At 39.1% G+C, this 72089-nt stretch overlaps 2 protein-coding genes across 6 annotated transcripts; both read right to left on the reverse strand.

Moving 5' to 3' along the window:
• Positions 1-8044: 8044 nt before the first annotated feature.
• Positions 8045-18703, reverse strand: LOC107799360 (hyperosmolality-gated Ca2+ permeable channel 2.1). 5 transcript variants are annotated; one of them, XM_075240899.1, is made up of 12 exons: positions 18405-18703; positions 17023-17115; positions 16409-16555; positions 15965-16028; positions 15629-15838; positions 14823-15002; positions 12631-12929; positions 12077-12347; positions 10844-11122; positions 9363-9596; positions 9105-9288; positions 8045-9021 (listed from the first exon to the last, which is right to left on the reverse strand). In XM_075240899.1, the coding sequence occupies exons 2-12, from the start codon at positions 17034-17036 to the stop codon at positions 8408-8410; spliced, it is 2496 nt and encodes an 831-aa protein (XP_075097000.1). In that variant the 5' UTR covers positions 17037-17115; positions 18405-18703; the 3' UTR covers positions 8045-8407. The 5 variants fall into 5 exon arrangements, with proteins under 5 accessions (XP_075097000.1, XP_075096996.1, XP_075096998.1 ...); XM_075240895.1 differs by having other exon boundaries at positions 17023-17385; positions 18405-18688; XM_075240897.1 differs by having other exon boundaries at positions 17023-17336; positions 18405-18650.
• Positions 18704-24367: 5664 nt separating this feature from the next.
• Positions 24368-25033, reverse strand: LOC142174484 (uncharacterized). The gene has a single exon (XM_075240284.1). The coding sequence runs from the start codon at positions 25031-25033 to the stop codon at positions 24368-24370; it is 666 nt and encodes a 221-aa protein (XP_075096385.1).
• Positions 25034-72089: the final 47056 nt, after the last annotated feature.

Consider the following 72089-nt stretch of genomic DNA (forward strand, 5'->3'; position numbering starts at 1 on the left):
GTATCTATTCGAACATTCTTTCACCATTGTCTGATACCTTTCCCAGATCTCATGAAGTGGTTCAGTAAGCTCCTGTTTAAAGGCCAGGATATCATCTCTCAAGGTCTCCATATATCCCGGTGAAAAAACTTGGCTATAAACTTGTCGGCCAACTCACCCCACGTGGTTATGGAATGGTTATGGAGTCTTTCGAGCCAGTCCATATCTTTCCCTTGAAGTGAAAACGGGAAAAATCTCAATCTCAATACATCCTCCGATACATTTGTCTGTTTACTTCCCCAACAGGTATCCACAAAACCTTTTAGATGTTTATATGCATTCTGATGGAGAGCGCCTGTGAAGTACCCTCTTTTCTCTAATAAGGTCAACATAACATTTGTAATTTGGAAATTGTCCGCCCGGATCTAGGGGTGGGACAATTGCACTTGCGTAACCTTCATTTGGAAGTACTCGAGGAGCTACTCTCGGAGGGACTAGGGGAGGGTCTGGAATATTTTCATTGGCCTGGCGGCCCCTTCTTTGAGCTTGAGGTACTAGAGGCACCTCATTTTCACCATTATCATCTACCTCCTCCCCCGGGATAACATTTCTGAGAGGATCAATGTTTTCCATTTTATACCTGAATTGATTAACTTACACACATAAGTTAAATAGAAGGAAAGAAAAACAAGACATACAACTAGTCAGATAGATAGCCAAAACCGTTCAGCTCCCCGGCAACGAAGCCAAAAAGTGATCGGCTCCAACCCTACACCACTATATAATGACAAAGATTGGTCGATGCAGCTTTTACCCGAAAGGTGGGGATCGATATCCACAAGGAGCTAATATTGGTTGGGAGTTGGGTTTCTATCCAATCTAGCTATGTGTGTTTCTCTTAATTGCACTTCTAACCATGTTTTGTTTTGTTTCTATTCTACTTTTATTGCTACTGAATGATGAAAATAATCTAAGTACTATGTTTTTGTAGGGTTTTCCTCAATTAATAAAAAACACTATGGAAGTGACTTACACCCAGGTGAGTATCTAATGGGATCTAAAATTTAGGACAAGCTTGATATATTTGGGGTCATGATATAACCATTACATATAATTACTCACTTTGTACCTCTCGGTAGTTTGAGTGACTTTGTCCTAATTGGCTTTCTCAAGCCTAATTGGGTGTTCAAACAATGCAAGTAAAATTGGCTCAAGTCGGGTATTACTCTCTCTAAGTTTAACCCTTTAATTGAGGATATCAAATCTCTTGAATGCACCCCAATTCCTTGTTAGCCTGAATTTCCTAGACTTAGTCTCTCTTTCTCAAGAAGAGTCTAAGTCATAAAGGCATGAATCCATGTTTGCAACCACCAATTCTACAATTAAAGCATGAAACAAGCTAAATATCACTAACTCATCAACAATTAAGCCCTACAATAGAAGACCCATTAAATACCCACACTAGGGTTGGGTCACAACCCTAGCTAATGGGTTAATATAAGCCATAAAAGTTAATTACAAGAATAATAGCTAAAGATGTTCTAAAATTACTCTAACTAGTAAAATAAGGTTGTTCATGAGCTCCTCAAAACAAAGATAACCTAAAAATCTAAAAAAATATCTATTTATACACAGTTGAAATTACTGGACAAATATACCCCTATAGAGGTTCTGCTGTCAACGCAATGCAGAGCGCCTCAGCGTTTGGACTTCCACAGCTGCGCAAAAGCAAGCGTGGACCGCATTTCTTCTCTTCTAAGCTTGGTCTGGACTTGGTTCCGTTGGGAGCGTAAAAGCAATCGCCTCAGCATAGTGTTCAACCCCACCCGCGTAATATGTTCGCAGACAGTGCTCTCTATTTGAGCTCAAATTTCCAGTCCTTTGATTCTCAATTTCGCCCTCAGCGGACTTTGGACCGCGGTCGTGGCAAGTATTTCACTAGAGCGCTATTTCACCGCGGTCAGCTGTGTGTGTTGTGCCTAAAATTGCCTTCTCTGAACTTCAATTCTACTGAGAGCGTAATTATGGTCACCTCAGCAGTGGACCTTCCGCAACTGCACTATTTCATCGTTGTTAGCGCTTTTAGCTCAGCTTTGAACTTGTGCAAGTTTAACTCCTTTATGAGCTGGTTATGACTTTCTTGTTTGGGTCGTGATATAACCATTACACATAATTACTCACTCTATACCTCTCGGTAGTTTGAGTGTCTTTGCCCTAATTGGATTTCCCAAGACCAATTGGGTGTTCAAACAATACAAGTAAAATTGGCTCAAGTCGGGTATTACTATCTCTAGGTTTAACCCTTTAATTAGGGCTATCAAATCTCTTGAATGCATCCCAATTCCTTGTTACCCTGAATTTCCTAGGCTTAGTCCCTCTTTCTCAAGAAGAGTCTAAGTCATAAAGGCGTGAATCAGTGTTTGCAACCACCAATTCTACAATTAAAGTATGAAACAAGCTAAATATCACTAACCCATAAACAATTAAGCCCTAATTGGATTTCCCAAGACCAATTGGGTGTTCAAACAATACAAGTAAAATTGGCTCAAGTCGGGTATTACTCTCTCTAAGTTTAACCCTTTAATTGAGGATATCAAATCTCTTGAATGCACCCCAATTCCTTGTTAGCCTGAATTTCCTAGACTTAGTCTCTCTTTCTCAAAAAGAGTCTAAGTCATAAAGGCATGAATCCGTGTTTGCAACCACCAATTCTACAATTAAAGCATGAAACAAGCTAAATATCACTAACTCATCAACAATTAAGCCCTACAATAGAAGACCCATTAAATACCCACACTAGGGTTGGGTCACAACCCTAGCTAATGGGTTAATATAAGCCACAAAAGTTAATTACAAGAATAATAGTTAAAGATGTTCTAAAATTACTCTAACTAGTAAAATAAGGTTGTTCATGAGCTCCTCAAAACAAAGATAACCTAAAAATCTAAAAAAATATCTATTTATACACAGTTGAAATTACTGGACAAATATACCCCTATGGAGGTTCTGCTGTCAACGCAATGCAGAGCGCCTCAGCGTTTGGACTTCCACAGCTGCGCAAAAGCAAGCGTGGACCGCATTTCTTCTCTTCTAAGCTTGGTCTGGACTTGGTTCCGCTGGGAGCATAAAAGCAATCGCCTCAGCATAGTGTTCAACCCCACCCGCGTAATATGTTCGCAGACAGTGCTCTCTATTTGAGCTCAAATTTCCAGTCCTTTGATTCTCAATTTCGCCCTCAGCGGACTTTGGACCGCGGTCGTGGCAAGTATTTCACTAGAGCGCTATTTCACCGCGGTCAGCTGTGTGTGTTGTGCCTAAAATTGCCTTCTCTGAACTTCAATTCTACTGAGAGCGTAATTATGGTCACCTCAGCAGTGGACCTTCCGCAACTGCACTATTTCATCGTTGTTAGCGCTTTTAGCTCAGCTTTGAACTTGTGCAAGTTTAACTCCTTTATGAGCTGGTTATGACTTTCTTGTTTGGGTCGTGATATAACCATTACACATAATTACTCACTCTATACCTCTCGGTAGTTTGAGTGTCTTTGCCCTAATTGGATTTCCCAAGACCAATTGGGTGTTCAAACAATACAAGTAAAATTGGCTCAAGTCGGGTATTACTATCTCTAGGTTTAACCCTTTAATTAGGGCTATCAATATCTCTTGAATGCATCCCAATTCCTTGTTAGCCTGAATTTCCTAGGCTTAGTCCCTCTTTCTCAAGAAGAGTCTAAGTCATAAAGGCGTGAATCAGTGTTTGCAACCACCAATTCTACAATTATAGCATGAAACAAGCTAAATATCACTAACCCATAAACAATTAAGCCCTAAAATAGAAGACCCATTAAAAACCCACACTAGGGTTGGGTCACAACCCTAGCTAATGGGTTTAGCTACTCATAATCAAGGTATAAATCAATGATAGAGATGGAATATAAGCTATAAAAGTTAATTACAAGAAGAAAATCTAAGAATAATAGCTGAAGATGTTCTAAAATTACTCTAAGTAGTAAAATACGGCTGTTCACGAGCTCCATAAAACAAAGATAACCTAAAAATCTGAAAAAGATCTATTTATACACAACTAAAATTACTGGACAAAAATACCCCTACGGAGGTTCCGTTATCAGCACAATACTGAGCGCCTCAGTGTTTGGACTTTCGCAGTCGCGCAAAAGCAAGCGCGGACAGCATTTTTTCTCTTCTGAGCTTGATCTGGACTTGGTTCCGCTAGGAGTGTAAAAGCAACCACCTTAGCACCGCGGCTACGTAATATGTTCGCGGACTGCGCACTTCATTTGAGCTCAAATTTCTAGTCCTCTAATTCTCAATTTCGCCTACAACGGACTTTGGACCGCGGTCGCGGCAAGTATTTCGCTGTCGCGTTATTTCACCGCGGTCAGCGATTTCTGTTGTGCCCAAAATTGCCTTCTCTGAACCTCAATTCTGCAGAGAGAGTATTTATGGTCCCCTCAGCGGTAGACCTTCCACAGACGCTCTATTTCATCACAGTCAGCGCTTTTAGCTTAGCTTTGAACTTGTGTAGGTTTAACTCCTTTATGAGCTGGTTATGACTTTCTTGCTTCATTTTGACCAATCCCTGCAAACAAGTACAATAAGTTAGTTTTCGAGAATACTTTTACACATTTTTTATCCAAAACCTAGGCAAAAAACAGCATTAAATAGGCTAGAATCGGTAGTTATCAATGATTAATTTAGGGACATACACCAATTACCCGAATACCAGGGGTTCGATTCTAAGAAGAAGGGGGTTTATCCATGCATACCTCAATTGAGATCTTAAGACTTTAAGATGTTTTCTGGAACTAGCAACTTCAATCTATTTTTGCAATATAGCAGAATGGAACCCAAGATTAGGAGAATGATATATAATTCTAGCTCACTAAAGCATTCTATCAAACACTATGTGTGCATTATGTTTTAAGACTCTTTTTGTGTAAGATTCCATCATTCCACAACCCAACTTTTATCATTTTTAGCCCATAATCTTCCTACATTCTTTCACCACCCATGCATGCAAAACAAACAACCCTCAAGCCCATGAACCATCTTGCTAATTACCCATATTAGTAGAAATTTCGAAATTAAGAGATAGGGCATAGATTCTTACCTTTCAGGTGAGGACGTAGTGAACTTTACTTGACAATCTTCAAGGTCTTAAGCAAGAATTAAGGAGAAATTAGTTGAGGATCACTCTCTCACTCTAGGACTCCTTATCTCACTCTAAAGCATCAGAAATAGGCTCAAAATGAGCCTTAGCATATGTTTTAACGACATGGGATCGGGTTTAAAATTTAGAAATTTGGAGCCCCGACACGGATCAGCGATCGCATATGCGATCGCGTAATGGCTGTGCAGCCCGCAAAATGACCGCAAAAAGTGGCCCTCGGGGACCTAAATTTTCTGCCTCGGTCTGCAGCCAATATGCGGTCCGCATACCTGTTCTGCGATCGCATAATACGTCGCAGAACCTCCCTTCACAAAAGTTCAAGAATGGTTATGCGGCAAAAGTGCAGCCCGCTAAATGGTTATGCGATCGCATAATTGGCCGCAAAATGGACCTCAAAATTGGTCGGGTTTTAGGTAAGATTTACGGGGCCTTACAGGGAGTCTTCACTCGAACAAACCTTCCCATCCACCCTCGATCCTTGTCCTCATCTATACTTGAGAACAACACCTTGGTGGCCCGACGTTGGAGTTTTATTAACCCGTATCGAAAGAGATGGGGGATATACAACCTGATGAGGTGATCAAGGGTGAAAGGCAAGAATCGGAGCAGAATGACAATTCACCAAAAAGAAGGATGGATCTAACCGAGGGTTATTTGATATTGGCGGCAAAAATTGATAACAACGGGGTCGACAGGGCCTAGGGTAAAAGGGTAAGTGTAAATACTTAGAAACCCTTCCACATGGGTAGTGATGTCTTTTTCGGGGGCCGGAATCACCACCTCTTTATCTTTCCAATGACATTCTTTCTTTACTCGCTCAAGGTCACTCTCAGTTATCGAGCTTATATATCTCGACATAGGCTTGTACCGACCAAGGACCGACAAAGTCTTTTCAACTTTGAAGTCGAAATCAAAGACACACCCCTTCTCGGGAACGCACTCCTCAGGGAGCGACTCCACCAGTGTTTTATCGTCGGCCGGTCGCGATGAAGAATCTTTTTGCTTTTGAGGAACAGTCTTTGACGTTTTTGCCATTTTAGTATAAGTTTAATGAAAGTAGAAGAGAATAAGGTTTGATGTTTTGAGGAAAGGTTGATAACGAAACCTAGAGATTTTGAAGAAATAAAGAGCTTAAGAGGCGTAAAAAGCTTAAGGGATTAGAAGAAAGTGAAAGTAAAGATTGAATCAATGAGAGAAGGGGCCTATTAAAACGATTCACGACGACGGTTCAAAGGCACTGGTGGCCGACCACCAACTGACGCTCATTAATGAATTTAGGAACTGTACCGACAGGACGTTTCAATCACTTCTGTCGCTTACGTCACGAGGATGACGTGATGACAATTCGGAGTATAAAATCGAAGGCTCAATTCGTTTCTTCTCATTACATTCCAAGAAACAAGGGGACTATCTGTATATGGTTAAAATCAGGCCTGTCCAATTTTACTATTTGATCGAGATTAGGGAGGTGAATCGAGGATCAACCTCGTAGTGGAGAAGATCAAAGTGATGAAGACAAGGTACCGAGTTCGAGAATCGAAGTGCCTGCCGAGATCAAGGCCGGCAGCGATCGAGACCAAACGGAGCAGACTCCGAGCAAAGCACAATAACAGGAAAGCGAAATATATGTGATCGGTCGAAGATCATGGTAGGAATCTCGAAACTGATCAAATCAAAGGCAGTTGTTTAGGCTAATCATAGGATTTACTTCCGTAATTGGAATTGTACCATAAATAGGACTCCTCTACTATATAAAGAGGGTCCTAATCATTTTATAGGCACTTTTACATTCATGCATATCAAAGCAATACAATACTTTCTGACTTATATTCTTGTTCACCAGATTGTTATACTTTTAATCGTTCTTGCATTGATCAGTTCGAGGGTATTCAACTCGAGGGCTGAATTCCATTCAAATACTGGTTTGCTTAATTTTATTATTAATTTTTGCTACTAATTTTCATATTCATCAATTGATATTATGTGAAATCACGTGTCCTTAAAATCACGTTATAATTTTAATTGTTATCCAATTTTTAGGGTAAACAGTTTTAACATCAAAATTCAAACAAAGAGGGAAAATAGAATACTAATTACAACTCAACGCCGTAAAAACTAAAACTTGTGCAAATTTTTGGGAAACAAGAAGCATAAAAAAATCAAAAAGACCTAGAGGATATGATTAATTATTTGTATGTGAATTGCTTATCCAAAAAAGAAAACTATACTCCGTTACAAAGGGAGACAAAATTTCAATAATTTGATTGGAACAAAAATATGATTAAGCAATAATTTGATTGGAATAAAAATAATAAAGCAGGTCTTTTCATGTGATTTATATCTTCCAGTCACATAAATTATTTAGAGCGAAACAAATTTATAGTGGTACCACAAAAAAAACTAACTTATTGTTTATCATGAAATCTTGAAGAATTAATAAATTGAATGCAATCAAGAAGAGAAAAAAAAAAGAAGGAAAAATTTCTAAGAATAGGCAAACTAGAAAAGAAAGAACGGAAAAAAATAGAAGAAAAGCCGAGCCCAAAGCCAAATAACAAATGTGGCCATATGTTCGAACTGAGGCACACAATCCGATATTTTAATCATGGGTGCCTTCTGCCCTATATAGAAAAACATGGGAAAATTTACACAAGAATTTAACTTTTATTGGAAGAAAGACAGGTTCACGCGCCCCACAATTCACCATATATTTGAACTTACACATGTCGTGATGTCTCACAATTCGCCACTTATTTAAATTTACACTTGCCATGATTAGCGGAGGATCTACATGGAGTAAGCACCCATTGCTTTTAACCACATTTAGTAGATACACATAAGCAATTATCAAAAAAAAAAAAAAATAAGCATTCAGTGAGCCCCACAACTAAACTCATTTTTCCTAGTCCATAAAGTTAAGAAACAAAATCATGTACTTACAAAGGTCTCCATAATCATGGAACCATCTATACAAAATATCAAAAATATATAGGGAGGAATATAAAACAATCTTTAGGTAACTCTTAAGGTTTTGCAGCTTCAGAAGCCCCCGAAGAATCTATGTACACTTCCAAGTAATCCCTTCAGATGGCATATTTCAAAGAAAAATATTTTCTATACGCTTTCACGAAGTCTCTTCTCAAGGCATTTCACAAATCAACCATGTCATACAATAGACAGTCGTAAGAATGCACAATCAGCACTGATTCCGCATATAAAATGCACAGAAAATATTCATCTACTTGGCACATGATTCTTCAGCTTCCAACGACGTACATGATGAAGAAAGAACAGGACTTTTAATTTCCAAAGACGCATGTGGTGAAGGAAGACGGGGACTTTTAATTTCCAAAGACGCACATGGTGAAAGAAGACGAGGACTTCTAATTTCCAAAGAAGTACGTGGTGAAGGAAGATGAGGAGGATTTATATTTTCGAAAGACGTACGTGATGAAGGAAGATGAGGACTTCTATTTTCCAAAGACGTACGTGGTGAAGGAATATGAGGACTTTTATTTTCCAAAGACGCTTGTGGTGAAAGAAGACGAGGGCTTTTAATTTCCAAAGACGTATGTGATGAAGGAAGACGAGGGCTTTTAATTTCCAAAGATGTATGTGAGGAAGGAAGACGAGGAGGACTCTTAATTTCCAAAGACGTACGTGATGAAGGAAGATGAGGACTTCTAATTTCCAAAGACGTACGTGATGACGGAAGATGAGGACTTCTAATTTCCAAAGACGCACTTGGTGAAAGAAGATGAGGACTTCTAACATCCAAAGATGTTAAAGGAAGACGAGGAGGACTTTTACTATCAAAAGATGTACATGATGGAGGAAGATGAGGACTTCTCCCTGCAAGTAACAAAGTGTCAAGCGTGTCAAAAAACATCCAGATATGTAAGGGTGTCCTACAACAGTCATTAAGCTATTTGAACCTGGATTAATGTCTTCTACGTCTTGAACCTTATGGACACTCATGTTCTCTTCATCACTTTCAGGAACAGCTTCACCCAATGTAGGTGAAGTTGATTTGAACTGACAATAAGCTGATGTGAGTTGTTGATACATCTCTTTTATCCTCCCACATTCCTCGTCCCGCCTATCCATCTCAATGAGGATCTGTAGAAACGCACACACGAAATAAGATGCATACATGGAGGAACATATAAAATGGATTGTACAATTAGTCATACCTGAGCAGGAGTGTACTTGAATAATGGTTCAAACCTTTGCCTGCAGTACTCATTGAAGAGGAGTGTACAGATTATCAATGGAATAGTGAAGCTTGATGCTGTTGAAGATTTTTTAAATCCAAAGACTGCCAAAGCTATAATTTGCATCAGCACCATTGAGAAAATTGTGGTGTTGTGCACAATAGGCCAATAGGTTCCACCAGTTTGATATTTTGTCACATATACATTGAGGATCTGAAAGTTTCCGTAAGTTGTCAAACCACAGGCTATAAAGAGGAAAAAAGATGCAAGCGCATGGATATTCATCAGTGAAAAGGAAGGTACACAAGCTGATCAGCAAAAACATTGAAAATAAATCCCTTTACTCATCTCAACAAGTAGTGCAGTGTTTTTATAAGCAGAAAAAGAAACTTGTAGAGTTTTGATAGAGAAGCAGTGAGAAGTGAAGTGCATAAGCTTCTTCAAATAAAGCTTATAATTTAGAGGGAATACAAAAAAAACATTATATGTACATATACATGTGAGAATTTAACTATTCTAACATTAAAATTGCAAGTAACACTGTCAATGTCCTACAACAATGACATTACCAATCTCAATGGTTCAAGTAAGTATCAAAAAATTGCAATTTCAACAAGCTCACAGAAAGATAGCTTCAATCACACAAGTTGATTTTTAGTTTTGAACTAATCAACTATAGAAAAGAATTATAATTTAGCATTTATGTTCATATTTAATTGCTTTAAGGTTTGCTTTGTTTTAAAAGTCACTTTCTATCTTTCAAATAATCGTTTTAGATCAAAGTTAGAGAATAAAAAAGTGAAGGAGAGAACACAAGAAAAAGAGAAACAGAATCATCAAAGAATCATAGGCAGAAAGAAAAAGTAGAAGAGAAGCAGAAAAAGCGCAAAAGCAGAAATCGCAAGAAGAAGGGTCACTTTGAAGGCAAAAAAAGAAGCAGCAAATCAAAAGATGAGCAGAAGAAACAAATGGGTAAGTGTTTTTGAATTGCGCAGGTTGATAAGACATGTTGTTTGGTGCAAATTAACCATGTAACCTTTAAGGAGGTTGACTGTGAAATGTTCATTAACTCAACTTGTATTAACCTACCAATATTTGGCCCAACCTGCTTATTTGATACCTCTAGAATTCATAAAAGAATACACATTGAAAACCACATAAGAAGAAGACACTAAAGGAATCACGAAGAATGCGGAAAGAGGAGTCCTGGTTTTCTGAAAGCAGAAGGTCCTAGTTCATCTTGTAGCTACCGTTTACTAGTTTTTCCAAAAAAATTTATCTTGGAAAGTCAGATTCGAAAGAAATGAACATCTCTCAGAACATACATACTGATAAAGAAAAATGTTAGTGCCAACAAGAATGCCCATTCTTAAGACTCAGTAACCAAAATAACGATGAGCTAATAGAGATAAAAACAAGAGGATGTAAAAGAAGATTTAAACTAAATGGGATGTATTTACCTGATTACGGTATACAAAGTAAGCAATGGAAAAATAAACCACCAAGAATGGGAGTATTAAAGGTGCCAATATGGCATATGCAAAGCCAAAAAGCCCAAATAGGAGGATCCTCGGAACTTCTGTATGGTATGGAAAAGTCAGTGTTCCATGAGATGATTGTTCCCTGTTTCTGAGAATAAACCTGGAGAACAATCTGCAGATGATACCAAATGGTTGTATGAGTTCAACAGAGAGACTTGCCCAGCCTGATGTCAAAACATAAGTCATAAAAAAGGTGGCCTGCAAAAAGAAAAAATCATATTATGCAATCAATCAACTTTTGTGGTCACGTGATTAAATGAATTATACCGATACCAGTGTCATTGATGAAAGACTAGGGTAAACAAACTAGTCCATTCACATTGCTAAGGGAAACGTAGATACTGAGGAAATTATAAAAGCAGGGGAAAAATTAGGTGTACGAGAGGTTCTCCAATCCCCAAATAGACAGGTTAGAAGAAGATTTGGCACTAGAAGACATCATTATGCTGTTGTAGTTTTGTTTCACTTGCTCTCAAAGTCAGTCTAAAAAAAAAAGGGCAACCCGGTGCACTAAGCTCCCGCTATGCGCGGGGTCCAGGGAAAGGCCGGACCACAAGTGTGTGTCGTACGCAGCCTTACCCTGCATTTTTGCAACAGGCTGTTTCCACGGCTCGTGCTCTCAAATTCAGTCTCAGATTTTAATTATTACCTTCTCCGCCCTTTACAAATCAAACGATGTTGAATATCAAATCAAACAATGTTGAAAAGCAGCAGTTTTGTTGACTTCTCTTATTTTCAGTGTAAGAGAAAATGGAAGATATTTCCCTTTTCTGCCTTTATCAAATCAAACAATGTGGGAAAACTGACATGTACTTCCTCCAGAGGATTAGTACCTTCCCTTTCCACTCCTGAATAACCTTCAATTGAATTTTATGCAACTTGCATGTAATATTCCCATACCAAAAGTTTAATGCTAAAACCAAAATAGAAACTACACAACGAAGACCAGCTCTGGCATCATCAACCAACAGAAAAGCTAAAAGAAGCTATTATCATTAAACACATAGGAAAGCCTCAAAATAAAACAATATGAACACTTAAATTCAAGATATCGAGAGGGGTGGGGGGGGGGAGTATATTTATCAATATTTAAACAAGACAGTTATACCAAGAGGGAAAGAAGGTAAACACACGGAGAGGGGGTGCAGTTACCGTTGATGGCACAGCCGTTGAAAGTAGATTGTTTACATCCTTAAAGATTTTGTTTAATCTCTCAATAACAGAACCGGAGACGATGTTACCAAAGAAAACATTCCAGAAGAAGAAGTAAATAACTTTTATGCACGCACTCCTCTTCCTGCCACTACGAGAGATAGAACCCTCCATTTTAGAAAATAGCAACATCAATGGAGGAACAATGTAGGAAAATAAAATTAATACAACACTTGGTAGATATCCAGTGACTAGCTGAGTCACTCCTGTCCTGCAAGAAAGAGGGGGAAAAGGATTACTACATTGCTCATGTATGTTTTCCTCTTATAAATTGAAAAGCTCTAATTAAAGCAAACAGGAAATATCCTAATACAAAGGAAGAAGGTAAAGTTCCAGCATCATCCTCTCAAACAAGTTAGGTCTTGAAATCATGCAGCCAGACTTTATTGATATAATGCCCATAAGCTATCTACATGCACACGCGCGCACACACACATGGAATACCACTTGTACTCCATGTACAAGTCAAGATACTAGGTCTAACACTGCATTACCTCTTTAAAATTCCTATAGGAAATGGAAATGTTTTTTGCAGCTTGTCGAGATGAACAAGACTTTGTGTTAATGAAACCGGCACAAGGAAAAATGCCACAAAAAGTATAGAGGCCACTAGGAGAGCAACTCTACGAATCCAAAGGAGTCTGTAAGGAACACAGATGTTTGACCAGTACATATCCTCTGGTTCTGGAGCAAGATCCGTAACCCATGACATGGGATTCTGAGATTGAAGACCTTGAGAAGCAACTAAAGCAGCATACCGATTCCTGAAAAAAACTAAAGCAGCTGCAGACTCCTGCAAGAAAATTTTATATACTTCAGTTCACGTCTTGTATTGGCTAACAATAGTTTCAAAGATGCAACTACCCCAATTTCTTGGAAAAAACGGTTGAGCACAAGAAAGCAAATCACCAATAAAAGCCAGCAGGAATAGTACACACACTCTGGGACATAAACAACTAAATGTCGTTTCTGTCATTGAAGTGAAATATTAGAGTGAAATATTAGGCCCAAAAGCTAGCCCCCGAGGTGTAGATTGCCGAAAACTGTATAAGGAGACAGCCCATACCCTCAACCAATGTGGGAGTCTAACACCCCCTCGCACGCCCAAGACTTGACATCTGGAGCGAGCACAACATAACATGAGGGCCCAACATTAGGTAAACCAAGTATAGGATGACTCTAGTCTAATAGACTAATACCATGTTAAGAAAATGGACAAGGGGCCTAACTCAACCTCAAAGGTAGCTCACTAAAGGATTGCCTAAGATCATATAAGAAGACAACACCATATACCCTCAACCAATGTGGTGACTCTCACAGAGGATGGAATTTCATGAACTTTTTAAGCATTTAAACTTTGGAGCAAGTCCTGCGACAAGTTATTTCTTACTAATTAATTATTCACTAACTCATGGAGCTCATATTCATCATGCTGCATGCCATGTTTTTAAAAGTCAATTGTACACAACATAAAATTTCAGATAAAATTACTTTCACAAAGTACCAAAGAGGTACTGATGGATACACAGTATTGAAGAGAAACTTTGTCCATATGCATACAGTGCCAAAATCATAATAAAAAGTTACCATCCTTTGGCCAGGTTTCAGTACAGCCGACTGACAGGCAACATAATTCATAATGAGCATCTAGAATATGCTTATTATTTGCAAAAACAGATGACAACGAAAATCTTGACTGTTGGAATTCATGCAGTATGAACACACTTGACAAAGTTAAGCAAAAATTCTAAGAAGTTGAGTGCTTCTTTCTGAGAATGGGAAACAGAAAGGAACCTAGATGACATTTTCTCCGTCATTAGCATTAAAAACAGAATTTTCATCACATTTCTAGCGTGAATACAGCAGAATCATGCGAGATAATCTAAAGGCATTTGAGAGTTATACGACACAGAGAGAAAAAATGAGCGGGAGAAAAAGACAAAGATACAACTATGGTAATACAAGCACAACTAAAAACTTTTTTTTGTTCCTTCATTACTTTCTGTGTTGCGTAGATACATATGATCCAGCTTATTCCACGCAAGTAGCAATATTCAGTCATCCTAACATAGGAGATCCAAAGCTACAAACGAGAAAAAAAAAAAGGAGAAGAAGCAGGATCCAGAGTAGTTTTGCACTCGGCTAGAGATAGTGGTAGTTAGAAGATAGTATTTTGTTTACTCATTAAACCTCCAAGAAGGGAATACATCGAGAACTTCTACAATGAGCACTTCTAGCTAAAAGCCAAAAGACAACAATCAACACTCTCTTTGTATCAAATTAGTCCGTCATGGCCATTCCATATGTTTATTTGCAAGGTTCATTCCTAATATTATCATCCTACCATTTTCTTTACTTCCTTCTCAATTATGCTACCAAGAACCAACAGTCAGCCCCAAAATTCAAATTAAGCAAAATAAAAGATGTGGCCACAGTTTTTCTCTTTACATTTATATATATATATATGAGACACCAACCATAAATATAGTGAAAGTAAACCACAGAGTACAATATGGTAGGCAGAGAGTATAAAAGCAGTGAACTTTTGTCAACAGACTGAAGAGAAGCTGAGCAACAAAATGTGCTAAAAACTTCATGAAGACATAATCTTCTATGCAATAAAGGATATGTACATTGAAGATAGCCTAACATATGAATTATGGAATATAATGTGGACAGATGTGACCTTTTTTCTCAAATCTGAACCATCAGAATCATCTCTTCCTTTATCACTAACACGCTCAGCAGGAAGCATCTTGAAAGAGTGATTTGTTCCTCCACAAAGGCCACATCTCATAAAATTTGATCCAGGACAAAGCTCTTCTGGGGCTGTTTTAAGCATCTTGAACACCTCCTCTGCATCAGTCTGTTGTCATATAATCTATGGAACATTAACCACCAAAGAAAGAGAAAAGCAAAGGAGCAAAGAAAAAGCCCAACCAAGAAGATAAATGTCAAAACACTAGCGTAAGCAGAAGCGTAGATCAAGAAGAAACCAACTATTATCTTTAGCTCATGTAGATTTTTTTTAAACTTCTTATAGAATATATCAAAATGGTTTATAAAAACACAAAGAAGAAGAACAGAGAGGGAGGTGAGGTGGGCGTGCTGCTCGAGTAGTACTTTTCATTTAGGTCCATTGAATCCGGTTCGCTTAAATCTAGGCATTTTTTTTAAAATTCTTTAAAAACTTGGCAAAAAAATTCAGTTTCAAAGTGTTGAGAAAAATGGTACTAACTTTTTTTTTCTTTAAGCAAAAAATGCCAAACAAACACACCTTAAAAAACTTTTTAAAAAAAAAGAATTGGCCAAAAACATTCGCCTTGTTTTCAAAACAAATGGGACCAATCCGCAGTAACCTAAGAATCTTAAGATTGACCATGATGGTAGAGTAACACAAGATTCAAGAGGTAACCTTGGATATTAGGACCTGAGGTCACCATCCGAAATGCTTTCTTAGTTAGACTACAATAAAAAGTGCCTTATTCTCACCAGCAGTTTCTGAACAGGGCCAGAACGATAAACAATTTGATGAGATAAATAACTTGATGCGTAGTAATTTGTGAAGAATTTTTCCACTGTATAACTGTATGATTCTTTCTGAGACTTTGGGATAGCACGGACCAGAACTGTGAAGTAACTTGGATGGCGAACTGATGAAGTGAAGTACGCCAGCCGCTTCCTTGAGATACTTTTGTACTCCTAAAAGCAAGCAGCAAAATTTTTTTAAGAAAAAAACTGCCATAGCATGGTACGAAGTATCTCGTATAAAATAAACACAAGTTCAAAAGAAAAGCAGATAATTTGGAAATCGCAATAAATTCTTACAAAGTAAAGAAGAAGACAAGCAGAGCAGGATATAATATACAGTGCAAGGCAGTGCACCCAGAACCTGAAGAGAAAAGAAACTCAATGAATCAGGAGATAATATGTCATCGTCATGAACACATTTTCTGCTAACATCGAAATTGGTAAACGTGCAAGTCGTTCTCTTCTATAATAGTTCCTCTCTACTGGGTAATACTAATTTCAGATGCAAAATGCAAAGAAGGCTAAACTTGGCATTTGCTCTTCTTCTTTTTTTTGTAAAGCTTGGCATTGCAGAATTTTGGACACTAGACAAAGACAAAAGCTTTCTATTGTCATTTCTTCATATGAAACAAAACCACCACTTGTATTATGCATCTGTATATGTCCATTTATAAGGGAATACTGAATAGATTAATTATCCACATTAAAAAAATTAACAGCATACTTATACATGTTTCATACCATCTTGACCCTGCCTCAACATTCACAATAGTGAATACCTCCAATGACTCAGCTGGAATTTGCTGACGTCGAATATCTTGACCAAAATAATTAAGAGGCAGCACCAGGAAAAGGCCCAGAATAGCTGCCATGGAGAATATTCGGAAACTGTCCACAATAAGAGCAGGGAAAGGTAAGTACACTTATAAGACTAACGGTACATTGACCTGAAAAAGGAGGAACAAAGACAGGCATGCAGTATACTGTCAACTAACAAATTTACCATTTGACACATGCTATACATCCTTACTAGGAAATACACACCATTTGAGCATATCTATGAAAGCTAGTATAACGAAATCAAGATTGTCCATCTTTATAGTGAGAACAGTGTCTATTTCAAGATCTGGCCATGCAAACAAGCAATAATATTTTCAGAAATAAGTAAACATCTTTTCAGTGGATTCCTCAGCTTGATGAAATATTCCGCAAAAAACAATAAATTTCCGTAGGAACGTGAACGAACTTGAGGGAAAAAAATGTTGCCAACTCTGAATTTCAGGCATTAAATTGACTTTTTTCAGCAAAAACAGAAGAGGAAGTAATTAATACAATGAGGAAAGTTCAGCTTTCACCTGAAAACAATCATTCGCACCAACACTAGTGCATCCAAGCCCCCGGCAGCAACTATCTCTTCATCAGATGCTTCCCATGCCTTCAAGATCCAACTAGGAGAAGGAACAAATCGGTTAAAGCAAAAGGTACCAAGGTGTCTTGTTCGTACATGAGGAGCAAATCTCTGGCTGAAGTAGACATTTACAAAAGTTGGTTGTTTCCTCAATAAGGAATACAAAAAGAACAGCACCACACAGACTGCAATATTGATTCCAGCAGAAGTCAAAAGAGCAGATAGCTTCATCTCCGTCTTCCAAATAAGCCAGCAAAATCACTGGAAAACATCCAGTAGCCAAAGAAAAGTTGTTTTTGCAGTCCACGAACTGCAAAAGTGTTATATTCGAAGTATTTATTTTTTCACAAATATGACAGGACTAGAGATAAACACTTCCCATAAGTTTAAGCGTTAGTCATGTGACGCGAAGAAAATACATCCTCCAAAACCAGCAAAAAGATGTCCCCCTTCGATCACCAAACTGTCTGGTAATAACCAAATGAGAAATTGTACACTACACTAAAGTTTATAACTCTAATGTATCCTAAACTTGTTCAATGAAATATGCTAAAAGTTACATTAAGTCTAATCGCAACAGCTACACTAGCATAAGGTATCATTTACGAGCCACAGAACTTAAAAAGGAAGGCCTCGCATGCAAGCCCACATCAATCTTGTAGTGAATGCCCAATTGGGAAATAGTAAACATAAGGGCATGAGATTCTAACTCATGATTCCAATTGCGACGTCTTGACCGCACCCAAGGGTGCAGGGGCGGATCTAGAGGCTTGATCACGGGTTCACGTGAACCCAGTAGTTTTTGCCTAAACCCCGTATATATACTAAGAATCCACTAAATATCTATAAATATTTGACGGTGGACCCAATTATTATGTAGTATTAATTTGAAGTCTATGTGGAACCCATAAACTTCAAAATTTGAATCCGCTTACGCAAAGTGTAGCCTAGTGGTCAATTAAGTGGGAGGAGACTGGTACTGTGCTGGTGGGAGTTAGCAGGTACCCAGTGAAATAGTCCAGTGCCCGCAATCTGGCCTAGACACCCGCCATCCAACAAGAATTGTGATCTCTTAACAATTGAACTGTTCCTCGGAAACCCCCATTATATTTGTTCACAATAGTCAATTTGGGTGGAAGTCAAATTGTATAAATTAAAGAGAACTGCCAGGAATATCAATTAAGAGGTAATAAACATAAGTAACAGCAACGTACACAACCAAAATTCAGTGTACAAGCTATGCACAAAACTAACAAAAACGTTGATGGAGAAACTTTAGACAAGAAAAACGAATTGCAGAAATCATAAAACTAATGATAAGAGAATCACCTGAAAGTGAAGGAATAATCTCAGATTTCAACAAGCGAATCGCTTAAAGCAAGAAAAGAGTAATTGCTTTTCACTTGCCAGAGAGAAAGAAGTGTACACAAAGATAAATTATTGCTTTTGAAGTTTCCAATTGCTTTTACTTTGTGGAACAGAAAAATGTGAGCTGCCTAAATTTTGAGGAAGAAAGTAGTGGAGTAGAATAGGAGGCGCGTCGCTTTTGTTCTATTCTACTGTTTCGGGAGGCGCGTCGGTTGAGAGTGACTATCTTTGACTATATTGTCTTTACTTTTTTTTGGGTCGAGAATTTGTTTATATTTTTTTTTCGATTAGTAGTAGGAGTATGATTTACGTGGTGAGAATGCAAATTTGCGGGCCCGACGGAAGTGCCACGTGGAGTGAAAGAACTCAGACGGTTGAGAGTCCAGAGGGTTGGAATACCGACCTAACTGTCATTGTCCCACTTTGATTGGTGTATACAACTTTTAACCAAAGGAAATTCTATTGGAATTTTGTTCACATTAATTTTAGTTCTATTTTGATTGGTGTATACTGTATACAATACAACTTACTGTTCTAATTTTTATGGTGGTAATAGATTGAAAGTTTAAGAATCTTTTAGGATAATTTATAATTTAAAATAAATTATTAATTTATTTGTGTGATTATAAATCATCACAGTAAAGACATTAAGAGAAATTGAGTTACTTTTTAAATAAGCATGTATAATTTTTTTTAAATAGAATAAAAAGAAAAATATACACATCAATTGGGATGGAGGAAGTACAATTTATTCCACTAGGGATATCTTTTGCTTTAGGCTTATATTTTGCACAATTTTAAATGTTGCTTCCTAATGTACTCAACATTGTTTTAGTAATGTGTAATTCGCATAAGATGTAAGTTATGTATTACAATTGTTTTTTTGCGGCATCATCACCTAAGCTTACATGCAAGGAATACCAATGAAAGTCTTGGCACATAAATGACTTTGTCGAACTTTATAATCAAAGAAAAACTAATTGCTAGTTTGAATTATCTTCCTGTCCATTCATTGGTGAGGGCCCAAAGGTCGTGACTTGGTGATAAAATTTGACAAATTTAAAATATTTTTATTGTTAGATTATGCTAATATCATGTCGACGAGAAGATGGGAATAAATGCATGTAACTATCCATCCTCAAATGCGAAGGTCGTCGCAGGAATAATCCACGTTGGGAAACTAATGGTGGCCTGCCATTGATGGTTCATTTTCTTAGGTCGTAGTGTCTAGTGTGTTCCTCAATATTTCAATTTAAAAGAGGGAAAATATATAAATTGTCTTTCAAGTTATCCAGAAAAAAATTATTTACACAACTATTTTTGCTCAAACAGTATATTTGTAATAAAATTTTATTAAATATATATAAATATTAAAATTAGAACACAATTATTAGTATTTAAAATCATTGTTCTAAAATCTAAAAATCATAAATTGAAATTCTGATTTTACCTCTACGTATCATATTCATGTAGCTAGAATATCACTTAAGCATCTATGTACATATGGGAATTCCTTTACATGCAATGGGAACCCTATTTAGCAAAAAAAAAAAAAAAAAAAAAAAAAAATATGGGAACCCTATCACCGTTCCTTAGCAGATTTGTGTACTCCCTTCGTCCTATGCTTGATTGTGCACAAAATTTCAGAGTTTTTTTCTTTTTTTGAAAAAATTTGTGATTTCAAAATTGTCATGACATATAAGTGTTATAAAATCATGTCACTAATGTAAAATAAAAAAATTAAATTAAATTATTTTTAATATAAAAATATGATAATTATCTTGGGATTAGACGAAAAAGGCATATGTCGTAAATAAAAGGAATCGAACAACGTCTAAGCATTATTTTTATTCTTATTCTTCTATATCAAGGGCATGTTTTTATCCTATTGTAATAAATGAATGGTGAGAAAAAGAATTTGTTACTACTAGGGGTGGGCATCGGTCGGTTCGGTTCGGTTATGAATATTATCGGTTTAGCATATCGGTTATCGGTTTACAAATTTGGTAAACCGATAATCGAACCGATAAGTATCAGTTAATCGGTTATCGATCATTATCGGTTTACCCGATAAGATAACTCAATCTAAAGTTAAGCAAAAAAGAGAAGACAATTCATTGGAGTTAAGCAAAAAAGAGAAGAATTCACATATATTATACTACCTATTTATGCGTCCTGTCCAGTGGCCACAAATGGAATAGTACTAATTCTTCAACAGCAGTTGTCCAAATACATTAATAATAATACAAAGTAGTAGCAATTTCACCTTTGCCAAATTATTGGATTCTAGCTACAAAAATGATGAAATCGCAGAGAATTATAAAGAGAGAAAGTTAGAGAGAAGGAAGATGAAGATTGAGTTCTTCATTCATATTCATTATTATTGTTACATCAATAACCGACCTTATTTAACTAAACTAACTTTCTTTTTACTTTCTTGCCTTCTAACTTTTACAAACTACACTTTAGTCCCTAACTCTTAAGTAGACCAAATATCACAAAACTCCCCCTCAAGTTGGAGAGTGGAAAACATCCAACACTCCCAGCTTGGACATAAGAAATTGGTGTTGTGCAGTGCCTAATGCTTTAGTCATCATATCTGCAACTTGCTCCTTCGTTGATATGTGTTCTGGTGCAATCCGGCCACATTTGATCTTCTCTCTCACAAAATGGCAGTCTATCTATATGTATTTAGTCCTTTCATGATAGATAGGATTGGCAGTAATTTGTAGGGCTGCTTTGCTATCACAAAACAACCTTACATGTTTTTGAACCTCAATCCCAAGCTCTGTCATCAACCCTGTAAGCCAAACTACTTCAGATACCACAGATGTCATGCTCCTGTACTCGACTTTTGCTGAACTTCTGCTCACAGTTTGCTACTTTTTTTATTTTCATGAGATCAAGGAATCACCCATCTTCACCACATATCCTGTAACAGATCTTCTTGTGTTTGGGCAGGCTGTCCAGTCTGAGTCACAATAGGCTGTCACTTGTTCTATAGGTTCCTTTCAGCAGTATTCCTCTTCATGGACATCCCTTAATATATTTTACAACTCTCAATGCTACCTCCGGGTGTGACTGTTTTGGATGCTGCATAAACTGACTCAGCATTTGAACAGCAAAGCATATGTCTGGCCTTGTGATGGTTAGATATATTAGCTTTCCTATAAGCTTCTGATATCCTCTTATATCCTGTAATAATGCATCTCCTGTTGCCCCCACATGTTTGTCATAGTCTACTGTGGTTAGCTTTTGGTTTTGTTCAAGTGGGGAGCTTGCAGGTTTTTTCCCACTCAACCCAACTTTAGAGATTAGACTAAGGGCATACTTCTTTTGGTTGAGAAGAATTCCCTTTGGTGATCTCATAATCTCTATCCCTAGGAAGTATTTCAACTCCCCTAGATCCTTCACTTTAAAATTCAAGTGTAATGTCTCATTTGCTTCCTGTATCATAGCTTCAGAACTGCATGTGATCAATAGGTCATCAACATAGACCAGTATAATTACTACATCTGCACCACTCTTCTTGGTGAAGAGAGAATGATCATAGGCACTTTGCAGAAAACCAGCATTTGTCAAGGCATCAGTTATCTTAATATTCCATTGTCTGGATGCATGTTTAAGACCATACAGTGACTTGGTTAATTTGCAAACTTTGGACTCCCCCTGCCTATGAAAACCCTGGGGCAGATACATGTAAACCTCCTCATAAAGGTCTCCTTACAAGAAAGCATTATTGACATTCATTTGAAAGAGAGGCCAACACTTTGAGGCTACCAAGCAAATCACTGTTCTGACTGTCACCATCTTTGCAACTAGTGAGAAGGTTTCATGATAGTCTAGGCCCTCTTGCTGTGTGTAGACCTTTGCTACAAGTCTTGCTTTAAACCTTTCTATTTCTCCAGTTGCCTTGTATTTGATTTTGTATACCCATTTAGACCCAATAGCCTTTTTTCCACAGGGCAAATCTACTACTTCCCAAGTGTTGTTATCTTCTAGGGCTTTGATCTCATTTTTCATAGCTTCAATCCACCTAACATCTTGTGAAACTTCTGAGAAGGACTCTGGTTCTATTTCTATTGAGATTGCTGTTAGATATGTTTGGTAAGTAGTTGGAAGATGGTCATAGGACACATAGTGAGAGATAGGATAGGAGCTATGAGTGGCAGAGTTTCCATTGTAGTAATCCTTTAGCCAAATAGCAGGTTTGACCCCTCTAACTGATCTTCTGAGTGGAATTGATGGTGTAGGCTGAACTATAGGAGGATCTGTAGCAGGATCAGTCTGAGGTAATTGAACATTGGGATACATGAGTGAAGGATCTGTGATAGGTTCTGGTAGTGCCTGAGGCATGTGATCATGTGGCTCTTCTTGTGTCATATCTCCTTATGCAAGTATAGAAGTCTCAGATTCTGGAGTGGTTACATGTCTTGGGAGGATGTAGCTTGATCAGTTTGATTAGTTAATACACCCATGTTACTTCTCTCAGTAGTTTCAGCTATGTCTGTAGTATCAAGTAGGAATAAATCTTCATGATCCAAGTGATTATGGTCAGTCTTAAAAGGAAATACATTCTCTCTCAAGTTGACATCTCTACTAACTAGGAAGGTGTTATTGTCTAAATCAAGCAGCTTGTAACCCTTTTGAGTTTCTGAATACCCTAAGAAAACTGTTCTTTTTGCTCTTGCAGCAAACTTGTCACTTTTAGGCAATGTGCTTGCATAGCACAAACAACCAAACACCCTTAAATGATCCACCTTTGGTGGCTTCTTATACATCAGTTCAAATGGAGGTTTCCCTTTCAAGATATCTGAAGGCAGCTTGTTGATCAAGTACACAGCTGTCTTCACACAGTCTCCCCAAAACTTGACTGGTATACCACTTTGAAATCTTAGAGCCTTTGCTACCTCTAGAATATGTCTATGCTTTCTCTCAACAACTCCATTGTATTGTGGAGTATATGGACAGCTACTTTGATGCAAAATACCTACACATACATACAGATCATTGCACTGAGTATTGAAAAACTCAGTTCCATTATCTGGTCTTATAGCCTTAATCATAGTGTTAAATTGATTTCTTACCAAGGCAAAAAAATCTTTCAACACTACTATTACTTCACTTTTTGAATGCAACAAACAAATCTAAGTATATCGACTGAAATCATCAACTATTGTCACACAATAATATTTTCTGTCATAAGTTGGGATCTTATATGATCCCCATACATAGCATGGATAAGTTGAAAAATACTATCAGACTTACTACTACTATTTGGAAACTTGAGTCTGCTTTGTTTAGCTAGTGGACAGACATCACATAACTTGTGCCAGTCTGTGTCAACTTTATTCTTTAGTTCTTCTAGTTGTTGCAAAGTACTTGATGGTGCATGTCCTAATCTTTGATTCCACAACTCTGTAACTCCTGTCTTCCCTTTGGAAATCTTAGCTGCCAACACTCCTTCCCTTCTAAGTATGTAGAGTCCATTATTTTCTCTACCAATCTCCAGTACCTTGCCATTGTAGAGCCCCTGAAACACACAGAAATCAGGGTAGAAGGCAGCTAAGCAACACAATTCTTTAGTTAGCCTAGACACTGAAAGTAGTTTGAATTTAAAGTCTGGCACATGTAACACATTTGTTATCTTTTGGTTTCCCAGGATGAGAGCATCTCCTGAGTGTGTGATATTTGACTTATCTCCTGTAGGTATCTCTACTCCATAATTGTTTCCTTCTTCAATTTCTTTAAGAATTTCTAACACTTCCTTGCAGAATGCTATGTGATGTGATGCACCTGTATCTATTATCCAATCATACACTCTGTTGTTGGACACATTAGATAGCAGTGACACTATACCTGCCATGTTTGATGAACTTGTTGCAGTAATGGATTCTTCTCCAATAGAGGATTTAGTCAGTAGATTAATTGACTAAGTGTGTATGTTCCTCTGTCATGAAGCTTCCTGGGATTTGCACCTTTACATCTGTTTCTCCTTCTGCATTCACATTGTTAGCATAGGGTTTGTATCCACCTGGTTGCCCTTTCTTTTTGCTTTTAAAATCAGCTGGATACCCTATGATTTTAAAGCAATTTTCCTTTAGATGGCCTTTATACCCACAGTGTTCACAGATCATCCCAGGTTTCTTTTCTTTGAACATCTGTCCTCTACCTGCTAACATAGTCAAGGGATCCTTGTTTGTCTCAACTACTCCCAATGCTCTTCGACTTTCCTCTTGTACTGTAGCTGAATATGCTTGATTTATAGTAAAAACTGGTCTCCTCTGAAGAATGTTGCTTCTTATTTGGCTATAGCTCTCATTCAGTCCCATAAGGAACTGCAGTAACCTCTGTCTCACTAAGTGATCAACATATGGCCTTGATTCCTTACAATCACACGAAGGCAAAGGTGCCAATATGTCCAATTCATCCCACAAAGCTTTCATCTTTGAAAAATAAGAGGTAACTGAATCTGTACCTTGTCTAAGTGTCGCAATTTCTGCCCAAAACTGATAGATTCTGGTCAAATTGTCTTTGTCAAACCTCTCCTTGAACTCATCCCAAACTTTCCTTGCACTCACAGCGTACATAATACTCGGTACTAATTCTCTTGATACTGTGCTACTTAGCCATGAAAGTATCACCACATTACACATATCCTATTGTATAGCCAACTCTCCTCTGTATGAGCTCTTAAGGCAGCTTCCATCCACAAACCCTAGCTTTTTCTTCACCAGGAGCGCAACCTTTATTGCCCTACTCCACATCGCATAGTTTTCTGGACCTTTGAGTTTCAACGATATCAATGTTGTTCCAGGCATATCAAAATCACGAAGGAAAAGAGGATGATTATGAGGTAGTTGATCGACCTCGCCGTCTGCCATTGTTGAGCTTCAATTTCTGGAGCAAGCTTCAGATCTACACAATTAGAGTGATCGTTGCTCTGATACCATGTCAAATTACTAGATTCTAGCTACAAAAATGATGAAATCGCAGAGAATTATAGAGAGAGAAAGTTAGAGAGAAGGAAGATGAAGATTGAGTTCTTCATTCATATTCATTATTACTGTTACATCAATAACCGACCTTCTTTAACTAAACTAACTTTCTTTTTACTCTTTTGCCTTCTAACTTTTACAAACTACACTTTAGTCCCTAACTCTTAAGTAGACCAAATATCACAAAAACCTTAAAATTAACAAATCCAAATATATAGTACTAATAGTTCAAATTCAAGTTAACAAGACAACAACTACTCAATCCTTATAGGCTTCACCAAATAAACTGGATGTTGTTTGTCAAATGCCTAACCTGAAAAAAGAAACCATAGAGCAAAACCTTGATCTGTGCATGGGCAATACTAACACAGAAATAAAAAAACACCTAGAAGACAAGAAAATATTGTCCTGTTGTCAAAGCTCAAGATACTATACAGAAGAATAATGTTCAAAAATACACCCGAAACTGAACGAAGATTGTCGATTGAGAATTGATAAATGCAAAGAGAAACTGGTAGTAGGTATAGGTTGCACAACGTGAGCTAACAAAATTAAGAAACGAAAATAAAAAAATAAAAAATCATTAACAATCAAAAATACCAATATAAAAATGAATTTTGTTATAGAAATTAAAAGCCTAATGTATAAGACTAAAGACTTACTTTAGGAGTAACTAGTAAGGTCTATGAAGAATGAAGATGAAGCAACTAAAGAGTTCGGCTGAGAAAGAATAGGAGAAAATGAATTGAAGCCCTAGCATATGTATATGCTTAAGGGTAAAATCGTAATTTATTAATTCTTATTAGGTTATCAGTTAACCCGTTAACAAAATTGGCAAACCAAGGCCCGAACCGATAACCCAATAGTAAATTTTTTTAAACCGTTACCGAACCGTTAACCCAAACAATTAACGGTTCGGGTTATCGGTTTTACCCGATATATACCCAGCCCAAGTTACTACTCAATAATTATAGTGTCATGTTATGTTTATCGTGTCAACCACCTGTTTGCTCCAACTAACTTATGACTAAAGCATAGTCAATTGATCGATTGAATGATTGTTATTAGCTGTAAAATATATATAACTAGCATGCATTTAAGTTTCAAACAATTCTTATATCAAAAAGATCTTGATATATTATGAAAGATTTATTTACATCTATTACTATTTATTTTCTGAAATTGAAACTAATTAAACCTCTAGTGTGTAAACTTAATGGTATTGAATTTGTACGAAACAACATACATGATTTTAAACATATCGATCTTTACTTCCAATCTCTGAAGCATAATAAGATCAATTAATAATATAACTACGAGGTGTTCTAATTAATTAAAAAAAAAGCTTTTACTAAAACAGATTTACATATTCATATCTACTTCTAATCCACAAATCTTACAAAATCAGGTTGTAGTAACTCAAACCAAATATTTTCAAATTTTATTTATGTTCAATTTATTGTCGTGCATCAAATTACAACTATAGCCAATTATAGCTTTGTAATTACTTTCTTCTTCTTCTTTTGTTAGCTTAAAACAATTGAGCTTCTTTTATATGGACGGTGTGAAATGCATTTACATGTTAGTATAATTTGACAGATTTCTCAATTACATATGTTTAATCATTAGGGAAACTTACACAAATGTCCCAAATAAATCTCAACTTATCAACCTCTAACCATTAGTCATGGACTTACCAAAACTAGCCAATAAAAATTAAAAAACAAAATAATAGGGTTCTTTCTATCAAAAAATCACATGCAAAAATCACCTTCCATATTTTTAAGCGTGATTAACAACATTAGATACAAGAGAGAAAGGAAATTTCATGGACGGGGTAGCAAATAAGGTGATGAAATACAAAAATCTATACAATATTCCAAAAATATAAACAAAAAAGGAACTTTTTCAATGGGTATAGTTGAAATTCATTAAAAATATATAAATAAGTCAATATACAAAATTTGAGGAAGATTGGAGGTGATTTGGACTGGTTTTATATCAAAATTCGTAATTAAATCGAGTTCAAAAAAGTCTTCTGCGACACATGTATTACGCATGTATCTCACACACATGTATATATGGATATACATGTAATACACAATTGATACAAATATGATACATATGTGATACACAAATGATACACAGTGTGATACACCTATCATGTTTTTTCATGTTCAACTTTTACTTCAAAACTTCACCAAATCATCCCAAAACTGAGATTCTAGCTCCTTAAGTTGTGCCCAATCTATTCTAATAACACACACTCAAAATAAAGCAAAAATTTAATATTTTTTTGCTACAAATAGCTAATTGGCTAATTTGGCTAATATTAGTAATATTTTATCAATTGACCAATTTTTGTAATGAGCTACTTATAAATGGACATAGCTGGTAATTTCCCTAATCATTACCGTATAAAACTTAAAGGGTGAAATTCATAAATAGCCTATTTTATCATTGCTAATTGAAAATAAGTCCCAATCTCAACATTAATTCAAATTTAGCCACTTTTCTATGCGGAAATAATATTTGGACAAAAACGCCCAACTTAAGAATAGGCAGAGATCCGCTTCTCATCTTTCAGCTTTTCGAACTCCAGAATATTAATATGGAGATCAGTTTTTGTAACTTAAAATTTCAGTACTTTGTCCTTGAGTTCAATTTTTGTAACCTAAAATATGAGTTTTTCTGTAACTCGTTACTTGAGCTTTGTCAACGATTTTTGAAAATATGAAGTAGGTTTCTTACCTAATGAACATGAAAAAGCATGGGATCTTGACTATTGAGCAAAAAAGGAAATCATAATCATTTTGACTGATGCATATGGCCACAATGAGTGCTTTTCCTGATAGGACTTTTCGTCCTTGTTGTTTGATTTGATTTTATGTCCCTGCCTTAACAATTTGTTAACGGGTGTTTGATCAATAAATTAATGCAGTGGTAAAATTGTCACGACCCAATTTAGGATCGTGACCGGCGCTTAGAAGCAAGTGCCTCAAGTAAGCCTTATCGGTATTTTACAAAAAATTGAATAGAGCTTCTCCTATTTTTGGACTATCCAAAAATTTCTCAGTCTCAAGTCAATAACCAAACATCCTAATATCAATCCAAACAACAATAACTTTACCAATTAACCAAAACAAATATCTACCATTAATAGTTCACCCACCAACAGATAGGAATACTAATTTATCTCCAACTTTGGTAAGAAAGAGCGATACTCAACATAAGTCTATCATGACAAAAGAATACTCATGACACTAAAAGAATGACTATAGAGCAACTCTAAGAGTTCAAAGAAAAGACCATAATAATAAATAAAATCTTCGCCCACGCGAACAAGTGCGAGGCTCACCAAGAACTATCAACTTGTGCGCTTTAATTAACGAAATCCTCGACCGCATCAACTGTTATCTCTGTAAAAAAAAAATAGCGGGGAATGAATCGCTAGCTCAGTGATTAATAACACTTAACCACAATCGTTTTTATTGGGAACAAATTAGAAAACATGCTAGTATATATATTAAACAGAAAATATCATAAGAATGCTCTTTCAGAAACAATAAACAATCAGTCTCATCATGTTTTTCAAATAATATAATTCAATTGACAGTTCGGTAATAAGCTCGGTAAATACTGTGTAATATCAATATTCATGTTTGGGAGGTTTCACTGAATGGATCATGTAATCGGTATAACTGTGGACTTCTTCGCAAGAAGTCAAATATAACGGTTGTCCCTACTCAAGGGAAATCGGTAATGGTATGCTAGTTCTACCTTCCCACTAGTGAGGGCTATAACGGTAATCGGTAATTACAAGGTGCATCAGGTCTAACGAACCCACCGTTAGCTACGGGATCCTTCAAAGTCTACTCTCATTTATACTTGTCTCTGTACTTCGTATATACTCATAGGAAAATATTTTAAAACAATATAGGGCATTTCGGTTCTTATCAAATCATGTAGTTTCATTTCGATAATAGTAAATTCAAGTAACGGTAAAACATATCTAGTGACAACAAGAATATTTAAACAACGATAATCATCTCAAATAATTATTTTGGTATCATATCGAGTAAAAGACTTGTCCCACATGCAACTCAAAATAATCGGTAACATATTCATATTAAAAATCATGTGTAAATCATGCAAGTTATGAAAAACACAAATTACGATAAGATTACTACTCACTCGTGCCGAAATATCAAATGCTTCACCTCGAGCAATTCGTACAACTTACTCCAATCAATCTATAATTACATAATATCTATCTCATGTTAATTATTTTATTTAGGCTAATCATAACTAATTTAGAATAGTTAACCCTCGAGGTTCATGTTTGAGTCTAACTTCATCTAATCATATTTACCCATGCGATGGGTAATTCAACCGGTCGATAATCTGTCAATTCTACCTATTTATAAAATTTAGTCATTATATTTTATATGAAATTAAAAACATGTGCGTTTGGCCCTCTTTGTGGTATATAGATAGACTGACATGTAATTAGTAAATCGAATAAGAAAACTGAAGAATTTGTCATGGAGGCTCAAATAAGGAGTTTAAATGATACCCGAAGAAATCGAAAGTCATTCGAATTTGCTGATGTTGCCGAGTGCTGATACCGTTCCTGGCTTTATAATTCTATAGTGTCAAGTTTTTGCACGTTTTTCTCCTTTGTGAAATGGGGATAATTTCACTGCTTTTGGTTCTCTTTAATTCTTTGAACTCTCTTAATCTTCAATTGTTATTTTTGACCTCAATTCCAAAGACCCTAATCCTTTTTTGGTGAGCTGAAATACGCCCCCTTTCTTTCTGGTGGGCTTTGACCCAACTAGTTTTTATTATTTATTTATTTGTTGATTTATCTTATTTTCTTAATTTGTCATTTTCAAATAAGTTCTAGCTAAAGGACAATTATGCCCTCTTTTAAATACGAATTATTACAAAAATGTTGGGAGTTCCAACGACAATACGAACTCTAGCATAATGTGCTAGAATTTTATACATATAGACGTTTAACATATAGTAGCAGATTACGCCTACATTTTGCAATATCTATGTCTTTATCTCATTACGACTTATGATGTACTTACCAAATGATTGGTTTGATGCTAAAGAATAACATTAATCTTATTTTTCTTGGTTGAACCTATAACTTGGCTTATAGTCTGGTAAACACGTAGTTTTATTGGGGTAATCTAAAAACGCAGAAGTTTTAATTCACTTTTTGAATTTTGATATTTTGATATCTTGAACCGAGGGTGGGCACAAAACTTGTAATTGACAAGTTCACGATCTTCACGCCAATAAATCATACAACTATTTTTGCAATAGTCGGTCTTCTCTACTGGTAAGCCCAACCCTCGTATTAGGTTTTTGATACTATAAAAGCTATCTGCATTATGTTATCACTTGTCATCAATTCTGATATAAACTGACATAACTCATCGTAAACTTTTCAGAAAAATGACGTTCTACCATTAGATTCAAAAGCCGAGCAACGACGGACAACTGCGAATGTCCGTGTGGGTTTCCCGGCCAAATTTCCTGTTCTGATGCTTTGAGCATATTATAAAGATTTTGCATGGTTGGATTTGGTTCCTCTTCTATATTACCATCAAAAGAAGGCCCACCAACATAAAAAACCATAGACTGAAATGCATTATGAGATTGAGGGTTTATAGTTTCACCAAAAGTTTCTTCTTGATGATCATTAAGTACAGTTGGATGTGGCATATAACTTTTTCCATAGTGATACCAACGACAATAATTCGGTTTAAAGCCATACGTCCCAAGATGTGTCATAATTGTAAACTCATCCAAAATATTTTTATTTCGACACTTACGATGATTACAAGGACATCTTAGCTTTTCACCATCCATGCATTCTGGATGTTTTTAGCAAATGAAACAAACTCCTCAACGCCTATAATAAATCTAGGATTTATGAATCCATCTTCCAATACTCTAGCATACATCCACTCACGATCAGAATTATTCATATTTTACGCTTTAATACAAAGAATAAACATGTGTTAGAACTTACATGATGACAAACAAGATTCTGTTGTAATTAAAGTTGTCTATTATCTAGCTGTTTTTTAAAAAGTAAATTTAATATGTTAGAACATATTTGTATTAAAGCAGACATGTCAAGCTTGCATTCTGCTATAAAATCCAACAGAAAATGGTACTAATTTAACAAGATCCAAAGATAACTAGAAATGTCACAAGGTTCCTACCTAATTGTATCAACATCAATAAAAGTCCCAAGGAAAAAACATATGTAATGCCAAATATTGAAACAGAAATTACCATTCACTAGATAAATCAGAAAAATATCTAGAACTGCGTACTTCTTGGAACTGTATAATATTTTTTTAATCTTTCCGCTAGGGAGGTGCTTGACTCCTTGCTTATATGTTGAAGAAACTGATCCAAAAAGAGAATGAAACAGAAAAATATAAATAACCATAGTTTAAGACATTTAGACAAGATACATACGATAACTAATATTGTTAAAGAGCACTAATTAGTTTACTTTATGAGATTCCAGCAATAAAATGATATAAATCAATTTAGAGCCATGAAGCAATATATATAGCAGGTATATAACCAAAAACAACCAAAAAGAAGGTATAATCACTCAAGTTATAGCAAATTAAAAATCACCAACACTCCTAAAGAATTTTTGATACACTCAATATGAGGCTTATCCTTGCACCCGGCCCCTTTCGACAACTAAGAGTAATATTGAGTTCCTGATCTCTAATGACCCAAATTCTCCCTCTGTGAACTGTCGTGATGGTACCTAGCCTCTACGACTAGATACGCCTAATATTTGCAGGAAATGAAATGAAAAACTTAAAGGTTAACAACTAAAAGTAACAGATAAATTAAATAAGCATTTGAGATGTCGCTCGGCATATACAATAATTACTCTCAAAATATACACAACTCTCCCAAGACCCGGAACACCATAAGTCACAAGCTTCTAAGATCTTTAACAACTGTTCTATACATCTGTACTAGAATAAATAAGAGGGAAGCAACATTAGAAATGATAGAAGAGGACTCCGAGGTCTGCGGACGCGGCAGATATACCTTGAAGTCTCCGGAATGGCAGCAACTGTGCAACTAAAAACAAGGCTGGTAGGAGTTACCTGGATCTGCACACGAAATATATGTGCAGGAAAGGGCATGTGTACATGATAACTATGAATTTTAACCTAGTATGTGCTATCTTTTGCTTAGGTTTTGGGTCAAAAATGCATAAAGGTATTCCCGAAAACTGACTTAATGTGTTTGCTTGTAGGGTTTGGTCAAAATGAGGCAAACAAGCCATAATCAACTCATGAAAGAGTCTAACTTGCACAAATCCAAGGCTGGGAATGGAGCGCTGACAGCGGCAGAAAAGAGTTGTCGCGTAAGGACCACCCGCTGAGGTGGCCATAAATACGCGGCCTGTGAAAGTGAAATTCAGAGAGGCTATTTTGGGCACAATATTGACCGCTTACCGTGATAGAAAAGCGCGTCTACGGAATATCTGGTGCGGTCGCAATGGTATTTCCACTGAGAGCGTACTTCGAGGTTCAGAGGCGCTGCAAGTTAAGTTTGACTGAAGAACGCGGTCCGCATCCAAATTACGCGGCCACGAATTAAGCTCAGGCAGACGCGGTGGATTTTACGCTGTCCGCAATACAGGTCCCAGTCCAGATTAAAATATGGAGAAAACGGACCACACTCATTATTATGTTGCCGTGGAAGCTCAAGCGCGGACGCGGTCAGAATTACTCGTCCGCGAATTCTCCTCAGGGGCATTTTTATCCGAAAATTTCAGCCTAGTATAAAATAGATCTTTTTTACATTTTTAGGTGAGGTTATGTTTTGATGAACACGTGAGACGGCTAGTTTACCTATTTAGGCAATTTTGTACAAGATTTACCTTATAACTTTAGATTTTTATCTTTTTATATAGCATTATGGATTTTATCTTCTTTTTATCTTTGATTTCTGCTAGTTTCATGAGTAGTTAAATACATATCTAGGGTTGTGACCTAACCCTACTGTGGATATTTAATGGACCTTAAATTTTAGGGCTTAATTGTTTATGGGTTAGTGATATTTAGCCTAATTCATGCTTTAACTGTAGAATTGGTAGTTGCAAACACTGATTCGTGCCTTTATGACTTAGACTCTTATTGAGAAAGAGGGACTAAGTCTAGGAAAATTAGGCTGACAAGGAATTGGGGTGAATTCAAGAGATTGATAGCCCCAATTAAAGGGTTAAACCTAGAGATAGTAATACCCAACTTGAGCCAATATTATTTGTTATGCATGAACACCCATTTGGACTTGAGAAAGCCAAATTGGGCAAAGTCACTCAAACTACCCAGAGGTATAGAGTGAGTACTTATGTGTGATGGTTATATCACGATCCCAATCATAACAAGCTTGCCTTGAATTCTCGATAGCCGTTAGATATCCACCTAGGCGGAAGTCACTACCTTAGTCCCTTTAAATCTTTGAAAACAAACAACAAAAACATTATACTTAGTTTTAAATATTGCATGTTATAGAATATAAGTAGAAGTAGAAAACAAAACCAACCATTTGTGGAAGTACAATTAAGAGCAAAACTCGCATCTCTACTCGGATATAAACCTAACTCCAAACTCCTTAACTCCATGTGGATTCGATCCCTACCTTTGTTGGGTAAAACTGCATCGACCATCCTTGCTACTCTATAGTAGTGCAGGTTTAGAACCGATCAATTTTTGGCGTCGTTGCTGGGGAGTTAAACAATTTTACCTATATCTCCGAGTATTTGTGTGTTTTGTTTTTCTTTCCTTCCATTTTTCTAATTTGTTTGTGAATTGCTTTTAGATACAAAATAGCTCTTAACAATGATGCTCCTAGAAATTTGCCATTGGGGGAGGAGGTAGATGATGATAATGTTGATGAGATTCAACCCAAACCACAAGCACAAAGGAAAGGCTGACCGTCTCATGATAATATTCCAAACCCTCCCCCACCTCCAGCAAGGGCAACACACCGGGTGTTGCCCAATGAAGGATACACAAGTACAATAGTCCCGCCCCAGATTAGGGCGGGCAACTTCCAAATAACCAATGTTATGCTTACATTCTTGGAATAGAGGGGTTTCTTTACCGGAGCTCCAGACCAAAATGCCTACAAGCATCTCAAGTGTTTTGTTGATACATGCTGGGGAAGCAAGCAAACTAACATTTCTGAGGACGCGTTGAGATTAAGGTTTTTCCCATTCTCTCTAAGGGGGAAGGCTTTGGATTGGGTTGAAAGGTTGCCCAACCATTCCATCACCACTTGGGATAAGTTGGCTGAGAAATTCATAGCAAAGTTCTTCACGCCGGGGCATATGACGAAGCTGAGAGATGAGATCCTTGCCTTTAAACAAGAGCCAAATGAACCACTTCATGAGATCTGGGAAAGGTATCGGACGATGGTTAAAGAATGTCCGAACAATGACATGACCGAAGCGATGATCCAACAAACATTCTACTGTGGAATCAACACTACCAACTAGTGTGTAGTTAACCAACTCGCCGGGGGAAACTTCATGAACACACTTTATGGTGAGACGTGTGATATACTTGACGAGATGGCGGATACTTCCTCGGCGTGGCAAAGTCAAGCTAATGTGCCACAAGGTGGTCCCAATGTTATTCATCTACACAAAGAGCTCCATGATCACGTCCAAGCAATTGCCGAGTTAACTACGACCATGAACCAATTGGCCAAAGCTCAATTGCATCAAGTTCAAGGGACAAAACAAGTGAATGCCATGAAAGAGGTAAATATGATGGTCAACAAAAGGAGGCAAAGAGGTCAACAAAGTCAAGGAAATCCGGATCAATTTGAGCAAGGTGGTAGTGGTTACAATCAAGATGATGTGTATGATGATCAAAGTAAAGAGGTTCAGTATGTGAACAACTACCAAGGACAACAGGGCAATGCTCCGAATCAACAACAATAGTGGAGATCCCAAGGCAATTAGGGAAATCATAATTAACAAGGAAATTGGAAAAGTGGAAACAACAACAACCAAAACAACTGGGGGAACAACAATCAATATTCGGTCAACCAAGGCAACTGGGGCGACAATAACAATAGCAATTGGGGAGGCAATAACAACCAAGGTGGTTGGAATAATTAGGGGAATCGGGGGCGGGCTTTCAAAGGACTCCGATGTTTCAACAACCTAACAACCCTCCTCTATTTCCATCTCAAGGTCCTAGCTCGTCCAATAATGAGATAGGACAGATTGAATCCATGTTTGACCAAATTATGAAGAAAAACACCGACTCCGATGCCCAATTGGCGTCCCACAATACTTTTATCCGCAACTTGGAGGTCCAACTTGGCCAAATTTCTCAAGCTTTGAATACTCGCCCTAAGGGGGCACTACCTAGTGACACGGTAGTAAACCTGAAGAGAGGGAACAATACGGGCCATGCTATGGCAGTGATTACAAGGAGGGGTAGAGGTGGAGTTGCTAGTACCTCTAATGCAAGAAAGGTTGTGAGTGATGAGGTTTTTGTGCAATATGATGATGAGCAAAGCAATGATGTGCAAGTGAGTGATGGGAATATGCATGAAGAAGTGAGAATTGATATTGATGACAACATGGAGGAGACACACAATGATATGAACCCGTCTAGGGAACATGTGACAGACATACCGAAAAAGATAGTGCCCAAAGCCAAGGCTCCTTTACCAAGTCCTCCTCCACCATACCCTCAAAGGCTTGTAAAACAAAACAATGAGAACTAGTTCAAGAAATTTATTGATATGATGAAAGTTTTTCCATAAACATGCCTTTGGTGGAAGCTCTAGAATAAATGCCAGGATATGCCAAGTTTATGAAAGACTTGGTAACAAAGAAAAGATCCATGAATTGTGAAACTATCAAGATGATGCATCAAGTGAGTTCCATTGTTCATTCCATGGTCCCAAAGCTAGAGGACCCCGGTACTTTTACAATCTCGTGCACTATTGGTAGTGCCGATTTCGCCAAAGCTTTATGCGACTTGGGGGCAAATATTAACTTGATGCCATACTTTTTGTTCAATACATTGGTGGATTGGGCAACCAAGGCCCATATCTATGAGATTGCAAATGGCAAATAGGACAATAAAGAGGCCGTTGGGGATAATTGATGATGTGTTAGTGCAGGTCGACAAGTTCATACTTCCCGCAGATTTTGCGATACTTGACTGCGAGGTTGACTATAAGGTGCCGATCATATTAGGGAGACCTTTCCTAGCTACAAGGAAGGATTTAGTTGATGTGGAAGCAGGAGATCTCACCTTCTGGGTGGGTGATAAAAATGTTGTGTTCCATGTCTGCAAGTTAATAAGGTAGCCCAACAACAACGAAATATGTTCATTTGTGGATCTTGTAACCGAGGTGATTGTTGAAGACACCAGTGCGGTGATTAATGTGGAGGACCCTTTTGGAAGCTGTCTTTTTGAACCATGATGTGACTGAGGACGAAGGCTTGGTGGAATATGTCAATTCTTTGCAAGGAATGGGTTCATACACATATGAGCCCCAGAAACTTTCCTTGGATCTTGAGAACCGAAAGACCCCACCAACAAAGCCCTCAATCAAGGAACCTCCCATATTGGAGTTGAAGCCTTTACCTTCACACCTCAGGTATGAATTCTTCGGCCCTTGTTCAACTTTACCTGTTATTCTTTTTTTGTGCTTAACTAACGTGCAGGTAGATGCCACCCTTGCGGTGCTCCAAAGAAGGAAGAAGGCAATTGGATGGACTCTAGCTGACATTCGGGGTATAAGCCCCACCTTTTGCATGCATAAAATTATACTAGAGGATGATGCCAAACCCTCCGTGGAACATCAAAGGAGGTTGAATGAGGCCATGCAAGAGGTCGTCAAGAAGGAAATTATCAAGTGGCTAGATATAGGGGTTATGTATCCCATTTCGGATAGTTCATGGACTTCGTTGGTACAATGTTTGTCAAAGAAGGGGGTATGACTGTGGTCACAAATGAGAAAAATGAGTTGATCCCCACTAGGAGTGTCATCGGATGGAGGGTATGCATGGATTACCGAAAGCTAAACAAAGTGACCCACAAAGATCATGGAGTGGCTTCTTGGAGCCATTTGTGTTGCTTAATCTTAGCTAGGATTATTGTGGGACCTCGACTCTATTCTCTTTAGCAATCCAACAGCTTGTGAGGTGAGGTATTGATTTGCAAGTCCAAGTCCCGTGCTAATAAGTCTAGAACTTGCCCTGAATGTTTGTCTAGGCGAAATTCTAAGTGTAGCTCAACTTAAGAAATGATTATAGGCTCTCTTTGATCCAACTTGAAACTTGAAAGCATCCATAGCCCACCAAATATGATATCCCTAGTCAACCCCGTTGAGACGAAGCCCTTGTTCTTTCAATAACGATGATACAAGCCTTTATCCGTTCTATAATGACCCTCTCTTGGCACCCGATCTTTCCTTAGCATTCAAAATTGGCAAAAGCATAAGTTTGGGGGGAGAGATGAGGAATGTGAAAGTGATAAAAGATACAAAATGAAGTAAATGTAAGGCAAAAGAAAAGAAAGAATAGCCAAAAGCTCAAAAAGAAAGTAAATAGTAAAGAAAAATGAAGGGATTCAATGAAAGCAATGATGAAAGGCTTGGAATGATTAGAAACGGAGAAAAATGATTGTTATGAACAAGAAAGAGTGACAATGTGTCTCTCTAGTTCTCCTAAGGAAGAAGAAAATGACTCAAAGAGTCAAGAAAGTGTGAGCCGAAATGAGAAAATGAAGTGCTTAAGAAAATATGAAACCTTCATAGACCGATATATCCTACCTTGATCCAAAAGCCTTAATTACATTCCCGCAAAAGCCCTATAGGATTTCGAGTTGAGTGAGCTTACATTAGTGGTGATTCACATAAGGGGAAAGCTTATGGTACTTAAAGCCGGACTTGTGACATTCCCTTGTGAGAGATGAGTGTACTTATTCACAATCCTTGTTTTGAGTGCTTCAATTCTTAAGTGAGATTTTCTTATGGAGAGTAGAGGAGAAAGAGTTTGGGTTCCACAATGACTTACGTAGTAGAGCGAGCTTCCTTGGTGAGTTAGGTCAACTCTTGATGCTCTTGTGTCGCACTAGAACTATGGTACTCAAAAGGATGTGTGTTGTTGATAATGCATTTGTGTTGAGGGTAATTGTTAGTCCCAATTGATGTTTGATGAAGTCACTATAGGACAACTAAAATTTTCCTTTCTTTTTCTTATGGAGGTGGGAATTACTTTGTTTGTTTGAGGACAAACAAAATCTTAAGTTTGGGGGAGTTGATAACTATGGATTTTAACCTATTATGTGCTCTCTTTTGCTTAGGTTTTGGGTCGAAAATGCGTAAAGGTATTCCCGAAAACTGACTTAATGTGCTTGCTTGCAGGGTTTGGTAAAAATGAGGCAAAGAAGCCATAATAAACTCATGAAGGAGTCAAACTTGCACAAATCCAAGGCTGGGACTGGAGCGTTGATAGCGGCAGAAAAGAGCGACTGTGTAAGGACCACCGCTGAGGCGGCCACAAATATGCGGCCCGCGAAAGTGAGATTCAGAGAGGTTGTTTTGGGCACAATATTGACCGCTGACCGCGATAGAAGAGCGCAGCTGCAGAATATCTAGTGCTGCCACAATGGTATTTCCGCTGAGAGCGTACTTCGAGGTTCAGAGGACTTGCAAGTTAAGTTTGACTGAAGAACATGGTCCGCATCCAAATTACGCAGTCGTGAATTAAGCTCACACGGACGCGGTGCATTTTACACTATCCGTGAAACAGGTCCCAGTCCAAATTCAAATATGGAGAAACATAGACCGTGGTCATTATTACGTGGTCGTGGAAGCTCAAGCGCGGACGCAGTCAGAATTACGCGTCCGCGAATTCTCCTCAGGGGTATTTTTGTCCGAAATTTTAGCGTAGTATAAATAGATCTTTTTTACATTTTTAGGTGAGGTTATGTTTTGCGGAACACGTGAAATGGCTAGTTTACCTATTTGGGCAATTTTGTACAAGATTTACCTTATAACTTTAGATTTTCATATTTTAATATAGCATGATGGATTTTATCTTCTCTTTATCTTTGATTTCTGCTAGTTTCATGAGTAGCTAAATCCATAGCTAGGGTTGTGACCTAACCCTACTGTGGATATTTAATGGGCCTTAAATTTTAGGGCTTAATTGTTTATGGGTTAGTAATATTTAGCCTAATTCATGCTTTAACTGTAGAATTGGTGGTTGCAAATTCTGATTCGTGCCTTTATGACTTAGACTCTTATTGAGAAAGAGGGACTAAGTCTAGAAAAATTAGGCTACCAAAGAATTGGGGTGCAATCAAGAGATTGATAGCCTCAATTAGATGGTTAAATCTAGAGATAGTAGTACCCGACTTGAGCCAATTTTACTTGTATTATTTGAAAACACAATTGGGCTTGAGAAAGCTAATTAGGGCAAAGTCATTCAAACTACCGAGAGGTATAGAATGAGTAATTTTGTGTAAAGGTTATATTACAACCCCAAAGTAAATATGTCGTACAGGGGGATCTTCCGGAATACCATTCCGTAGTCCCTAAGTAAATATGCATTACAAGGGGATCTCCTAGAATACCGTTCCGTAGTCCCAAGTAAATATGCAACTCAAACAATGGAAGTAACAGTTACAGCAAGAAAACCTAGATTTTAGACTAAATTCAAGTCAACGAAAAAGCAGGAATTCACTAAACATATTGCATGGAGTTTAGATAAGCAATTAAGCCAAGTAGGCATGGTATTATAAGTTAACATGATACTACACATGCTGATATAGCTCAAATAAGAAGAAAAACAGGTTATTACTTAGTAGAATTCGGGTTTTAACAACAATTAGCCAGTGTACGTACTCGTCATCTTACATGCATGACACTCACTTATCAAAATCAATACAAAATCCTAAGGGGAGTTCCCCCACACAAGGTTAGGCAAGCCACTTACCTCGAACCATACTCAATCAATCAGTCACAATGCCTTTTCCGCAAATATCTGGCCCCGAATATCCCAAATCTAGCCAAAAGCAATTACATACCATAAATACAACTATAATAGACTAATCTAATTAATGAAATAACGGATTAAATAAGAAATTGTAAAATCGCCGCAAAAAGCCTCCCCGAGCCCACGCCTCGGAATCAGGTAAAAGTCACAAGATATGAATACTCATTCACTCACGAGTTCACTCGTACCAAGATTATCCAAATACGATGTCAAAATCCCAATCAAAACCCAAAATCTTAGTTGAAGATTAGTGGGATATAATTAATGATAGATTAATTTTCTTCCCATTTTCCCTAATTTTCACCCCAAATCCGAAATTAAATGATAAAATTAATGATAGATTAATGGGATATAACCAAAATTAAGTGTAGAATCATTACCCAATTGCTATCTCTAAAAATCCCTCAAAATCTCGTCCGAATCTGAGCTCCCAAACTCAAGTTTTGATAAAAATGGCCAAACCCTCGTTTTCAAACTATATAAGTCTGCCTAGTGATTCCTTAATCACGATCGCGGAAATAGCCTCGCGATCGCGAAGAACAACTTTGTTGCCCCAGGATTTAACCCTACGAGAATGCACAAAACACCACGAATGCAATGCACTGGCTGCTCACACCTACGTAATCGCATCTATCCGCACGCGACCACGAAAAGTAAAACTTGGACTCCACTGCTGCCTTACTTCCTCTCCGAGAATGCGGCCTAGCCCACACGTTCACGATGCACAACCTGATTACCTTACGCGACCAGGTCCCCATCTACGCCAATGTGAAGAACAACTTTAGCTGGTCTTCCAGATGCTCTACGCGATAGCGAAACCTCTCTCGCGAACGCAATGAAGGAATGCATGCAACAAAAATACCAGAAATCTTCTATCTTTTCTTAAGTCCAAAAGGTCTGTTAACCACCGGAAGTCAACTCGAGGCCCTAGGGACCTCAACCAAATATACCAACAAGTCCTAAAACACCATATGAACTTAGTCGAGCCCTCAAATCGCATCAAACAACGCTAAAATCACGAATTACCCTCCAATTCAAACTTAAAGAACTTGAAAGTTCAAATTTCCACAACCGATGTCGAAACCTATCAAACCATGTCCGACTAACCCCAAATTTTGCACACAAGTCGTATTCAACATTACGGACCTACTCCAACTTTCGGAATTGGATTCCGACCCCGATATCAAAAAGTCCACTACCAGTCAAAATCTCCAAAAATTCGACTTTCGCCATTTCAAGCCTAAATCAACTACAGACCTCCAAAACACAATACGAATATTCCCCTAAGTTCAAAATCACCTAACGGAGATAAGGGAATCGACAGAACTCCATTAGGAAGTCGTCTTCGTACAATTTCAACTACGGTCTAAATCCTAAGACTTAAGCCTTCGTTTAGGGACCAAGTGTCCCAAAAAACTCAAAAAACCAAAAGAAACCTCCCAGTAAGTCATGTACGCAGAAAAAGAGACAGGGGAAACAGTAAATAGGGGATCAGGGCTATAACTCTCAAAACGACCAGCCAGGTCGTTACATCCTCCCCCTCTTAAAACAATCGTTTGTCCCCGAACGAGCATAGAGACATATAACTCTTCTATCTGGACTAGGCTGGGCGAAGTCTATCCTAAATCACCAAAACCTTCTCCAAGGCATCCTAAACCAAGTCCGTACCCAATAATTTTGTCTCGCCCGGCTCGAACCAACCCACCGGAGACCGACACTGCCTCCCATACCGAGCCTCAAACGGTGCCATCTGAATGCTGGACTGATAACTATTGTTGTAGGAAAACTCCGCAAGTGGTAAGAACTGATCCAAGAACCTCCAAACTCCATCAAACACGCACGAAGCATATCCTCTAGAATCTGAATAATGCGCTCTGACTGTCCGTCCGTCTGAGAGTGAAATGTTATGCTCAACTCCACCCAAGTACCTCAGTCATGTTGTACGGCCCTCCAAAATCGTGATGTGAACTGTGTACCCCGGTCAGAGATGATAGATAACAACATGCCATGAAGCCTGACAATCTTGCAGATATAAACTCGAGCCAGCTGCATGGAATAATAGGTAGTCATCACATGAATGAAATGAGCTGACTTGGTGAGCTTATCTGCAATCACCCAAACTGCATCAAACTTTCGTTGAGTATATGTGAGTCCAACAACGAAATCCATAGTGATCCGACCACATCTCTAACTTCTGAAGCAATCCACCCGGCCGCTGATGCTCATACTTCATCTGCTGGCAATTTAGACACTGGGCTACATATTCCACTATGTCCTTCTTCATTCTATGCCACTAATAATGCTGCCTCAAGTCCTGATACATTTTCGTGAAACTCGAATGAATGGAGTACCATGAGTATGGGCCTCCTAAAGAATCAACTCACACAATCCGTCTACATTGGGCACGCATAGCCTGCGCTGCATCCTCAATGCACCATCATCCCCAATAGTGACCTCCTTAGCATCACCGTGTTGAACCGTGTCTTTAAGGACAAGTAGATAGGGGTAATCATAGTGACGCTCCCTAATAAAATCATAAAGAGAACACTGGGATACCACAGAAGCCAAAAATCGACTCGGCTTAGAAATATCCAATCTAACAAACTGGTTGGCTAAGGCCTCAACATCCAGCGCTAATGGCCTCTGTGCTCCAGGTAAATATGCTAAGCTCCCCAAACTCTCCGCCTTGTGACTCAAGGCATCGGCCACCACATTGGCCTTCCAGAGATGGTTAACATAGTAATATCATAATCCTACACAGCTTTAACCATCTCCGCTGACACAAGGTGAGATCTTTCTGCTTGAACAGATGCTGCAAACTCCGGTGATCAGTGTAGATCTCACAAGGGACACATACAGATAGTGCCTCCAAATCTTCAAGACATGAACAATAGATGTTAACTCCAGATCGTGGACATGATCATTCTTTTCATGAACCTTCAGTTGTCTAGACACGTAGGTAATCACCCCATGGTCCTGCATCAACACCGCGCCAAGACCAATCCGCGACGCATTACAATAAACAATATAAGACCCTGAACCTATAGGCAATAACTATATTGGGGCTGTAGTCAAAGCTGTCTTAAGATTTTGAAAGCTCTCCTCACACTCCTCTGTCCACCTGAACGGAGCACCTTTCTGGGTCAGCCTCGTCATAAGTGCTACAATAAATGAGAATCCCTCAACAAATCGATGGTAATACCCTGCCAAACAAAGAAAACTCCAGATCTCTATAGCTGAGGATGGTCTGGGCCAACTCTGCGTTGCTTCCACTATCTTTGGATCCACCTTGATCCCTTCACTCGATACTACGTGACCCAAAAATGCCAGAGAATCTAACCAGAACTCACATTTTGAGAACTTTGCATATAACTTCTTTTCTCTCAAGATCTGAAGCACTATCCTCAGGTACTGCTCATGATCCTCCCAACTCCTGGAATACACCAGAATGTCGTCAATAAATACAGTGATGAACAAATCAAGATAAGGCCGAAATACACTGTGCATCAAATGCATAAATGTTGTTAGGGCATTGGTCGGCCCAAATGACATCACAAGGAACTCGTAATGACCATACTGAGTCCTGAAAGCAGTATTCGGGATGTTTGGCTCCCAAATCTTCAACAGATGATAACCTGAACGCAAGTCAATCTTGGAAAACACTCTGGCACCCTGTAACTGATCAAATAGGTCATCAATACGAGACAAAGGATATTGGTTCTTCACTGTAACTTTGTTCAACTAGCGATAATCAATGCACATGCGCATAGAACTATCCTTTTTCTTCACAAACAAGACAGGAGCACCCAAGGTGACACACTGGGTCGAATGAAGCCCTTATCAAGCAATTCCTGTAACTGTTCCTTCAACTCCTTTAACTCAGAAAGAGCTATAAGATGCTGATACCCAATTTTTCCCCCATATTTTAAATTATATATATATACTTTCAAAATAGTATATTTGCATCATCATTTAGTTTATGAACCTATACAGGCATTTTACATAATTTTCCATAATTTTTGAAGGTTTTAAATCAATTGCTTTCTGCATTTTTATTGTATAAATGCCCAATAATTATCCTTTAAATTATTTTATGGTAATTTAATCGTGAAAACTCATCATTTATACCAATATGTATGTTTTTAAATATTTTATTGTATTTTTTTTATAATTACAGTTGTATTTTTAGGCTAATTGCATATTTTTGCAATAATAACCCATATTCTTGTAAAATTATTATATTTATGCAAAAATATTTTTTTTATATTTTTATAATGTTAAGTTATTATTTTTAATCATTTTAGTGCATATCTAATATTTTTGTTATTTATTAATTATTGTTTTGCTAAATATGGGGTATTTAAATAACAGCCCAAATTTTATCTATTTTTTCTGACCTAAACTACCCAAACCTCAGGCCAATAACACCTAAGCCCAATCATGCCCCGTAACCTTACAAAATATGCATGCATCAAAGATTCATGAGAAGAAAACAGCTTGATGCAAATGAGATATTTTCCTACGCATACAACAGTTGAGCATGATCATGAGAAAGTTATAGTGTGAGCCTAGCAATTACCCTCAGAGTCAGTGAATACAGATTCAAAGAGTGCAGGAAAACAAGATGAAATCTCAGCAGAGTCATCAGTGAAGGAAAAGGCATGAAGTTTAGATGAGCATGATTGGTTCAACCATAATGATAGCTAAAGAAAAGTAAAAGACTACAGTGATAACTCAGTAAAATAGTTGGACAAACACAGGCAGAGACACTTCAAGATTAGGCTCAATGTTAAGAGGCAAGGAGATATAAGTTTTGAACAAGTTCAGGTTTCATTTTAGAAATAACTATCAAGTAGTAAACTTAGCTTCTAAAACTCACAAAATTACAAAAGTACAATAAACACATATGAGTTTATTGTAAGTAATTGAGAACTACGAAGTTTGTATTGAACATAAACATGTAAGAATTTAGGCATGAAGACTATAGGAAAACTAAGAACAAAAACCAATAGTTGTCATTTACCTAATTGATAATAGAATGAGTCGATCATAAAAGGTTGTCAAACTAACAAAAACATAAATATCAAACATGTCAAACGCATACAAAATAGTTATAATCTACAAAACTCAACTTTGACATATCAAAATAATTCAAAGATATGAACAAAAAGAAAGGGAAAGAAAAGTGATGACCTTCTTAAGGGAAGCAGATTAAACAAATTCCTCTGTTGCTCAAAGATCCCAGAAAACATCAAGCTTGAACCACCAAAGAACTCGGCAAAGAGGGGAAGATAGTAAGAAAAGCTAAGACTAGAAACTCTAATGTGCTTATTATCACGACCCAAAATCCCAACCCGGTCGTGATGGCGCCTCTCATGAAAACAAGGCCAACCATTCAACCCAATTCATCCTTTTAAGACAATTAATTAACACAATTATAGTATAAATATGGTTTATTAATATCCAATAGCGAAAAGTATAGATAAAATAAGGAAATCCAACCCAACTCAGCCCTAACCGGGGTGTCACAAGTCATGAGCTACTACAGAGTTTACTAGAATTCTACAAAGTATGGAATTAGGAACGACATCTGAAGATATCATAAAATACAGAAGATAACGGAGAAAACGGGTCTACGAACGCCATGCAGCTACCTCGATAACTCTGATGAAAACTGAACAGTAGAAAACTCGCTCTATGCCTCAGGAATACCTGTACCTGCACACATGGTGCAGAGAGTAATGTGAGTACTCCAACTCAGCGAGTAATAAAAATAAATAACTACTGAAAGCATGGAATCTCATAAAGGCACAATATAATGTTATCTCAAGCAATAAAATCAATAATACAATAAAACCGTGGAATATCAGATAATTCTTTTTTAAAACAGTGAAGACAATTAAATTTCAACAAATAAGGAATAATCAGAAACTTGCCCCTCAGACTCAATATCAAATTCTCAATATAGTATCAGCCCCGCGGGCTCACTCCCAACTCACCAGCACACAATCATCGGCCTCTCGGGCCCACTCCCAACACCTGGGTACTCTGCGCTCACTGGGGGTGTGTACAGACTTCGGAGGGGCTCCTACAGCCCAAGCGCAATATCAATAGGCCTGAAAGCCTTCACACATCACACACGAGGCCTGAAAGCCTCCTCATATAACACTCAAAGCTTGAAAGCCTCCTCACATCACTCAACATATCCTCACATATGGCCCTCGACCTCAATCAGTCTAGAAAATAATCATAAGCCTCTTGGGCAATAGTAAAACAATAGTGCTCAGCTCAACAACATTATAAATATCATTAAATCTCGAGTTGAGTATAAATGTAGTTGAGTTCACAAAATAATATAATTCAATTGGACTGAGTTCAAACAATATTTCAATTCGTGAGGAAAATAGTGATGTAAATTCACAAAAGATTTCAGATAATTGGCACGAAGCCCAAATATGGCAATAAGCCCAATCATAGTGAAAAAACAATAAATCTTTATCAATTACGCGGTAAAAATATCAACTGGGATGGACCAAGTCACAATCCCCCATAGTAAACGACCCCACGCTTGTCATACAACGCGTGTCTCGTCTCAACATAGCACTACGTTGTGCAATCCGGGGTTTCAAACCCTCAGTGCATCATTTAAAATCATTACTCACCTCTAGCTCGCTATGCCCTTGCCTCTCAAATTGGCCTCCTCGTATGACGAATCTGCCAAAAATGACACAAACATCGATGAAGTTCGATTTCTAAAAGACTGGGTTTTAACCATACATATCTGAAATTCTCCCCTTAATGATACTATTATGATGCCATACAGTTATGTAACTTCAATCTACAATACAACACTCAATAGGGCCAATGTTAGTACTAGATCCCATAAATTATGCCATTTAGGTATATTATCAAACATTTTGTAGGCATAAATATTTACACCTCTTAACTATAGCATTGGTTCCTCCAACTATCACCATTAACCAATAATTCATCCCGCTATTATTCTTTAACAATTTATACTCCTAACATCACATGTGTGATCAACCATTCACACCCAAACCAACAAAATTTCCATCAAATAAACACCTTTAAATCCCTACCATGTTCATGTATTTAAATTGGGAATTTATGGCTTCCAACCACCATACAATAAGTTGTAATACTTGATTCATACTCATATCCCCATAATATATCCATATATGTGAGTCTAAGGTGTAGGATTTACCTTTTGGAAGAAATCTTGCAAAACCCTTCTTTGAGTTCTTGAAGGAATTTCTTGAAAATCTAAGGATTTTCAAGATCAATCTATGTTAATATAAGTGTTTAAGAGTAGTAATCAACTCAAAGTACTCCAAAAATCTCACCTTGGATCATAGAAATGAAGAGTGGGACGAAATCCCCTTGAGAGAGCAAGCCCTTGCTTCAAAAATGGCTTGGGAACTCTCTATTCCCGGTCTTGGGGTATTTAGGGGCCTGCTATTAGCGCGGCCGCGCATCTTAGCGCGCTAGTTTGCCCAGTGTTCTGTCTTGGGCGCGCATATTTTAGCGCGGGCGCGCTAGTGCCACATGCCTAGAAAAATGATCATAACTTTCTGTATACCCCTCCAAATGACAAACGGTTTGTTGCGTTGGAAATTAGACTCAAAGGGGTTTAATTTAATAGGTTGTGGGTCACACAACTCCTTATATAACGGGAGATATGAGCGTCCAAAGTGAGGTCTTACGTGCACTCATTTACAACTTTCGTCTGTTATGAAATTTTTCCAACTTCAAAAGTTTCCGTTAGCCATCCGAAATTACTCCGAAGTCCCTGGGACCTCACTCAAACACGCCAAAATATACCATACATTATTCAAACTTGTTCCAATCAACAAAACATATCAAACAACATCAAAATCATCAATTCACATCGAATTCAAACCTAAGGTTTTTCCAAAAACTTTCGAAACACGCATTGGATCAAAAACTCAACCCAACCACCTCCGAATGACATGAAATTTTGCACACAAGTCCAAAATGACATAACGAAGCTACAGAAATTCTCGGAATTCCATTCTGACCGTCGGATCAAAATTTCACCTATCAACCGGAAATCGCCAAATACTAACTTCGCCAAAATGAGCTAATTTCTTCACCGGACCTCCAAAATTAATTCCGATTGCGCTCCTAGGCCTTAAATTATCCCCCGAAACTAACCGAATCATCGGAATTCAATTCCGAGCCCTCTAACTCAAAAGTCAACGTCCGGTTGACTTTTCCAAACTAATTCTTTCTTAAAGAGACTAATTGTCCCATTTCATACCAAACTCGATCTGAATTGACTCAAATTCACCAAGTACACATATTGAAACATGAATAATCATTTAATGGGGAATACGGGATGAAAATACAGGAAATGACGGTTCGGGTCGTTACATTCTCCCCAACTAAAACAAACGCTCGTCTTCGAGCGAGTTAAGAAACATACCTGGAGTTTCAAATAGGTGCGGGTACCTGCTCTGCATCTCCTGCTCGGTCTCCCAAGTAGCCTCTTTCGCGGGCCGACCTCTCCACTGTACTTTCACTGATGCTATATCTTTTGATCTCAATTTTTGAACCTGTCGACTCAAAATAGCCACTGGCTCCACATTATAAGTCAATTTTTCATCTAACTGTACTGTACTGAAATCTAAAATATGAGACGGGTCCCCAATGTACTTCCGGAGCATGGACACATGGAATACCGGATGAACACCCGACAATCTAGGCAGCAAAGCAAGCTCGTAAGCCACCTCTCCAATCCTCCTAAGTATCTCAAATGGTCTAATAAACCGCGGACTCAACTCCCCTTTCTTTCCGAACCTCATAACACCCTTCATCACCGAAACCTTCAGCAAAACCTTCTCGCCCTTCATAAATGACACATCTCGGACCTTTTGGTCCGCATAACTCTTCTGACACGACTGAGCTGTGCGAAGTCTTTCCTGAATCACCTTCACCTTTTCTAAGGCATCCTGGACCAAATCTGTCCCCAACAACCTTGCATCACCGGGGTCAAACCAACCCATTGGAGTTCTACACCGCCTCTCATATAAGGCCTCATACGGTGCCATCTGAATACTGGACTGATAGCTGCTGTTGTAGGCAAACTCTGCAAGTGGTAAAAATTCAACCCAAGAACCTCCAAAATCAATCACGCAGGCACACAACATATCCTCCAATATCTGAATAGTACGCTCGGACTGTCCGTCCGTTTGAGGATGAAATGCTGAACTTAACTCCACCTGAGTGCCCAATTCGTGCTAAAAAGTCCTCCAAAACTTAGAAGTGAACTGAGTACCTCTATCCGAAATAATAGTAACTGGAACACCATGCAACCGCACAATCTCCTAAATAAAGATCCTAGCCAGCCGCTCCGTAGAATATGTGGTACACACCGGAATGAAATGCGCTGACTTGGTCAGCCTATCCACAACGACCCAAATCGAATCAAAATTCTTCAAAGTCCGAGGAAGGCCACTCACGAAATCCATAGTAACTCTCTCCCATTTCCACTCAGGAATAATCATCTGCTGAGCAAACCGCCCGGTCTCTGATGCTCATATTTCACCTGCTGACAGTTGAGACACCGAGCCACATATCCCACAATGTCTTTCCTCATTCTCCTCCACCAGTAATGATGTCTCAAGTCCTGATACATCTTCGCAGCACCCGGATGGATGGAATACCGCGAACTGTAGGCCTCCTTAAGAATCAAATCTCTAAGCCCATCAATATCGGGCACACAAATACGGCCCTGCATCCTCAATATGCCATCATCACCTATAGTCACATCTGTGGCATTATCATGCTGAACTCTATCCTTAAGGACAAACAAATGTGGATCATCATACTGGTGCTCTCTGATGCGATCATATAAGGAAGATCGAGAAACCACACTAGCCAATACTCGGCTAGGCTCAGAAATATCTAACCGCACCAACTGATTGGCCAAGGTCTGAACATCAACTGCAAGAGGCCTCTCCCCAACTGGGATGTAAGCCAAACTCCCCATACTGACTGCCTTTCGGCTCAACACATCGGCCACTACATTGGCCTTTCCCGGATGATATAGAATGGTAATATCATAGTCTTTAAGTAACTCAAGCCATCTCCGCTGCCTCAAATTAAGATATTTTTGTTTAAATAAATGCTGAAGACTGCTATGATCAGTGAATACCTCACAAGATACGCCATATAAATAGTGCCTCCAAATTTTTAAGGCATGAACTATAGCAGCCAACTCCAAATCATGAACAGGGTAGTTCTTCTCATGGGGCTTCAACTGACGAGAAGCATAAGCAATAACTCTACTCTCCTGCATTAGCACACAACCAATCCCAACTCTGGAAGCATCACAATATACCGTGTATGAACCTGTAGCTGATGGTAACACCAACACTGGAGTCGTGGTTAGAAGTGTCTTGAGATTCTGAAAGCTCTCCTCACACTCGCCGGACCATACAAATGGGGCACCTTTCTGAGTCAACTTGGTCAAAGGCGATGCAATAGAAGAAAACCCCTGAACAAATCGGCGATAATAGCCTGCTAGCCCAAGAAAACTCCGAATCTCTGTGACTGAGGACGGTCTAGACCAACTCTGCACTGCTTCTATCTTCCTTGGATCAACCTGTATACCCTCGCTGGACACTATGTGTCCCAAAAATGCCACAGAACATAGCCAAAATTCACATTTGGAGAATTTTGCATAAAGCTTCTCCTCTCTCAATCTCTGCAACACTACACGCAAATACTGGGCATGCTCCTCCTAGCTATGCGAGTACACCAGGATATCATCAATGAATACAATAACAAATACATCCAGATAAGGCTGAAATACACTATTCATCAAATGCATGAACGCTGCTGGGGCATTGGTCAGCCCGAAAGACATAACCAAAAATTCATAGTGACCATATCTAGTCCTGAAAGCAGTCTTGGGAATATCCGACTCCCTGATTTTCAACTGGTGATAGCCCGAATGGAGATCAATCTTAGAAAATACCCTCGCTCCCTGAAGCTGATCAAATAAGTCATCAATGCGAGGCAAAGGATACTTGTTCTTCACTGTTACCTTATTCAACTGCCTATAATCAATGCACATTCTCATTGTGCCATCTTTCTTCTTCACAAATAAAACAGGTGCACCCCACGGGGACACGCTAGGCCGAATGAACCCCTTATCTAGGAGTTCCTGAAGCTGCTCCTTCAATTTTTTCAGCTCTGCTGGTGCCATACGATATGGCGGAATAGAAATGGGCTGAGTGCCCGGCGCTAAGTCAATGCCAAAATCAATATCCCTGTCCGGCGGCATGCCCGACAGGTCTGCAGGAAATACATCAGGAAAGTCCCTCACAACTGGAACAGAATCAATACTAGGAGTCTCAGCTCCAACATCCCGCACAAAAGCCAGATATGATAGATAACCCTTCCTAACCATACGCTGGGCTTTCAAGAAAGAAATTACTCTGCTAGAGACATAATCAGTCATGCCATGCCACTCGATCCTCGGAACACCCGGAATAGCCAAAGTAACTGTCTTAGCATGACAGTCTAGAATAGCATGATATGGAGATAACCAATCCATGCCCATAATAATATCAAAATCTACCATGCTCAACAGCAGTAGATCAACTCGGGTCTCCAGACCCCCAATAATCATAACACATGACCGATACACACGATCCAGAACAATAGTATCGCCCACCGGGATAGACACATAAACAGGTAAAGTAAGAGACTCCCGGGGCATACTCAAATGATGGGAAAAATATGAAGACACATAAGAATAGGTGGATCCCGGATCAAATAAGACAGAGGCATCTGTGTGGCAGACTGAGATAATACTTGTGATAACAGCATCTGATGCAAGAGCATCTACCCGGTCTGGAATAGCATAAAATCGAGCCGGACCACCGCCCGCTCGACCTCCCCCTCTGGGGAGGCCTCTAGCTGCCTGACCCTCACCCCTAGCTGACTGGGTGGGTGCTGACGTAGTTGGTGCAGAAGATGAGGACTGACCCCTCTGCTGTGATGAACTGGCGGTACGACGAGGACACTGCTTCCACACATGTCCTAACTCTCCGCACTCATAACAACCCCTTGATGCTGGAGGATGGGACTGAAAAGAACCTCTCGCACCGGAGTGACTAGCTGGTGCACTCGGTGCAGAAGAACCCTGAACTGACGGGGCACGTGAAGAACTCTGAGCTAGAAGGGCACTGAGTGATGACTGGCCCTGCTGAAATCCCTGATGACCACGACCTGAAGATGGCCCGTGGTACTTTTGACGAGCTGACTGATGAGGCCTGTAAGAACGACCTCTACTCTGCTGAAACTGGCCCATAGACGGAGCGCCATTGTGACTAGATGATCCACGAGGCCTCTTAGCCTCCCGCTCCTCTCTCTCTAGACGACGATCCGTCTCAATGTCGCGAGCAACATCTACTGCATCCTCAAAAGTATGGCTCAGAATCCTTTCTCGAGCCATCATAATACGAATGGGATAATTAAGCCCATCCACGAACCTCCTAATCCTTTCCCGATCAGTCGGGACCATCCATGGAGCATAACGAGCCAGCTCCGAGAACCTCACCTCATACTGAGATACAGTCATATCTCCCTGATGAAGATACTCAAACTGCCTGCGCATCTCCTCTCTCTAAGATCGCGGTACCCACTTCTCCAGAAAGAGAGTGGAGAACTCGTGCCAGGACAAGGGCGCTGAACCTACCGGCCTACGCCGCTCATATGCCTCCCACCAAGTGAAAGCTGCACCTAAGAACTGAAAAGTAGTAAAGGATACACCGCTAGCCTCCAAGATCCCTGCTGTCCTCAACATATGTCTACACTTGTCAAGAAAACCCTGGGCATCCTCGCCCTGAGCACCACTGAAAGTAGGAGGTGCAAGTCTGCTGAATCTCTCAACACGACGCTGCTCATCGTCTGGCATAACTGGGACCATATTATCCTGAACCGGTGCAACCGGCTGAACTGGGGCAACCTACTGTACTGGTGGTGCCTCTGGTGTCTGTAATCCCTGCACTACTGGCTCAGGTGTGCGAGCAGCGGGGGTCTGATTGCCTCCCCCTGCCTGTGAAGTAGCTGCTGCAGTGGTGGCTGAAACTGCCTGAGCCAGGCCAGTGCAAACTGTCAGAATCTGAGCCAGGGCCTCCTGAAGACCCGGAATAACAATAGGCACAGCTGGTGCCTGAGCAGGTGCTGCTGGAGTCTCTACAGCTGGAGCCTGATCCTGAGTCGGGGCAACTGGTGGGTTTACAGATGCTGCCCCTGCGACTCTACCTCGACCACGACCACGACCGCGTCCACGGCCTCTGGTGGCCTCAGTAGGTGGCAATGGTGGTCGTCTGTCCTGTCCATTAGCGCGTGTTCTCGCCATCTGCGAGAGAATAGAACAACAGAATTTAGTTTTCGGACCAACAAAGTCGCACGACAAGAATTTCCAAGAATATGAAATTCTCCTAAAGGTTCTGCAGCCTCACGAGGATAAATACAGACGTCTCTATACCGATCCGCGAGACTCTACTAAACCAGCTCATGACTCGCGAGACCTAGTAACCTAGGCTCTGATACCAACTTGTCATGACCCAAAATCCCAACCCGGTCGTGATGGCGCCTCTCATGAAGACAAGGCCAGCCATTCAACCCAATTCATCCTTTTAAAACAATTAATTAACACAATTATAGTATAAACATGGTTTAATAATATCCAAGCGGAAAGTATAGATAAAATACGGAAATCCAACCCAACTCAGCCCTAACCGGGGTGTCACAAGTCATGAGCTACTACAGAGTTTACTAGAATTCTACAAAGTATGAAATTAGGAACGACATCTGAAGATATCATTAAATACAGAAGATAACGAAGAAAACAGGTCTGTGAACGCCATGCAGCTACCTCGATAACTCCGATGAAAACTGAACAGTAGAAAACTCGCTCTATGCCTCAGGAATACCTGTACCTGCACACATGGTGCAGGGAGTAATGTGAGTACACCAACTCAGTGAGTAATAAAAATAAATAACTACTGAAAGCATGAAATCTCATAAAGGCACAATATAATGCTATCTCAAGCAGTAAAATCAATTATACAATAAAACCGTGGAATATCAGATATTTCTCTTTTAAAACAGTGAAGACAATTAAATTTCAACAAGTAAGGAATAATCAGAAACTTGCCCCTCAGGCTCAATATCAAATTCTCAATGCAGTATCAGCCCCGCGGGCTCACTCCCAACTTACCAGCACACAATCATCGGCCTCTCGGGCCCACTCCCAACTCACCTGGGTACCCTACGCTCACTGGGGGTGTGTACAGACTCCGGAGGGGCTTCTACAGCCCAAGCGCAATATCAATAGGCGTGAAAGCCTTCACACATCACACACGAGGCCTGAAAGCCTCCTCAAATAACACTCGAGGCCTGAAAGCCTCCTCACATCACTCAACATATCCTCACGTATGGCCCTCGGCCTCAATCAGTCCAGAAAATAATCATAAGCCTCTTGGGCATCAGTAAAACAATAGTGCTCAGCTCAACAACATTATAAATATCATTAAATCTCGAGTTGAGTATAAATGTAGCTGAGTTCACAAAATAATATAATTCAATTGGACTGAGTTCAAATAATATTTCAATTCGTGAGGAAAATAGTGATGTAAATTCACAAAAGATTTCAGATAATTGGCACGAAGCCCAAATATGGCAATAAGTCCAAATCATGGTGAAAAGCAACAATTCTTTATTACTCACCTCTAGCTCGCTATGCCCTTGCCTCTCAAATTGGCCTCCTCGTGTGACGAATCTGCCAAAAATCACACAAACATCGATGAAGTTCGATTTCTAAAAGACGGGGTTTTAACCATACATATCTGAAATTCGCCCCTTAATGATACTATTATGATCCCATACAGTTATGTAACTTCAATCTACAATCTAACACTCAATATGGACAATATTAGTACTAGATCCCATAAATTATGCCATTTAGGCATATTATCAAACATCTTGTAGGTATAAATATTTACACCTCTTAACTATAGCATTGGTTCTCCAACTATCACCATTAACCAACAATTCATCCCACTATTATTCTTTAACAATTTTTACTCCTAACATCACATGTGTGATCAACCATTCACACCCAAACCAACAAAACTTCCATCAAATAAATACCTTTAAATCCCTACCATGTTCATGTATTTAAATTGGGAATTTATGGCTTCCAACCACCATACAAAAAGTTGTAATACTTGATTCATACTCATATCCCCATAATATATCCATATATGTGAGTCTAAGGTGTAGGATTTACCTTTTGGAAGAAATCTTGCAAAACCCTTCTTTGAGTTCTTGAAGGAATTTCTCGAAAATCTAAGGATTTTCAAGATTAATCCATGTCAATATAAGTGTTTAGGAGTAGTAATCAACTCAAAGTACTCCAAAAATCTCACCTTGGATCATAGAAATGAAGAGTGGGACGAAATCCCCTTGAGAGAGCAAGCCCTTGCTTCAAAAATGGCTTGGGAACTCTCTATTCCCGGTCTTGGGGTATTTAGGGGCCTGCTATTAGCGCGGCCGCGCATCTTGGCGCGCTAGTTTGCCCAGTGTTCTGTCTTGGGCGCGCATATTTTAGCGCGGGCGCGCTAGTGACACATGCCCAGAAAAATGATCATAACTTTCTGTATACCCCTCCAAATGATGAACGGTTTGTTGCGTTGGAAACTAGACTCAAAGGGGTTTAATTTAATAGGTTGTGGGTCAGACAACTCATTATATAACGGGAGATATGAGCATCCAAAGTGAGGTCTTACGTGCACTCATTTACAACTTTCGTCTATTATGAAAGTTTTTCAACTTCAAAAGTTTCCGTTAGCCATCCAAAATTACTCCGAAGTCCCCGGGACCTCACTCAAACACGCCAACATATCCCATATATTATTCAAACTTGTTCCAATCAACAAAACACATCAAACAACATCAAAACCATCAATTCACATCGAATTCAAACCTAAGGTTTTTCCAAAAACTTTCGAAACACGCATTGGATCAAAAACTCAACCCAACCACCTCCGAATGACATAAAATTTTGCACACAAGTCCAAAATGACATAACGAAGCTACAGAAATTCTCGAAATTCCATTCCGACCGTCGGATCAAAATTTCACCTATCAACCGGAAATCGCCAAAATACTAACTTCGCCAAAATGAGCTAATTTCTTCACCGGGCCTCCAAAATTAATTCCGATTGCGCTACTAGGCCTTAAATCATCCCCCGAAACTAACCGAATCATCGGAATTCAATTCTGAGCCCTCTAACTCACAAGTGAATGTCCAGTTGACTTTTCCAAACTAATTCTTCCTTAAAGAGACTAATTGTCCCATTTCATACCAAACTCGATCCGAATTGACTCAAATTCACCAAGTACACATATTGAAATATGAATAAGCATTTAACGGGGAATACGAGATGAAAATACAGGAAATGACGGTTCGGGTCGTTACACTTATAGTATCCAGTATTAGGTTCTCTTGGTTGGTGTCTTTGAGAGCATTTAAGACTGCTATTTACAACGCCATTTAAGTCCTTAGAGTTCCATATTTAAAACTAAGATAGTGAAGATCAGTTGATTATGTGAGCATAGTCAGGCAAAATCAGAGAGTACAGAGGGAAAATTAGTGTTTGAGTTTACCTGAGGGGAGAGATATGAGAGGCTAAACGTTGAAGCACAAGAAACCATTGGTCTGAACCCTAATATCCAGAGGTATTTGAATTTGACCTATAGGTGTCAAATATTGATGATGAAACCAGCTAACATCTTCTATTTGCTTTGATTTGAAAGGACGAAAGAAGAAATTAGGCAAGTTAGAAGTTTCACCTTTTGGTCTGATTTCTTCAATTAGGGTTTTGAAATCAAATGATGAAAATGGAAAGAATGACACAACCAAGAGTGTAGGAACAAAAAGAACAACCATGCATGCCATGGATTTGAAATGTCAATAGCGATTTGAAGTTTTATTTGTGAGGTTAGGGTTTGGGTTTTGGGATATTTGATTTTTGGTGATGAAATAGGCAAAGGTTCAGCGAGAATCATGGATGTGAGAGACAAACGAGATGATTTGAGATTTATTTCACGACCTTGCACTAATTTGTGCAAGGTCTATGTGATGGATTAGGGCAGATGAGAGAAAAGAGAGAAGAAGGGGAAAGAAGGGCGGATGGGCAGGTAAGAAATGATTAAGGGTTTTGGGATATGGTGCGTCTCTAAGGTTAAAGTCAAGGGAAGGGATCTGGGTCCTTGGATCATTTGATCAACGGCCCTAATAAATCGGGGTGTTACATTTCTTAGAAAATCAATTCTTGGAAAATATGGGCACTGTTAGATCTGTGTGATCCAATGACTGAGATATCTAAGAGGGGTCGAGATTAATTCGAAAAACATGGATAATTTGTGATTGTTGATGATTTGAATCAACGGTTAAGATTGCTTGTGTTTGTTTTGCAAGTGGGATTAGAGGTTGACGTATCACGACCTGGTTGTTTTAGGGAGATAGGCGCGGATCGCCAACCTAGAATGGAGGAGTCATTTGGACTGGGTCAGATGAGGGGTTGGGCCTGGTATAGGCCAATACTAGTTTTAAAATGGTCATCTTGTGTTTAGTAAGAGATTTGCAATCGTAGTCTTTTGGTCTTCTAACTCTTTTAAAATTAATTTAATCAAACTTGATTATTTTCAACAAAATAAGATAAAATTATAATTATTAAACATACTACTAAATATTATAGTTAATTATTTATAAAATACTTTGTCTTCTAAATTATAACACTAATTTGAATATAATAATCTAATTAATCAGAATTTGAGAAATAATTCATAAGAATAATTATAAAGCCTAGATAGTGTATTTTAAAAATTGCTTTAATATCATTAAAGTAGTAAGTATATTTATAATTACACACTTTTAGTATTAGGTTATTAATTTCAAAACTAATACTTAATCAATTTTGTAAAAATAGGTATTTATTGATAGAAAATACTTTTAAAACATTCATTATAAATTATTAAGAATAAAGTAATTAATTTTAAAGTGAGGTTCAAAATTGGCCGTCAACAAATACATTTTGCCAATCTCCTCTTTGGACCATTGAGTTAATCTTCTACTGAGTATTTACACTCTTTTTGCAGTCTCCATATAGAATTCCCATGCACTTGAGTGTTCCACACCTCATCAACCAACTTCTTAAATGTTGGTTGTTCTGTCGAGATGTCTAGAAATCTTAAGTACTTAATCCCGCTCTAAGTATTATCATGACATTTTAGCAGAATATACCTATGATCTAAGCTAGTTCTTGATAGATGCCTAACCATGTTGTTCTGGAATAATTGGCACCACTGATCATTAACAAAGATCTTGTCCGATCTTTTCCAAATTCTTCTTCGAGATTCTCAATTGTTACACCAAGTGAACTTAGGACCAACATACCTTAAATCCATAACCTCATAGCTATCCATGCAGCTGCAAAAGTCAATGATTTTGTGCATTCTGTAAGGTCGGCCTTCTTTTTTTTTATCTGGATCCAATATGATATTGAAATCACCTCCAATGTACCACGGCCCATTAACTTGCAAGTAAATGTTTTCCAAGCTACTCCATAGGTCTTTTCTTTCTTCCGCAATGCATTTAGCATATATAGTAGTTAGAAAAGATTGTAATTAGTAGCCCCATTATACATTCTGACAGTAATTTATTGATCATTATTCTCAATCACACTGGTCTAGTTGCTCCCATGCCACATGAGCCATATTTGACCATTGGTATTGGAGATACAGTGGTGAAACCCAAGGATCTTCATGTAACTCGATCTTGTTTGTCACGACCCAAACTGGAGGGCCATGACTAGCACCCGACCACACTTGCCGAGCACCAACATACATTTCATCTAACCTTCATTATTATCTTTTAGGGCTGACGAGATCAATATAAATGATAGACCTGGATCATGGACAACTAACAATAAAATATGACGGCATGAATTTACATAGCAGGGGATGACCAGACAATCAAGAAACTACATATAAGGTATGAGCTACCACGCTACCATGAAAGACTATACAACAAAAACTAGCCGACAAGGCATACCAAACTATACATGAGTTGACACCTGTCTATGAGCCTCTAAAGGAACATAAGTGCTGCAACATAGCCGGAACAGGGCCCCGACATACCCATAATGTCTATAACAAAAATGCATACCAAGACCAAGGCAAGTCCGGAGAAGGGATCTCGCTAATCACCGCTAAACTGGACAGCCTACTGTGGTGGGGGAGCTGCACCTGCCTGTCTATCAGGACCTGCAGCACGACATGCAGCGTCCACAAATAAAAGGACGTCAGTAAAAATAAAGTACTGAGTATGTAAGGCAGGGAACCATAAATACGATCAGTAATGTAAGCAAGGATAGAAAATATATAACCTGTAACATCTTAGTACCTCTGAGGGCTACTTACATGAAATGCATGATACATATGTATAAATGCATAAACCTTTAAAACATTCGCCTCTGTGGGCATCATCATCATCATATCGTACCCGGCCATAATAGGCTCGGTAAAGAAACGTACCCGGCCATCATAAGGCTCGGTAGAATCGTACCCGGCCACGTGGAGCTCGGTAAAACCCAACTGATCAGTGGTTGCACAATAGGTGCCGTACCCGGCCAACTATAGCATGGCTCGGTAGATTAAAATAGATACATATATATAATACATGCTCGACTCATGGAATCACATTCTAAACCTTTCGGAGTGACGTAAGGTCGGTATCCTCTGTACACGTTATTAGGATTAACTCTTTACTATGAACCTTATAAGGATCAGGAAGTACCAACAACATTGATAACATAGGAATAAGAGAAGCAACATTAACATCAATCGTTCCATAAGAGGGAAAACAATGTAAGTACTGCTAGCTTCTAAGAGTAGAGTATCTTGGAAGCTCGTTCATTACATTATGTACAATCGGAGTCGTGCAAAAGAAGGAAAGGGATAGCCTCACATAAGTTGTATCTACTGCCCCAATCTCAAGCTATGCAATTGTCAAAACTCCTTAGTCTACAATAAGAGAAACGATACTATCGTTATCATTTTAGCGTCATAACTATTATGTATCGACCACAAACCTATTTTACGATGAAACGGACAACACCTCCCCTATATATATGACTTCTCACCATTCAAAACAATCACCAAACAGCCCAAACAATATCAATAATAAACATATTGAGCCTCCCAAAATAGTCCACGCATAGCCTAATCACTTCATACATACGACGACCACCGTAGTCGTGTCAAACGACCCGGAAATGTTACGAATAACTATCAGCCCACAAACCTAGATATATATGGTGTTTCTCCACACCCTTCCTCCTCCAAAACTCCACAAAACAGTAGTAAAATACGCAGCCCAACAGCAACGCAAAATAGTCCACAAAACAATAACATTACTACCAAGCCTTTCGATATATATTTCATAAGTTCTAGCTTCAATGGCTTAGCCGCAACTTGGATAATCTTAAATACATATAGAGTAAGAGGTTCCTTACCTTTATACAGAAAGAACAACTCCAATTTGACCTTAAATTTCCATGAAATATCCCTCCAATGCTGCCACAACAACAAAAAAGCGAAACTAGCGATCAATTAGTGTATTTCAGCACTAGAATCACTTTAGAAGACTTGAAATCACCTAGGATTGATATTAAGAACATGAGGGAGTATTTACAAAACATAAAACCTTTAAAACAACCTCCCACACGAGCTGGAATGACACAAAAATGAGCAACAACAAGAAGAACAAGAGACTTACTAGCACCACGGAATTCCCGATACTTGATTTGTGTTTTTTGCCCTTTTTTTGGGTCTTGAATCATGAGAGAACCTTGAGAGGATGTTCTTAGGGTTATAAGGTCTGAAAATAGTGAGAAGAAATGACTTAAAATGGGTTGGAGGCATCATATATAGGTCCAAATATCTTAAACCGCCTTAGTGGGCCCCATAGAGAGGTGCTTGGCGCAATCTCGCGAAAACGCGAATATCTCTCTACTCCAAGATCGTATCGATGAACCGTTTAATGAGTTGGAAACTAGACTCATAGATATTTAATTTTGTTGGTATATCACCTCGTAATTCCTTGTAAAATAGGAAAAAAGATTAGAAACATTTGACCTAATGTTTAAATAAAATTATGAACCTAAGTTGCGACAACTTTTGTCGACTTTTGTTTCATAACTTGTTTGACTTCAAGACTTATGATACGGATATTATATGATTAAAATACCTTAATAAATGAACTCTTGAGTGTATTAAGCACCGCTAGATTACCTGAAAATACGAGTTACAACATCCTTGATTCATTTAACTTCTAATACTTATTAATCACCCTTATACACTCTTGTATCACTTAAGACCAATAGGATTGACTTCTTATCATCTTAAAGATAATTCCTTATTGGATTTATATTAACTAATATATGACATGATCTAACACATGTGGATATGGTTTGTAACACCCTACCCCCCTTAGGAACATTCGTCCTCGAATGTAAGGGTTCATGGGGAGTTTAAATCATCGTGGATTCGAATGGAAATTTCCGATCAATTTTCCCCTATAAAATGGTCACTAGCAAAACTTGAAAGTAATTAAGCCCAACATATGGCTTCACAAGGCTACACAAAGCATTATGCGTATTTACATTATCTACATATCACCATTTTGTATTAAGGAGGAGTATTCTCAAATTATTGCTTACCTCATAGAGCCGTTTCACCTTCCAATGTATCCTGTCTTCCACCAGCATCCTTGTTATCTTCATTCTGGAATAAGTAAGGGTATTTAGACTTCATCTCCTCTTCTGCTTCCCATGTCATTTCTTTCATATTTTTGTTCCTCCACAATACTTTGACGGAAGCTACATCTTTTGTTCTCAGCTTGCGGACTTGCCGATCTAATATCGCCACTGGCACTTCTTCATATGATAGGTCCTCTGTAACTTGTACATCTTTGATAGGGATGACTTGAGAAGGGTCTCCAATACATTTCCTCAACATAGATACATGGAATACGGGTGGACAAATTCCAATTCGGATGGCAATTCTAACTCATAAGCAACATGTCCAATTCGTTGAAGAATTTTATACGGCCCGATATACCTTGGACTCAGCTTACCTTTCTTCCCAAAATGCATAATACCCTTCAGTGGTGAGATCCTCAGGAAAACCCAATCACCAACCTCAAACTCTAGATCACGACGTCGGATATTAGAATAAGATTTTTGCCTGATTTGTGCCGTCCTCAATCGCTCCTGTATCACTTTCACCTTCTCAATAGCTTGGTGAATCAAATATGGCCCATATAATTCTGTTTCACCGACTTCGAACCATCCAACTGGTGATCTACATCTCCTCCCGTATAGTGCCTCGTATGGGGCCATTTTAATACTGGAATGGTAGCTATTATTGTAGGCGAATTCTATGAGTGGAAGATGATCATCCCAATTCCCCTTAAAATCTAGAACACATGCTCGTAGCATATTTTCCTGTGTCTGAATGGTACGTTCAGCCTGTCCGTCAGTCTGCGGATGAAATGCAGTGCTGAGATTTACTTGTGTGCCTAAACCCTTCTGGAAAGACCTCTAAAAGTTAGCCGTAAATTAAACTCCTCGGTCTGATATAATAGATACGGGCACACCATGAAGCCTAACAATCTCCTTGATATACAACTTCGCATAATCTTCAGCCGTGTAAGTTGTCTTCACTGGCAGAAAATGGGGACATTTTGTAAGTCGATCAATTATCACCAAGATGGAGTCAAACTTATGATAAGAGCGAGGTAATCCGATAATGAAGTCCATATTAATCACCTCCCACTTCCAGGTCGGAATCTATATATACTGAAGCAATCCACTGGGTTTCTGATGTTCTATCTTTACTTGTTGATAATTGGGACACTGGGCTACAAATTCTGCAATAGACTTCTTCATATTATCCCACCAATACTGCTCTTTGACATCATGATACATCTTTGTCGAGCCGGTATGGATGGAATATCGGGATTGATGAATCTCATTCATAATCTTCTCTCGTAACCCTGCCACATTAGGCACACACAATCGGCTCTGGTATCTCAGTGCCCCGTCTTTTCCGATCCCAAAAGCCATACTTTTACACTGTTGAATGCTTTCTCTTAATTGTACTAAGATAGGATCTTCATATTGTCGTGCTTTTACCTCGTCTACCAAAGATGATTCTGATGTATTCTGTACAGTAACACCTCCGTCATCAGAGTCTAACAATCTGATTCTCATATTGGCTAGCTGATGAAGCTCTTTAGTCAACCCCCATCTACCTGCCTTAATATGTACTAAGCTTCCCATTGATTTACGGCTGAGAGTGTCTGCCACAACATTGGCTTTACCGGGATGATACAATATCTCGACGTCTTAGTCTTTCAATAATTCAAGCCACCTACGCTGCCTCAAATTCAACTCTTTCTGCTTGAAGATGTATTGTAAACTCTTGTGATCTGTGTAGATGTCAACATGGACGCCGTATAAGTAGTGCCGCCATATCTTCAAAGCATATATTACTGCAGCCAATTCCAAATCATGGGTTGGATAATCCTTTTCATGCTTCTTCAATTGTCTTGATGTATAAGCAATCACATTCCCACGCTGCATCAATACGCACCCCAAACCTATACCTGAGGCATCACAATATACCACATAACCTTCTGTTCCTTCAGGAAGAGTGAGCACTGGTGCGGATGTCAATCGATTCTTCAGCTCCTAAAAACTACGTTCACAAGTGTCAGACCACTGGAACTTGGTAGCTTTCTGTGTTAACTTAGTCAATGGTGATGATATAGAGGAAAACCCTTCCACAAACTGCCTATAATATCCTGCTAGCCCTAGGAAGCTGCGGACTTCTGATGGTGTTGTAGGTCTCGGCCAATTCTTTACTGCATCGATCTTCTGAGTGTCGACACTAATACCCTCGTCAGATATCACATGGCCAAGGAACGCTACTGAGTTCAGCCAAAATTCACATTTGGAGAGCTTAGCATATAACTTACGATCCTGAAGCATCTGTAATACTATCCGCAAGTGGCCCGCATGTTCCGCCTCCGAACGAGAATATACTAGAATGTCATCAATGAATACAATCACGAACACATCAAGATAGGGCCTAAATATAGTATTCATGAGATCCATAAAAGCTGCTGGGGCATTTGTTAGCCCGAACGACATCACCAAGAACTCAAAGTTCCCATATCTTGTCCGGAAGGCCGTCTTTGGAATATCCTTCTCCCTAACCCTCACCTGATGATACCCTGAATGTAAATCAGTCTAGGAGAAATACTTGGCACCCTGGAGTTGGTCAAACAGGTCATTAATTCTTGGAAGTGGATACTTGTTCTTTATAGTATACTTATTCAACTGTCGATAGTCGATACACATCCGTAACGACCCGTCTTTCTTCCGCACGAATAGGACTGGTGCACCCTAAGGTGAAGTGCTAGGCCTAATGAAGCCCTTATCCAGCAAGTCCTTCAACTGCACCTTCAACTCTCGCAACTCTACCGGGTCCATTCTGTATGGAGGGATAGAGATCGATTGAGTGTCAGGCAACACATCAATGCTAAACTCAATCTCCCTTTCAGGAGGAAGGCCTGGGAGTTCATCTGGGAAAACATCTGGAAATTTGTTGACCACGGGGATTGATTGTAGAGTAGGCGGCTTCGCCTCCGCATCCCTAACGTGAACGAGATGATAAATGTAACCTTTTGAGATCATTTTCCTTGCCTTAAGATACGAAAAAAACCTACCTTTTGGTGTAGCAATGTTCCCTTTCCATTCAATGACGGGTTCACCCGGAAATTGGAACCTAACCATCTTCGTACGATAGTCAACATTTGCATAGCATGAGGCCAACCAGTCCATTCCCATTATCATATCAAAATCAACCATTTCTAACTCAAATAAATTTGCCGAGGTTTGACGACTACAAATCATCACAGTGCAACCTCTATATACCCTTCTAGCAATCACAGAATCTCCTATCGGATTAGATACCGCAAGGGGTTTACTTATCAATTCAGGTTTAATGCCAAACTTATTAGCCACAAAGGGTGTAACATATGATAATGTAGATCCTGGATCAATCAGCGCATATACATCATAAGAAAACATAGACAATATACCTATAACAACATCTGGAGACGACTCGAGATCCTGTCGACCTACTAGAGCATAGGTTCAATTTTAAGCACCACTCGAACTCGGCACTACACCTCTACCCCTACCACGACCTGTCGACTGCTGAAAACCCCGTGCTGGAGGTTGAACTGATGAGGAAGAACCGGACACAGATCCAATCGGCTGAGCCATACCATCACCTCCTCAGTTAAGACAATCCCGCATCATATGGCCAGGCTGTCCGCACGAATAGCACGCATCAGAACCTCGACGGCATAGTCCAAAGTGGGCCTTGCCGCACTGATCACAATGTGGTGTTGGGGTCTCATCTGACTAGTATCCTTGTGATGTTGCGAGCCAGATACCCACGAACTCTGACCTGGACCAGAATAGGATCGATCATATCGAGGCCTCTGAAACTGTGGAGGAGCATTAGCTACATGTGGCGCTGAACTCCTCAAAAACTATGGCCTGATGCTGCCTCTAAAGTCATCAGAATACCCTGCAAATATCGCCCTTTTATGCTGGCCCCTATCCTGCTCCCTAACTGCCCTCTGCTAGCGCTTACGATCCTCTAGGGTCTGGGCATAAGCTTGAATACGGGAAATATCCATGCCCTCCACCAAGGAGGCTGTCGTACACTCATTTATCAGATGTGGTCCCAACCCATTCACGAACATATGCACCCTATCACTCATCTCGGCCACCATATGGGGAGCATACCTTGCCAAAGAATCAAACTGCATACTATACTCTCGCACACTCATATTACCTTGTCTAAGGTTCAAGAACTTATCAGCTCTAGCTCGTCGTATCTCAACTGGCAAGTAGTGACGAAGAAAGGCCTCAGAAAATTCCTTCCACACAGCTGGAGGAGCGTTCGGACCCCTGGATCTCTCCCAACTATCATACCAGAGAACAACTAAATCCCGTAGCCGATAAGAAGCCAACTCTACTGCCTCTGTATCACTAACATGCATAACCCGAAGTGTACGATGAACTTGGTGAATAAAAGTATGTGGGTCCTCCTTGGGGTCTGATCCGGTAAACACTGGAGGGTCTAAGTTAATAAAATCACGAACTCTCGTACTAATGGGTTTCTCAGCAGCACCTGTATTCTACCTCTGAGCCTGAGCAGCTACCAAACTAGTCAATAATTACAAAGCACTCCGCATATCCTGGTCTGTAGTGCCAGACGGAGGAACTGGAGGTGCTGGATGCCTCCTAATATCCTCTGGAGGAGACATGGTAGATGAGGTATGAGATGGAATCTCACTCTGAGCCTCACTTTGGCCTGCTCTAGCTTGGGGCACCTGACTGGTACCCTCTTCCGCAGCTGTATCAAGCCGTCTACTAATTGTTTGCTTCCTAGTCGAAGGCATCACTGAAAGAAAACAAGGTGAATATTAGAGACAAACACTTACGACTTAACTCTACGCACGATCTAGATTCAGGAAGAAGGTAACAACCCTAGATGTCATGTAGCCTCCTGATTATAAATGTGGCGCGCTACACATCCATAATCAAGACTCTACTAGACATGGCTTATAGACAATCCCTAGGACAGACTTGCTCTGATACCAAGTTTGTCAAGACCCAAACTGGAGGGCCATGACTAGCACCCGACCACACTTGCCGAGCACCAACGTACATTTCATCTAACCTTCATTATTATCTTTTAGGGCTGACGAGATCAATATAAATGGTAGACGTGGATCATGGACAACCAACAATAAAATATGACGGCATGAATATACATAGCAGGGGATGACCAGACAATCAAGAAACTACATATAAGGTATGAGCTACCACGCTACTATGAAAGACTATACAACAAAAACTAGCCGACAAGGCATACCAAATTATACATGAGTCGACACCTGTCTATGAGCCTCTAAAGGAACATAAGTGCTGCAACATAGCCGGAACAGGGCCCCGACATACCCATAATGTCTATAACAAAAATGCATACCAAGACCAAGGCAAGTCCGGAGAAGGGATCTCGCCAATCACCGCTGAACCGGACAGCCTACTGTGGTGGGGGAGCTGCACCTGCCTGTCTATCAGGACCTGCAGCACAACATGCAGAGTCCACAAATAAAAGGACGTCAGTACGAATAAAGTACTGAGTATGTAAGGCAGGGAACCATAAATACGATCAGTAATGTAAGTAAGGATAGAGAATATACAACCTGTAACATCTTAGTACCTCTGAGGGCTACTTACATGAAATGCATGATACATATGTATAAATACATAAACCCTTAAAACATTCGCCTCTGTGGGCATCATCATCATCATATCGTACCCGGCCATAATAGGCTCGGTAAAGAAACGTACCCGGCCATCATAAGGCTCGGTAGAATCGTACCCGGCCACGTGGAGCTCGGTAAAACCCAACTGATCAGTGGTTGCACAATAGGTGCACAACTGATCATACATACGACGACCACCGTAGTCGTGTCAAACGACCAGGAAATGTTACGAATAACTATCAGCCCACAAACCTAGATATATATGGTGTTTCTCCACACCCTTCCTCCTCCAAAACTCCACAAAATAGTAGTAAAATACGCAGCCCAACAACAACGCAAAACAGTCCACAAAACAATAACATTACTACCAAGTCTTTCGATATATATTTCACAAGTTCTAGCTTCAATGGCTTAGCCGCAACTTGGATAATCTTAAATATATATAGAGTAAGAGGTTCCTTACCTTTATACAGAAAGAACAACTCCAATTTGACCTTAAATTTCCATGAAATATCCCTCCAATGCTGCCACAACAACAAAAAAGCGAAACTAGCGATCAATTAGTATTTTTCGGCACTAGAATCACTTTAGAAGGCTTGAAATTACCTAGGATTGATATTAAGAACATAAGGGAGTATTTACAGAACATAAACCCTTTAAAACAACCTCCCACACGAGCTGGAATGACACAAAAATGAGCAACAACAAGAAGAACAAGAGACTTACTAGCGCCACGGAATTCCCGACACTTGATTTGTGTTGTTTGCCCTTTTTTTGGGTCTTGAATCTTGAGAGAACCTTGAGAGGATGTTCCTAGGGTTCTAAGTGTCACACCTCCTTTTTACGCACCCACGAGGGTGCAGGGGAGTTTTTTCCAATTAAAGGACAATCGAAAGGGGATGAGTTTGTTTATTTCAGAGTCGCCACTTGGGAGATTTAGGGTGTCCCAAGTCACCAATTTTAATCCCGAATCGAGCAAAATAATGACTCCATATTACAGTCTGCGTACCAGAAATCCGGATAAGGAATTCTGTTAACCCGGGAGAAGGTGTTAAGCATTCCCGAGTTCCGTGGTTCTAGCACGGTCGCTCAACTGTTATATTTGGCTTGATTATCTGATTTTATACATGTTAAACCTATGTGCAAGTTTTAAACTCTTGACCGCTTTTATTATTATTTTTTACGAGAATTGCAACGTCGTGAAAATATATCTCGAACCATGTTACATCAATGCACCCGTGGTTATTGACATATCTCGACTCGGTTGAGATTTGAATTTGGGTCACATAAATGTGCACCCGCGTTAAGGAAAATAAATTATTAAAGGCGCGCCTAAAGCGACTAGCGTCTTGTTATTTTGGGGAAGGCCGTAAAATTCGCTAAACGGCCTGTCCTCGAATTCTAAGTATTTTAGTATATACATTTAGAGGGCCCCGCAGCTTGTGCATTTTTTGTTTGTCGAGGCTCGTCTCATTCATTATTAAAAAAAGAATTTGCAACGTCATGGAAATGCATCTCGGACCACGTCACAATCAATGTACCCGTGATTATAGACACATTTCGATTTCGTTGAGACTTGGATTTGGGTCACATAAATGTGCACCCGAGTTTAAGGAGATGATATTATTAAAGGCGCGCCTAAAGCAACTAGCGCATTATTATTTTGGGTAGGGCCATGAAATTTGCTAAACGGCCCATCTCGGAATCTAAGTATTTAATACATATATTTTTGGGAGGGCCCCGCAATCTGTGCGTTTTCTATTTGGCGAAGATTGTCTCGTTTTTTTTTTCTTTTAAGAGGCAAACTTAAAATAGCTACGATTTTCTACTAGTGAAGCCATTCGAGATTAAACAAAAATACAACAATTCTAATAGGTAATAATATCCATGGTAAAAACGAAGAGCAATTCAACAAAAAGCCGATACACAAGCAGTGCATAAGAAATCCATATCATTTCATTCCATTTAAACAAATATCACAAGTTTAGAAATGCGTATGCACCTGTTTGAAGCAAGAACGACAAACAACTGGACCGACCACTGTCGGAAACCTCTCCAACGACGGAACCTCGATGTCAAGCTCAAGGATATCAAACAGGAAGCCACGAGCACAACCCAACGACGACCTCAGACGGACTGCGCGATGATGGCGAAGAAACAGCGGTCACTAGGCACGCGAATGACGACTGGATAATCGCCTGGTTGCGATGGAGATTGGAGGAGAAGGGGTGGTTGTTCGGGGAGTGGTCGACGGGTGTGATGAACACGAACAACAACAGCAATGGTTGCTGCTCGAACGGCGCAACAATGGTGACAGCAGTAGGGTCGACGAGCAGTAGAGCTTGTTGGCTGGGGATGGTAGGTTGTTTGACGATGAGGGAGTGAAGCTGGGGGGCAGTGACGACGAAGGCGAAGCAGCAGTGCTCGTCGGATTTAATAGAGGAAGAAGGCGATGGTCGTTCAGGCGTGAGGGAGTGGCGTCGCGATTGGTTTTTAGGTTGCGACGGGTGTGATGGAGCTGGGCTGGTAGTTTGGATAGGTGTTTGGGTGGTGGTGTTTGGACGACGCAGCAGCAAGAGCTGCTGCTTGACGAGTGGTTGGGGTGTTGATGGTAGTTTTGGGGTGTTGATGGTGGTTTTGCCCAGGGAAATGAGCCCCACGCGTGGTGGGGTTCGAGGCTTGTGTCCCCCACGCGTGGTGGGGTTCCCCGTGTATCGTGGACTCGATTTATTATGGGCTAGGTCCGAAAATTAGGCCTAAAACCGGGTAGTTTGAACCCGAATATTATTCTTTTGCCCGGATCCGAGAATAAGAAAACGTTGTTTAACTAGTCCTATGTAAGCAAAATAACTACAAAAAATAAGACTAATATTTAAACAAAACTATATCTTTTTTTTTAAATATTTTTCAAGATTTAAAATAGCTACAAAATATTAATAAAACTATTTTTTTTGTAATTTTCATTTTTTATATAAAGATAAAATATAAAGTAATATTTTTTTATTTTTTCAAAAATTATAATGACTACAAAACATTAATAGAATTATATTTTTTTTTTGTAATTTTCGAATTTATATAAAGTACCAAAATAAAGTACAATTTTTGTATTTTTTCAAGTTTATGAGAAATACATAAACTAAAATTTATATATGTATTTTTGTGATTTTTTTCTTTTTGCAACGAAATAAAGTAAAATAGTTAAAATGGCTATATTAGTCCCAATTTCACATATTCACGCTAAAAATGTGAAAATTCTCGGGGAGGGTCAAAAATCTGGTGTCTACAGCTGCCCCTCTTTGACTGGAAACACGAAGAGTTTTCCGACAAAGAACGACTAGACATGTTTTTGACCCGACCATTACTTGGACGGACTACACTAAGGAAAGGGAGGGAATGTGACCGAGCCCTGGTATCCGAGCTGCCTACATATCCTTGGTTATACAGGAATCAGGCCACGTGTAGTTCGGAAATGGGAGAGATGGTAGAGTGTACCGAGGTGAAGAGCCGATCGAGGTTCCGTTCCGTCGAGGTTCCGGTCCGTGGTCCTGTCATTACATCAAAAATGATAACTGAAAAAGACTAACTAAACCTATCAGCTACTAGTTACAAGGATTCCTATCTCTAAGTCTTCTGAAACTTGATCTTGAGTCTTGAATGGTGCTTCATACAGACTTTGGATTTGAACCTTGATACTTGCTAGTTATAGGCGCTAGTTCTTGAGCAGATCACATCTGTTCTCCACTTCCGTGCTTTGGATTCATTCATTTTTCTTTTTTCTTCTTTTTTTTGTTTTTGTTTTTGTTTTTGTGACTAGCTTTTGTTGACCATCTCAGCCTGTTGACTCGCATTCTTGAGGCGAGCTTCTGCTATTTATAACTTGGTTAAATGCTGGGGATTTTTGTTGTAGCCTTCTGCTTCCCGGTGCTGGGGATCTTTATTGTTTCCTGCTGGGGATTCCTGTTGTAACCTTCTACCTTACGGTGGGGTTACTG

This window comes from Nicotiana tabacum, chromosome 20 (genome assembly GCF_000715075.1).
Source record: "Nicotiana tabacum cultivar K326 chromosome 20, ASM71507v2, whole genome shotgun sequence".
Taxonomy (NCBI): Eukaryota; Viridiplantae; Streptophyta; class Magnoliopsida; order Solanales; family Solanaceae; genus Nicotiana; species Nicotiana tabacum.

What these genes read in the sequence shown, in the direction of transcription:
- LOC107799360 (XM_075240895.1), bottom strand. Translation starts at nt 17,306, where the DNA reads ATGAAGCTATCTGCTCTTTTGACTTCTGCTGGAATCAATATTGCAGTC. An exon ending in GTTGAGGCAGGGTCAAGATG is followed by an intron (nt 16,029 to 16,408) that starts GTATGAAACATG and finishes TTTTCTCTTCAG; the next exon opens with GTTCTGGGTGCACTGCCTTG. An exon ending in GTTCAGATTTGAGAAAAAAG is followed by an intron (nt 12,930 to 14,822) that starts GTCACATCTGTC and finishes ATTTTCTTGCAG; the next exon opens with GAGTCTGCAGCTGCTTTAGT.
- LOC142174484 (XM_075240284.1), bottom strand. Translation starts at nt 25,033, where the DNA reads ATGTACGCTGTGAGTGCAAGGAAAGTTTGGGATGAGTTCAAGGAGAGG.